A 60,948-nucleotide genomic window follows, 5' to 3' on the forward strand; every position below is an offset into this window, starting at 1 on the left:
GATCTAGAGTTCAAAATGACGATTCTCAAGGTTCTAGCCATGCTCTAAAAAGGCATGGGAGATATTAAAGAAACCCTACCTGGAGATATAAAAGCCCTTTCTGGATAAATAAAAGAACCACAGTTTAACCATGTTGAAATCCAAAAAGCTATTAAAGAGGTGCAATCAAAGATGGAGGCTCTTACTGCTAGGATAAATGAGGCAGAAGAAAGAATTAGTGATATAGAAGACCAAATAACAGAGAATAAAGAAGCTGAGCAAAAGAGAGACAAACAACTACAGGACCACTTGGGGAGAATTCCAGAGATAAGTGATACCATAAGACAAAACAACATTAGAATAACTGGGATTCCAGAAGGAGAAGAAGAGAGAGCAGAGCAGAAGGTATATTGGAGAGAATTATTGGAGAGAATTTCCCTAATATGGCAAAGGGAGCAAGCATCAAAATCCAGGAGGTGTAGAGAACCCCCCTCGAAATCAATAAGAATAGGTCCACAACCCGCCATCTAATAGTAAAATTTACAAGTCTTAGCAACAAAGAGAAAATTCTGACAGCACCCCGGGACAAGAAGTCTGTAACATACAATGGTAAAAATATTAGATTGGCAGCAGAATTATCCAAAGAGACCTGGCAGGCCAGCAAGGACTGGCAAGATATATTCAGAGCAATAAATGAGAAAAATATGCAGCCAAGAATACTATATCCAGCTAGACTATCATTGAAAATAGAAGGAGAGGTAAAAACCTTCCAGGACAAACAAAATCTGAAAGAATTTGCAAACACCAAACCAGCTCTACAAAAAATATTGAAAGTGGTCCTCTAAGAAAAGAGAGAGCCTAAAAGTTGTAGATCAGAAAGAAACAGAGACAACATACAGTAACAGTCATCTTACAGGCAATACAAGGGCACTAAATTCATATCTCTCAATAGTTCCCCTGAATGTAAATGGGTTAAATACCCCAATCAAAAGACACAGGGTATCAGAATGGATAAAAAAAACAATACCCAACCATATGCTGCCTACAAGAAACTCATTTTAGACCCTAAGACACCTCCAGATTTAAAGTGAGGGTGTGGAAAACAATTTACCATGCTAATGAAAATCAGAAGAAAGCTGGGGTGGCAATCCTTCTATCAGATCAATTAGATTTTATGCCAAAGACTATAATAAAAGAGATGAGGAAGGACACTATATCATACTCAAAGGGTCTCTCCAACAAGAAGATCTAACAATTTTAAATATCTATGCCCCTAACATGGGAGCAGCCAACTATATAAACCAATTAATAACAAAATCAAAGAAACACATCAACAATAATTCAAGAAGAGCAGGGGACTTTAACACTCTCCTCACTGAAATGGACAGATCATGCAAGCGAAAGATGAACAAGGAAATAAAGGCCTTAAATGACACACTGGACCATCACAGATGTATTCAGAACATTCCATCCCAAAGCAACAATACATATTCTTCTCTAATGCACATGGAACATTCTCCAAAATAGATTACATCCTGGTTCACAGATCAGGTCTCAACCGGTATCAAAAGATTGGGATCATCCCCTGCATATTTTCAGACGACAATGCTCTGAAGCTAGAACTCAATCACAAGAGGAAAGTTGGAAGGAACTCAAATGACAGAGAAAGGAAGCTAAAGAGCATCCTATTAAAGAATGGATGTCTCAACCAGGAAAATAAAGAAGAATTGAAAAAAAAATCATGGAAACAAATGACAATGAAAACACAATGGTTCAAAATCCGTGGGACACAGCAAAGGCAGTGCTGAGAGGAAAATATATAGCGATACAAGCCTTTCTCAAGAAATAAGAAAGGTCTCAAATACACAACCTAACCCTACACCTAAAGGGGCTGGAGAAAGAACACCAAAGAAAACCTAAACTCAGCAGGAGAAGAGAAATCATAAAGATCAGAGCAGAAATCAATAAAATAGAAACAAACAAACAGGGGCGCCTGGGTGGCTCAGTGGGTTGGGGCTCTGCCTTTGGCTCAGGTCATGATCCCAGGGTCCCGGGATCGAGCCCTGCATCGGGCTCTCTGCTCAGCAGGAAGCCTGCTTCCTTCTCCCTCTCTATGCCTGCCTCTCTGCCTACTGCTTACTTGTGATCTCTCTCTCTGTCAAATAAATACTTAAAATCTTTAAAAACAAACAAACAAACAAACAAACAAACAAAACAATAGAACCAATCAATGAAACTAGGAGCTGGTTCTCTGAAAGAATTAATAAGATTGATAAACCCCTGGCCACACCTATCAAAGGAAAAGAAAAAGGACCCAAATTAATAAAATCACAAAAGAAAGAGGAGAGATCAAACCAACACCAAAGAAATACAAACAATTATAAGTACATATTATGAGCAACTCTTCGCCAACAAATCTGACAATCTGGAAGAAGTGGGTGCACTATCAGAGACAATATTATCTATCACAAGTGAGCCAGGAATAAATAGAAAACCTTAACAGACCCATAACCAGTAGGGAGATTGAAATAGTCATCAAAAATATCCAAACAAATAAAAGCCCAGGGCCAGATTGCTTCCCAGGGGAATTCTATCAAACATTTAAAGAAGAATTAATTCCTATTGTCCCGAAACTGTTCCAAAAAACTGAAATGGTAGGAAAACTTCCAAACTCGTTTTATGAGGCCTGCATCACCTTGATCCCCAAACCAGACAAGGATCCCATCAAAAAAGAGAATTACAGATCAATATCCTTGATGAACACAGACGCAAGAATCCTCACCAAAATACTAGCCAATAGGATCCAAGAGTACATTAAAACGATTATTCTCCACCACCAAGTGGGATTTATTCCAGGGCTGCAAGGTTGGTTCAACATCTGCAAATCAATTAATGTGATACAATACATTAAGAAAAGAACAAGAACCACATGATACTCTCAATAGATGCTGAGAAAGCATTTGACAAAGTACAGCATTCCTTCCTGATCAGAACACTTCAAAGTGTAGGGATAGAGGGCCCATATCTCAATATTATCATAGCCATCTATGGAAAACCCACTGCAAATATCATTCTCAATGGAGAAAAACTGAGAGCTTTTCCGCTAAGGCCAGGAACACGGCAGGGATGTCCATTATCACCACTGCTATTCAACATAGTACTAGAAGTCCACGCCTCAGCAATCAGACAACAAAAAGATATCAAAAACATCCAAATCAGCAAAAAAAAAAAAAAAAAGTCAAACTCTCACTCTTTGCAGATGATATGATACTATATGTGGAAACCCCAAAAGACTTCACTCCAAATCTGCTAGAACTTGTACAGGAATTCAGTAAAGTGTCAGGATATAAAACCAATGCACAGAAATCAGTTGCATTGCTTTACACAACAACAAGACAAAAGGACGAAAATTAAGGAGTCAACCCCATTTACAACTGCACCCAAAACCATAAGATAATTAGGAATACAACTAAGCAAAGAGGCAAAGAAACTATACTAAGAAAACTCTAAAGTACTCATGAAAGAAATTGAGGAAGACACAAAGAAATGGAAAAAGGTTCCATGCACCTGGATTGGAAAAACAAATATTATGAAAATGTCTTTGCTACCTAAAGAAATTCACACATTTAATGCAATCCCTATCAAAATCCCATCCATTTTTTTCAAAGAAATGGAACAAATAATCCTAAAATTTATGTGGAACCAGAAAAAACCTCGAATAGCCAAAGCAATATTGAAAAAGAAAGCCAAAGTTGGTGGCATCACAATTCTGGAATTCAAGCTCTGCTTCAAAGCTGTCATCATCAAGACAGAAGGGTACTGGCACAAAAACTGACACATAGATCAATGGACCAGAAGAGAGAATCCAAAAATACATCCTCAACTCTATGGTCAACTAATCTTCAACAAAGCAGGAAAGAATGTCCAATGTCCAAAGACCATCTCTTCAACAAATGGTGTTGGGGAAATTGGACAGCCACATGCATTAAAATGAAACTGGACCATTTCCTTACACTACACAGGAAAATAGACTAAAAATGGACGAAGGGCGTCAATGTGAGAAAGGAATCCATCAAAATCCTTGAGGAGAATACAGGCAACAACATCTTCGACCTCAACCACAGCAACTTCTTCCTAGAAACATCATCAAAAGGGAGGAAATCAAAGGCAAAAACAAACTATTGGAACTTCATCAAGACCAAAAGCTTCTGCACAGCAAAGGAAACAGTTAACAAAACCAAAAGACAACTGACAGAATGGGAGAAGATATTTGCAAACGACATATCAGATAAAGGGCTAGGATCCAAAATCTATAAAGAGCTTCGGAAACTCAACACCCAAAGAACAAATAATCCAATCAAGAAACAGCAGAGGACATGAACAGACATTTCTGCAAAGACATCCAGATGGCCAACAGACACATGAAAAATTGCTCCACATCACTCGGCATCAGGGAAATACAAATCAAAACCACAATGAGATACCACCTCACACTAGTCAGAATGGCTAAGATTAACAAGTCAGGAAATGACAGATGCTGGTGAGGATGCATAGAAAAAGGAACACTCTTACACTTTTGGTGGGAATGCAAGCTGGTGCAACCACTCTGGAAAACAGCATGGTGGTTTCTCAAAAAGCTGAAAATAGAGCTACCCTATGACCCAGCAATTGCACTACTGGCTATTTACCCTAATGATACAAACGTAGTGATCTGAAGGGCCACGTGTACCTGAATGTTTATAGCAGCAATGTCCACAATAGCCAAACTACGGAAAGGACCTAGATGTCCATCAACAAATGAGTGGATAAAGAAGATGTGGTATATATATAAAGTGGAATACTATGAAGCCATCAAAAGAAATATCTTGCCATTTGCAACGACGTGCATGGAACTAGAGGGAATTATCCTTATCGAAAGAAGTCGATTGGAGAAAGACAACTATCATATGGTCTCCCTGATATGAGGAAGTGGAGATGCAACGTGGGGGGTTGTGGGGTAGGAAAAGAATAAATGAAACAAGATGTCACAAAATAAACTGAGGGATGCTGGGGGGAAGGTTGTAGGGAGAGGATGGTGGGGTTATGGACACTGGGGAGGGTATGAGCTATGGTGAGTGCTGTGAAGTGTGTAAGCCTGGTGAATAACAGACCTGTACCCCTGGGGCTAAGAATTCATCATAGGTTTATAAGAAAATTAAAAATTTAAAAAAAATCCAAAGGGAACTTTTCAGGAGCCAATAGTATGTAGTGTCTGAACTTACCCGTACTTCTCCATTTCTTCTTCAGTTACCTTCAGATATTTATCGGCAGCTAACAGCTCATTCTTAGTTGCATTCAATTCATACAGTTTCTCTTCTAGCTTCCTAAGATGGGAGAGATATATACATTGTCCAGTAGCCACGGTCCTGAATTTTTGCCATTTATTCTTCCAGCACACTTGATGGCCTATGGTGGAATGTCCCCGCTAAAAGCACAGACTGACAACACAACAGGGAAATGAATGAAGGCCCCATTTAAGGTTGAAGAAACATCGAACTCTTGCTGCTGGCCAAGCTCCCTGCAATCGGGGCTGTCTTTTTACTTGTCTACTTTAATTCATTCACTATGTCACCAAATAATATTGCACTCTGTGCCCTCTTGGAATACGTCTTTGGTTTGAGAAGGTGAAGGCTCATTTCAATTCAAAGTGAAAAGCCAAGCCTGATGAGCTACACTCATTAGGATGAATAGGGGACCATCATTAGTCTCTGTGGGGAGCCCTGATCCTCAGACCAAGGCTGTGCCCCCACATTCAGCCCAAAGGAACTTCCAGAATATGGCTTCACTGGTATGGAAACTCACTCCCACACATCTCTAGGCTTTAGATGTACAACCCCTGGCCCCTCGTGAAAGATCCTGGAATAGGAAAAGGCCAATCTTAGTGCCGAAAATATGTCCTTAAATAATCCATGTGAACTGTCACATACTCAGGGTGTTATCACAGTGGAACATAGTTCAGATGTAAATCTGTCAACTCCAATGACTCTACCTTTATTAAAAAAAAAGATTTTATTTATTTATTTGACAGAGAGAGATCTCAAGTATGCAGAGAGGTAGGCAGAGCGGGGGGGAGCAGGCTGCCCACTGAGCAAAGAGCCCAATGCAGGGCTCCATCCCAGGGGGACCATGACCTCAGCCGAAAGCAGAGGCTCTAACCTACTGAACCACCCAGGCGCCCCAAGTAAACCTTCTTGACCAAGACCAACTTCATGGATGGTGAAGGCAGCAAATGGTGATGCTTAGAAAAGTTGGTCTGCTGGGCTGCCCTCAACTCTTTTGTTCATGGTGTTCATTCACAAGGTTTCAACAGGACACTTGTCAAGAATTTCATGCAGAAAGACTTAGGGACAGACAAAAGCTCTAGAAAGAGAAGGACAGGAGCATCTGCTTTTGGTCTCTCAACCATCCTTCAGCAAATGTCTTCTGGAGCGGCAGTCAGTGTGCGGCTCAGGGATATGGTGTTGAAGAGAGAAAGGTGGTCAGGACACTGGACCTGCCCCAAGAAGGTCCTGAAGTATGTAAATTAAAAGTAAGACTCCTTTCTTTGCCTGAATTGTGTTCTAACAGCAGAAATAAAAGTAATGAAATATTATTATTATTATTATTAAAATTATTATTATTTCAAAGATTGATTTGAGAGAAGGAAAGAGTGAGGGGAGTGGGTCTTTACCAATGAACAGAACCCAAGTGCCTATGAGAGAGAGTGGCCCCCACCACCGATGTGGGACGGAATAACACAAAGCTGATTCCCCAGGGTAGACAGGGAACAGTTTTGCTTTTCCACATGAATGAGGGACTCCAACGTCCTTATCTCCTCCTGAGAAATAAAAGGACACACTGGACAAGAGAGAAAACTTGTGACTGAATGCACCCAATTTCTAAAGAGCACATGAAGAAACATGATAATCAGATGGAGAAGAAGGAAGCCTAGGAGAAAGCCAGCCTGGCAGTGAGAGCCAGTTTCCAGAGGACACATCAGTGAATTCTAGAACAGGCGAGTGAATACAAAGTAAATGAACAAGCAACCTTTTGGGGACAGGTTGGAATTCAACAAGCGAAGCTCTCGTCCAGCCAGCAAAGATGAGACTTAATGAAACTGCAGGCTTTGGTTGGGATCCAAGAGACATACACCTAGAAAATCATGTGGAGGGGCACCAGGATGGCTCAGTAATTATCTGCTTAAAAGTATTTGGTACAGGTCATGATCCCAGGGTCCTGCAACAGAGCCCCACACTGGACTCCCTGTTCGGTGGGAAGCCTGCTTCTCCCTCTTGCACTCCCCCTGCTTGTGTTCTCTTGCGCGTGGTGTCTCTTTCTGTCAAATAGATAAATAAAATCTCTTTAAAAAAGAAAGAAAGAAAAAGAAAGAAAGAAAGAAAGAAAGAAAGAAAGAAAGAGAAAAGAAAATCAGGTGGACAGGAAATACCCTGGCCTTATAAGGTATTGGGCTGCAGCGAATGATCTCAGTTGTACACCAGATAAAGGGACCCAGTATTGCTGGAGCCCCAGCACACTTTCCACAAAGAAACTTTCCCTGTTTCTGCAGGAAGAGAATTCCATTTTTCTCTGCACATTCTGGACCCAAGTCTCATACTGAACAAGAAATGGACCTAATGCAGGAGTGGTCAGAGCACGTGATGAGAGTTAAAATGAAAGGACAATGTAGACTGATCCAGAGGGGATCCACGTATCAAAGTGATTAATGCTGGTACCTTCCCTCTTCTTCCCCAATGAATCACACAATAACATGTGGCAAGTCATTAGAACAGAAAGGAAAATTCAGGTTACACAAATCAAGACAGGAAGGGCAGGCACAATTCTACAGAATGCATTTGGCAAAAGTACACAAAGATCCAATTCCAGAAGATCTAAATACTTGCTGCCACGAAAATTCATACAACAATATCTATGACAAGACAGCAATAGCTTACTTCTCTGCAGTCAGTTTTCGGTTTTCAGAGAACTCCACCACCATATCCAATTTTTTCTTTAGCAGGTTCAATTCTGCTTCTTTAGCTGTCTTCTGATAGCTCAGGGCATTACACTGGTCTTCCAGGAATGTTTTCCTTTCTGTAAAGGATGAGTTTAATTTTCTATGTTTGTGCCATGACCTGAGAACTTGGTTTCAATGGGGAAAGGAGAAGGGCAAGGCCGTGAAGGCAGAAAGGCATTCTCTCCCTGCCCGATGCAAACTCATTGCCACCATATGGAGATTTCATCCCCCCAAACAAGGTACCTTTAAGTTCTTGGTTTTTTGATTTCAAGGCTCTCAGCTCTTGATCCGCCAGTGCATCTTGGGCCTTTAAGACAGATTTGAGAAAAGACATATGAGGGCACCTAACAGGACAGGATCATGGAGGGCAACAAAGAAAGCCCTTGAGGCATAAAAGGAATAAGGGGCACGTAAAGAAACTAGTTCATGTCAAAAAAAAACGCACAAATGGCTTTCTTAGAGGAACTGATATAAAATAATATTCTACTATACAAATTGGGCTTGCTATCATCCTTCACTGCTCACGTATTTTGTGGGATTTTCTACGTAACTTGGAGGGCAGTGCTGAATGATGTGATGATTACCCAGCTGTGAAATAAACCATACTTCCTAGGCCTTGAAATTGCAAATCTCACCGGGGTGGTCCTAAGTGAAATCACAGCTCACAGTTCAGTAGTAGTTGCTGTTCCCAGACGCCCACGCTCTACTGCGCAAACAGCACACGAGTACACTGCACTCACCTCACCCAATGAACCGAAAGCCTCCCAAGCCACATTATAGTACAACTAACACCTAACTTTTACCACATCCACATTCTTGATATTCTTTTCTCTCTGAGCTTGTAAGAGAGCCTGTTTACAATGAAGGGAGTCCTTCAAATTTTCATTAATCTCTTCCACCTTTTTGATGTTCTCCTTCAAGAAAACATATTGAATGAGTAACAATGATTCATTCCTTGGGGCACCTGGGTTGCACCTGGGTGGCCCAGTCTGTGGAGTGTCTGACTCCTGCTTTCGTTTGCCTCAAGTCCTGATCTCAGGGTCATGGGACTGATCCCCGCATCAGGCGAAACACTCGGCACAGTGTCTGCTTGGCATTCTCTCTCTGTCTCCTTCAGACCCCCTCCCCTCACTCTTTCCTTCTCTCAAATCAATCTTTGAAATAATAATAATAATAATAATAATAATAATAATAATAATAATAATATTTTATTACTTTTATTTCTGCTGTTAGAACACAATTCAGGCAAAGAAAGGAGTCTTACTTTTAATTTACGTACTCCAGCAAGGGAACGCTCATGTTCTCTCTTCGTTTCTGCTTGCTTCTTTGCTTCCCTGGCCTATAAAAAATATGAAAAAGAATCAGAAGTCCAAAATAGCATGTTAAAGAAACCTATATTTGTGACTCCTTTCACAAAGAAGGAGGCAGTACTCTACGTTTGTGAAGCTTCTCTTACTCAAGGACCATTTCTGGGTTGCATGATATAGATTGATAGAATGATCTACCAGAGGGTAAGTAACCAATATGAAATCACAAAAAAATATTTGAACATACCCTCTCCTCCCAACTCGCTATGTTTTTTTCAAGATCCCTGTTTTCGTTTTTAAGGTTATTAATCTTCATCTTGATTTGGTCTAAAGTAACTGAAAGGAGAAAAAAGAATTTTAAGATAATTAGCAAAAACAGCGACATTGAATAATCCCAATATATTAGCACCAGAGTACATTCTCTGACACTTGGGTGTCACTAACTTGCTAGCATTCCCATTGTGCCTGAAGGAAGCATGTTGTAGCAGCATTTGAAATCTAAGACATTCTATATCAGTGAGATTCCTACTTAAAATGTTTTTCAAACCTAAAAAAAGAAACAATCGAATGCTTTCTCATTTTTCTCCCAACTGTAAGCACCATTCTTGGAAAATTCAAACCTTGCATATGCCAATGTCATCGCCAGAGATGTGACCGAAAAATCAAGCATCCTAGCAACTAACATCTCTCTCCTCCAGTGATTCAGATATAAAAGCAGGTCCCTGCAAACAACCCATAATGAGCAAAACTATACTTTGTTCCTGCTCAGTGGAACGTCCACTTCCAGGTCCTACTTGGAATTCCACACAAGGAAAGCTCAAGATATCAGGTGAGTGAAAACTCACAGGCCTTCAGAAACTTTCTGCTGCTCCCAGATCGCCTTTCATGGACCCCAGGCTGGGGGCTCTGCAGGACAAGATCTCTGCTATAAACACACTTGGGTACAATCTCCACGTTACAGACAGTCTTTGGAGGCCCTGGATAATGCACAAGCCTGAGAAGACAAGCTTTTTTCATCACAACAGGAGAATGTTACCCTCCACCCTTAAAGGAAAACAACACTGGTGAAGAGACTGATGGCAGCTGCATAACACTTGTAAGGTCTAGAACACAGACTCCTCTAAGAGCCACTTAATTTTCTCATCATGGGGCACCTCGGTGGCTCAGTTGGTTAAGGGTCTGCCTTCTGCTGGAATCAGGATCCTGGGTCCTGGGATCACATCCCACATCCAACTCTCTGCTCAGCAAGGACCTGCTTCTCCCTCTCTGTCTGACTCCCACTCTGCCTCCTTGTGCTCTCTCTCTATATATATCAAGTGAATAAACAGAATCTCTTAAAAAAATAATTCTCTCATCTTGCCTCAAAGTGCAAACTTCTCTTCTCCTGACGCACTGTGAGCACTCTCCTGCTCTGAGACCTCTCTTCTCACCAGTACCACTTCCACACTCACAACAACGAACAACGACATTCAATGGTTTCCTAAGTGCCAGGTGGCCACCCAGGCCGTCAACAGCCAGCACCATGGAATCACCACAATCCATGATCCCCACACACTATCCATTATCCCCGCTGGCACAGGCTCTATTCCATTCATTCTCCCCTGGTAGGCAACGACCCCTCCACTTCAGACTTAAAACCACAGTTTACTTCTCTCCTGTAACACATGCTCTGCATGGCAATATCTGCCTTCTTCCTTACGTGTATCCGGTTTGCTAGACTCAGAGAGTTTTCTCCTCTTGACATTTCACCAAGAGCCGGCTCATGGTGAAGTACTCACTCCAGACCTCACGCTGTCATCATCACTTGCCTCCTAAACATGTCTCTGCAAAATTACACCTTGTATTCTCCCTAGTCCCACGAAGATTTCCTTCTCCTGGTCTCTTAGAGATGGCAACTCCCTCCACACTGTCACTTAGACTCCACATGGGGAAGAGAAGCATTTTCAAGACTTAAGTCAGTGAGACATCAGAAGTCACCATATTTATCCCTCATCAAATTAAACACACATCAAATACGGGTACTGAGAATTTTTGGCAAAGAAAACTGAAGCCCCAAATCTTACCTTCGTATTGTCGAGGCTTTATCTAAGAGAGGAAGAAACAAAGATAAGCTGGATGACAAAACATATTATGAGTAATAATCTATAGTACAGATAGTACCACAATTATAATCCGAAGATATGACAACAATCACTTTGCTTAGCAGCATGAATTCACAGGATTAAAAAGGAAGATAAAATTAGAATTTCTGATGAAGTCATCATGGCTCACAATCAATTTATGATAAAGAGCACAAGTGTGTTTAACTTATTTTTGCCCCCAAATTCTATTCACATAGTAGTCAATGAATGTTCAACCTATTCAATTTTGACAAGGGATCATGCAGATATTGAAAATATATCCATTAATTCATGATTTCCCTAGCTTTTTTTTATGTTAGTCACCACACAGTCTGTCATTAGTTTTTGTTTTCTTGGTTTTTTTTTAATTTATATTTTATTTATTTTCAGCCTAACAGTATTCTTTGTTTCTGTACCACACCCAGTGCTCCATGCAATCCATGCCCTCTCTAATACCCACCACCTGGTTTCCCCAACCTCCCAATCCCAAGACTTAAAACCCCTCAGATTGTTTTTCAGAGGCCATAATCTCTCATAGTTCACCTCCCCTTCCAATTTCCCCCAACTCCCTTCTCCTAACTCCCCATGTCCACCATGCTCCACCAATAAGTGAAACCATATGATAACTGACTCTGTTTGTTGCCTTATTTCACTCAGCATAATCTCCTCCAGTCCCATCCATGTTGCTAAAAAAGCTGGGTATTTGTCCATTCTAATGGAGGCATAATACTCCATAGTGTATATGGACCACATCTTCCTTATCCATTCGTCCGTTGAAGGGCATCTTGGTTCTTTCCACAGTTTGGCAACCGTGGCCATTGCTGCTATAAACACTGGGGTACAGATGGCCCTTCTTATCACATCTGTATCTTTGGGGTAAATACCCAGTAGTGCAATGGCAGCTCATAGAGAAGCTCTATTTTTAATTTCTTAAGGAATGTCCACACTGTTCTCTAATGAGGCTGCACCAACTTGCATTCTCACCAACAATGGAAGAGGTTTCCCCTTTCTCCACATCCCCTCCAACACATATTGCTTCCCGTTTGGTTAATTTTGGCCATATCTCAATGTGGTTTTAATTTGAATCTCCCTGAGGGCTAGTGATGATGAACAATTTTTCATGTGTCTGATAGCCATTTGTATGACTTCATTGGAGAAGTGTATGTTCATACCTTCTGCCCATTTTTTGATATGATTATCTATTTTGTGTGTGTTGAGTTTGAGGTGTTCTTTGTAGATCCTGGATATCAACCTTTTGTCTGTACTGTCATTTGCGAATATCCTCTTCCATTCCGTGTGTTGTCTCTATGTTTTATTGACTGTTTCCTTTGCTGTGCAGAAGCTTTTGATTTTGCTGAAGTCCCAAGTTTATTTTGGCTTTTGTTTCCTTTGCCTTTGGGGACATATCTTGAATGGAGTTGCTGTGGCTGATATCGAAGAGATTACTGCCTATGTTCTCTTCTAGGATTCGGATGGATTCCTGTCTCACGTTGCCATCATTTATCCATTTTGAGTTTATATTTGTGTATGGCATAAGAGAATGGTCGAGTTTCATTCTTCTACATATAGCTGCCCAGTTTTCCCAGCACCATTTATTGAAGAGACTGTCTTTTTTCCACCGTATATTTTTTCCTGCTTTGTCAAAGATTATTTGCCCATAGAGTTGAGGGTCAATATCTGGGCTCTCTACTCTGTTTCACTGGTCTATGTGTCTGTTTGTATGCCAGTACCATGCTGTCTTGGTGATCACAGCTTTGTAGTAAAGCTTGAAATCAGGTAACGTGATGCCCCACATTTTATTTTTGTTTTTCAACATTTCCTTAGCGATTCGGGGTCTCTTCTGATTCCATATAAATTTTTGGATTATTTGCTCCAGGTATTTGAAGAATACTGGTGAAATTTTGATTGGAATGGCATTAAAAGTATAGACATTTTAACAATGTTTATTCTTCTGATCCAAGAGCATGGAATGGTCTTCCATCTTTTTGTGTCTTCTTCAATTTCCTTCTTGAGTGTTCTGTAGTTCTCGAGTACAGATCCTTTACTCCTTTGATTAGGTTTATTCCCAGTATCTTATGGTTCTTCGTGATATTGTAGATAGAATCAGTTCTCTAATTTCCCTTTCTGTATTTTCATTGTTAGTGTATAAGAAATCCTCTGATTTCTGTACATTGACTTTGTATCCTGCCACATTACTGAATGGCTGTATGAGTTCTAGTAGTTTGGGGGTGGGGTCTTTTGGGTTTTCCATATAAAGAATCATGTAATCTGCAAAGAGAGAGAGTTTGACTTCTTCATTACCAATTTGGATACCTTTTATTTCCCTTTGTTGTCTGATTGCTGTTGCTAGGACTTCTAATACCATGTTGAACAAGAGTGGCGAGAGTGGACATCCTTGTCGTGTTCCTGATCTCAACAGGAAGGCTGCAAGCTTTTTCCCATTGAGGATTATATTTGCTGTGGGTCTTTCATAGATAGATTTGATGGAGTTCAGGAATGTTCTTTGTATCCCTATACTTTGAAGCGTTTTAATGCATCGGATGCTGGATTTTGTCAAATGCTTTTTCTGCATCAATTGAGAGGACCATGTGGTTCTTCTCTCTTCTCATACTAATTTATTCTATCACATTGATTGATTTGCAAATGTTGAATCATCCTTGTAGCCAAGGGATGAATCCCACCTGGTCATGGTGGATAATCTTTTTAATAAGCTGTTGGATCCTGTTTGCTAAGATCTTGTTGAGAAGATCTTAGCAACAGTGATATTGATTCATCAGTGATATTGATCTGAAATTCTCCTTTTTGGTAGCGTCTTTGCCTGGTTTGGGAATCAGGGTAATGCTGGCTTCATAGAAAGAATCTGGGAGTTTTCCTTCTGCTTCAATTGTTTGAAACAGTTTCAGGAGAATAGGTGTTATTTCTTCTTTGAAAGTTTGGTAGAATTCCCCTGGGAATCCGTCAGGACCTGGACTCTTGTTTTGGGGAGATTTTTGATCACTGCTCCAATCTCATTACTAGACATCGGCCTATTCCAGTTGTTGAATTCTTCCTGGTTCCATTTTGGGAGTTTATAGTTTTCCAGGAATGCATCCATTTCATCTAGGTTGCTAAGCTTATTGGCATATAAACTGTTGATAATAACTTCTGATGATTGGTTCTACTGCCTTGGTGTTTATTGTGATCTCTCCCTTTTCATTCATAATTTTATGAATTTCGGCTTTCTCTCTTTTCTTTTGGATTAGTGTGACCAATGGTTTATCGATCTTATTGATTCTTCCAAAAACCAGGTTCTAGTTTCATTGATACGTTCTACTGTATCTCTGGTTTCTACCTCATTGATCTCAGCTCTAATCTTGATGATTTGCATTCTTATGTGTGGAGTTGGTTTGATTTGTTGTTGATTCTTCAGTTCTTTAAGGTGTAGAGCCAGCTGCTGTGTTCTGAAGTTTTCAATTTTTTTGATGGAGACTTGGGTGGATATGTATTTCCCCCTTAGGACCACCTTTGCTGTATCCCATAGGTTTTGGACCAAAGTGTCTTCATTCTCATTCGTTTCCATGAATTGTTTCAGTTTTTCTTTGATCTCCTGGTTGATCCAAGCATTCTTAAGCAAGGTGGTCTTTAGCTTCCAGTTATCTGAGTTCCTTCGGAACTTTTCCTTGTGATTGAGCTCCAGTTTCAAAGCATTGTGACCTGAGAATATGCAGGGAATCATCTCAGTCTTTTGGTATCAGTTGAGTCCTGATTTGTGACCCAGTATGTGGTTTATTCTTGAGAAGGTTCCATGTGCACTTGAGGAGAATGAGTATTCTGTTGTTTTAGGGTGGAATGTTGTGTATATATCTATGAGGTCCATCTGGTCCAATGTGTCATTCAATGCTCTTGTTTCTTTATTGATTTTCTGTTTCGATTATCTATTTCTGAGAGAGGCGTGTTAAGATCTCCTACTATTAATGTATTCATATCAGTATGACTCTTTGATTAACAGTTTTCCTGTGTAATTGGCTGCTCCCATATTGGGGGCATAGATATTTACAATTGTTAGATCGTCTTGGTGGTTAGTTCCTTTAAGGATTATGTAGTGTCCTTATGTATCTCTGACTACAGTCTTTAGTTTAAAATCTCATTTATCTGATATGAGAATTGCTACCCATCCTTCTTTTGAGGCCCATTGGCATGAAAGATGCTTCTCCATCCCTTCACTTTCAGTCTGGGTATATCTTTAGGTTCAAAATGGGTCTCTTGTAGACAACATATGGATGGGTCCTATCGTTTCATTTAATCTGCAACCCTTTGCCATTTTATGGGAGCATTTAGGCCATTTTCATTGAGAGTGATATTGATAGATATGTTTTTATTGACATCGTGCTACCTTTTAAGTCTTTCTTCCTGTAGATTGTCTCTATATTTCTGTTCAATACTATTCTTAGGATTTTTCCTCTTTTATAGAACTCCCCCCTTAATATTTCCTGCAGTATCGGCTTGGTGGTTGTGTAGTCTTTTAAGCCTTGCCGATCCTGGAAACTCTTTATCTCTCCATCCATTTTGAATGTCAGTCTTGCTGGATAAAGTATTTTTGGCTGCCTATTATTCTCATTTAGTGCCCTGAATATCTTGCCAGCCCTTTATGGCTTGCCAGGTCTCTGTGGAGAGGTCCAATACTATTCTCATGGGCTTTCCTCTGTAAGTAAGGAGCCTCTTAGTGCTAGCGGCTTTCAAGAGATTATACCTACAATTATGATTCCTCAATTTGACTATCAGGTGTCTTGATGTTTTTCTGGAATCTATAATCTTGGGTGGAGAACATTTGGTCTCTAGTACATGAATGCTGGTTCTTCACTAGATTGGGAAATTTTCATGAAGGACTTGTTCCACTATATCTTCTAGACTTCTTTCATTCTCCTCCCCTTCAGGGATTCCAATAATTCTGACGTTGGAACGTTTCATGGCATCATTTATTTCCCTGATTCTGTTTTTGTGGTTTCTAATCTGTTTGTTCCAGGCTTCGTCTTGAACTTTCTCTCTATCTGTTTGTCCTCCAGATCACTAATTCTATCTTCTGTCTCAGTTACCCTAGGTTTGAGAGAATTTAGATTAGATTGGAACTCATTGCGAGCATTGTGAACATCAGCCCTGGTAACTTTTAACTCTGCCCTAACATTGTGAACATCCTGTCTGGTCGCTTTCAGCACGGCCCTAATCAATTGCACTTGGTCATCCATGGCTTTCTCCAACCTAGCTATTGCCTGGATAAATGTTAGCCTGAATTCTCTTTTCGACATATTGTCTATATTGATAGCCCTTAGCTCTGTTGTGGAAGGTCCATCCTCTGTATTTTTCTTCTGTTGGGATTCCTCCTCCTAGTAATTTTGGTGAGAGATGACTGAACAGATGTAGTTGGATGTATCGACCGTGGTGCAGTCAGGGTGCACTCTGGAACACTTCTGAGCAATCAGGATTCCCCACCAAAATGAGAGAAAAAAGACAAGAAAAAGAAAAAAATAATAGATAGAGAGAGACAGGAAAGAAAGGGAAGATGAAAGAGAAGGTTCAGCCCAAATGCGCCCCAAGGTAAGATTTATGAGGTATACAAACAAAAGACAAACAAAAAGACTGATAAAAGTATATAACAAGAGAAAATATATAAATATATGCAAATACAGGAATAACCTTGTTGAAAAGAACCCCAAGTGTAAGATTTATATACTATCAGGACAAACACAAAAACACAGAAACACTGGTGGAAGAAAAAGATGGGAGAGTGGTTATAAATTCTCAGTGTGGGCAAGGAAGGTTGTTTTGATCCTTGCTGGATGTAATTGATATGTTTGTTAAAGGACTCAACTTTCCTAGGATAAAGGGGGATTAAAAATTGGTTTACCTATAGGGGTAGTATTGATTGGGGAATGGGGATTACTTTGAAGTTTAACTCTATATGAATATTAGAAAATAAAAATAAAAAAGGAATAAACTAAACTAAACTAAATTTTTTAAAAATTCAAAAAATAGAAGTGCAAAAGAGAAACACAGGTGTATGCAACAAAAAGTTTAGGTTGGAAATTTATTATGGAATTTGATGTGCTGGACAGCTCTCTGTGATGGTAGATAGGTTAAACAATTATCTATTTACAAAAAATGAGCCAGAATAGTGGGAACAAATTAAAAATAAAAGTTGTCCTATGAAGTAGTGGTGGTGGTTCTCTCGTAGTCTTTTTTTTGTTTTTTTTTCTTTTGATTGGTTTTCTTGGGGATGTGCCTGCCACGTTGGTTTTCAGTCAGTAATGTTCCCTGAGTTAAGTCCTCCAGTCCCCTTATAGGGGGTGGGCTATGAGGAAACCGGTTTTTTCAGGCTTTTGTTCTCTGGAGGTTTTTATGTTTGTTCACCTTCCCCCGCCCCCTCGCCTTGACCTCTTTTGATGGTTTTCCTAGGTTTAGAGGAAAGCAAACTGTACCCTGACCTCCCTCTCAGAGAGAAGCCTCAGTCTGTTCTTCTGTGGGTGTTGCAGAGCCCATATAAATTTCCCCTTGGCTGCTGGCAGAGTAGGTTCTGAGTCACGGTCCCTGGGGACACAGGATCTTCTGCTTGTACCCAAAAGCAAGGCAGCGGAGGCTGTCTGGGATCTCCAGACCGCCAGAGAGGTTCTAAGCAGCGATCGCACACTGAGATTTTCCCGCTGGCCCAGGCTGGGAGTGCTTAGTCTTTCTGGGTCTAAGAGCACCCGGCTTCCATGCACCTCTTTCGGGGGAGTCTGTGGGTCGCTTGCACGTCTCAGGCTCTGAGAACAGGTGCAGTTCCGAAAGCACCAGGCTGAGCCTTTGAGCACCTCTCTCCTGGCAGTTTGGGGTGCGTTTGTTAGGCTCTGAAACAATGGCGCATATCAAAGAGCGCTGGCTGGGCCTTTGTACCTCTCTCAGGGGAGGATGAGGGAGGCGCACATTAGAGGCTCTGTAGCAGGGCTCACAAGTTCTGCCGTCCTGTGTGGCTCCCATCCCCTCACAGGAGCCAGAACCCACGCAATCGCGGGTTTGCTGGCGGCTCTGGGACCAAGATCTGGTTTCTTTGTCACACTCTCTCTAGCTCAGAGGCAGGGAAGGCTGTCCTGGGACCGGGGACTTAAGCCCCTGTCCCTAGCTTCCCAGATTCCCACAATTTACCCCCCATGTTCCTTTGCGCTTTTGGAGTGCTTTCACCAGTCTCCAAGTTAATGCTGGTCCCCAGACACTGGGCAAGCTCGCTTGTATTTGGGTATTACTTTCCAACTGGTCAGCTCTGGTGGCTCCCTCCCCCTTTTGTTTATCTTGCAATATCATCCCGCCTTTCCCACTCTGCTTTACCTGCCCATTGGCGACTTCTGCCCCTGTAGAGATCCAGATGTGTAAAATTCTGATCTCAGGCTGATTTCATGGGTGATCAGAGTTCTTTGGTAGGTAATCAGCTCGCTTTAGAGTACAGGTTGAAAAGGCGCCTCTTCCTACTTCCCCACGTCATCTTGTCCCTTCTGTCATTAGTTTTTGATGTAATGTTCCAGGATACACTGTTTGCGTATATCATCCAGAGCTCCATGAAATCGGTACCCTCCTTATTACCCATCACCAGGCTCCTCATACCCCTCTCCTCTAAAACACTCAGTTTGCTTCCCAGAGTCCACAGTCTCTCATGGTTCATCTCCCCCCCTGACTCTTCCCCCCCCCAATTCATTTTTCCCTTCCTTCTCCAAATATTCCCTATGCCATTCCTTATGTTCCACAAATAAGTGACCAAAGGATAATTGACTTTCTCCACTGGACTTATTTCACTTAGTATATTTCCCTCACATTTTTGCAACCCAGTATCTGCAGTTCTGAAGTACAGAACCTGGGACTATTTTAAAATCCTGAAAGAAAGAAAATGGAAGGAAGGAGGAAAGAAGGCAGGCAGTGTCAAGGATATGCCACGTCTTTCCTTCTCTACAAAGCTATGTTGAAACCTTACAAAGAGTTGGCTGTTTGCTGAATTCACACACAGTTATGGCATATGAGGTGCTATGAAGTTTCCCAGACTGTTTAAATGCAGTGTCATCAAAAAGAAGTAAAAGCCATCGGTTGAGATAAAGAGTGGCCCATTATGAGATGAAGCATAAGCCATGACAGAAATGACAGCTGATGGTTCCAAAAAGGGGAGTGAGGCAATTCAGATTTGAATCACCCTCATGTTATTATAGCTCAATAACATCTAGGCAAGACCTCATTTTGACACCATTAACATATTTCCTGTTTTAAAAGTTTTACAGGATGATGAGAGGCTGGGCCCAACCCCCAAATCTTGCCAGGATATTGGAATATCACCATGCTATCAATAAACCAGTCATAGTATGTTGTTGGGGAGAGTGCATCAGGGGAGGGAAATCAAAAAGCCATGGTTATTCCTTTAATTTCACATGTTGATTAGGAACCTCTGAGCTCCCCTGGCTGATGTCACCAGCCACATGGGCAGGGGAAGTGGAAAGGTCGATGGCTACACCAAATATATAATATTTTTCTTTTCTCTTTGAAGGGAAGTTTTCTCCATTGTGAGGGAGAGGGGGAATAGTCCCAAGGAGAAAGAAACTCAAAAGACTTCTTTCTTCTTACAAAGGTCTGCCCTCAAATGAAACTATGTCTCCAGAGTCTAACTGGGGGTTTCCCAAAGACTCAGCCACAGAGGTGAGGGAAATCCTCAACTCCAGTGCCATCTCCTCCCTGTCTCACCGGCGAGGACCTCAGTCTAACCCCGAGCCAGAGAAGCAGAAAACCTCACCCTAACTCCCACTTACCTCCCTTCATTCAGCAGGACACAGTATCTAGCTTTCAACACAACCCTACAAGGCATGCTGCAGGTAAAAACCATGACAGCAAGCACGAGAATCACACTTCCTGTGGCAGAAGTGATGGGGAGAGCAGGCTGGACTTTCAAGTCTCTTTGATGTATGATACTGGGTCTACGGGAAAAGTGCACAAGAGGAAGAAGAGATGGTAAATGTGGGCAGAGATAGGAAACTCTAAGATTGTAACATGTTGTCTAGAAAGACAACAACACCATTATAAAAATCAAGAGTGCTTGCGGTGGCTTCATGAAGACACTCAAAATAAACCAGAGGAAAGAATCATTGACAGGAAAGAACCTTCCAAAAGAGAAACACAAAGACAAAAATTACACAGACAACACAGAAAACCCAAGACTGATAGGTCATTACAAAATGTGTAACACACACATAACAGGAATACCTATTCCTATAGGAGAGTGGATGGAGAGCTATTTGAAGCAATAATGACAGAGGATTGACTGAAATTAATGGAGTAAACTAATCAAGATCCAGGAAAATCAAAACATTGAAAGAAGGATAAATACCAAAACACACACACAAACAATGAACCAAAAACACCAATGTTTCCTAATCTAGAATATTCAGCTACAGATCATTAAAGACAAAGAAATTGTTCTGGAAATCTGGAGCAGGGATTGGGAGTGGGTGTGGGAATTGGAGAGGGGAGCAGAAACACCTTACTCCAGAGAAAAAGGATAAGAACGACATCACACTTCTTTTCAGAATCCATGCCATCAAGAAGGATGAAGTGTTTATATTGTTTAAAGGAACATTGAGCTAGAAACCTGTGGCCAGTGAAATGGTCCTTCAACACACACTACAGAGTAAGGAAACCCGTCCGGAATAATGGCGGGCATTATTTCAATGATGAAGGGGTCAATGCTCCAAAAAGACACAACAATTTCTAATGCGCATGCATCAACAACAGAGTGTCAGAGTACATGAAGCAGAAACTGAAAATACTGCTGGTGGGAACAGATGAATCTATTCCTACAGCTGGAGAATTCAAAATCCTCTTCTCCCTCATTGACAGACCCAGAGATGCAGAAGTTCCATGAGAACACAGGTGAACTGACCAGCATCACCCATCCACCCCATCCACTACACATTGGCAGAATACTTCATTCAACAATGAGGTATAGACATTCTGCTCGGGCTGACATGAAACAGTCACTAAGAGAGCCCATATTCGGGGCCATACAACACATGTGAACCACCAAAGGAATCGAAATCACCGGAACTATGCTCTCAGACCCCAGTTGACTCAAACTAGAGATCGAGAACAGAAAGATAGCTGGGGAAATGACCAGAGAGAGAGAGATTCAACAGCCCACTTCTAAAGAAGACATGGGTGGAAGGGCAGGTGGGTGGAGGGATGGGTGAAGGAGGTGAAGGGAAAGAAGAGTGCACTTCTTCTGCTGAGCACTGAGAAATGTATAGAATTGCGGAGTCATGTTGTACACCTGAAAGTCACATTACACTGTTTGCCAATTATGCTTGAACTTAAAAAAAAGAACATATGGATCAAGAAGGCACTTCAATAGAAATTTAAAACTACATCAATCTAGGTGATAATCAAAATTGACATATTAGAGGGAAATTTGTAGTACTGAATGGACATAAAAATGTCCAGGGACTATAACATTTTTTGCTTATTTATGAATGAAAGTACAGAAGGTACATTAATATACTTACAGCGAGGATGGTTCTCCAGAGGTAAATGAGAAAGGCACAAGTTCCCAAGAAGGCAGTTAAAATGAGAAGCTTCCACAGAACTTCAATCCCATGAGGGCCAAGACAGAAATGATCAGGCAAGGAAAGGACAAGCTGAAATACCATTTGAGACAATGAGGAATCTCAAAGACTTTTACTGTGTATCTGTCACAAAAGATCAACTTTACAAACCCTCAATCAGCCTCCAGGAGGTAAGCATACCTCTCAACTAGCTCCTCCTGGAGGAGAAGGAGCACAGAGGCATTTCCAAGGAGCTGGGGCAAACTTTTGGCAGTGATGAGTGTGTTTCCCAACTTACCATGATGATGGCTTCCTTGTTGCTTCCCTGTGTCTAATATCAGCAAAAAGTATTCTTTGAAAAGATGTTATGATCATATATACATTATGACACACTAAAGCTGCAGGCAAAATCTAATAGACAAATCTTGAAATTTTATTTTATCTACAAGCACATTGCAACTGTTTTTTCTATAGCTAACAGAACTTGAGAATTTATAAGCCAACATAAAATAAACAAGGTAAGTCAATGTAAACTTAGAATAGGTAAGGAGTCAGTGACTTCTATTGTACATCCATGAAGGACCTGGAAAAACTCCTTTGGACCATTTCCTAAACTACACCCAAAATTTATGGACGAATGAGAGAAAGCATGAATAGAATTTGTACTAGAGGTACAAATGAGCACATTATATGGACACATGTTTATAGATCAGGACATAAGTGAGAGAGACAGGAGGCTGCTCATTAATATGACATGTGATTATTGCCCAATAAAAATAAATCAGAGTTACTGATTAGTTTCTGAAAACATTGATGTTTTCTTTCAGTGCTCACTCTGATTCTGAATCACAAACCCAGATGTCAGATTTCTGAAGTACATAATCAGGTGATCATGTATGTTCTAAGCATATCTGTGAGGGTTAGTATCTCCAAAAAGCCAATGGAAGCAATTCATGTTCCTATTTCTTGGTACTGTAAATAAATCATACAAGAGCAACTTAAAATTTAACTTTCTAAAGAGGGAAAATATTAACGAATGTATTTATTTATTTGAAAGAGAGAGGGGGAAGGGCAGAGGGAGACTGAGTAGCTGAGTGCCAGCTGAGCAGGGAGCCCAACCAGGGCTCAATCCCAGCACTCTGGGATCATGACCCAAGCCCAAGGCAGACACTTAACTGCATGAACCACCCAGGTGCCTGTGAATTCTAAGAATACAAAATTCCTGGATACGAACACCAAGGCTAGGAACACATCATTTTACAAAAACTACATTTAGAAGTATTTCTGGAGAAAAGACACTAACAATGCAATTCATACTAATTCACACCAAGCTTGAATTTTGTGCAAACAAACCTCTCTAGAAAGGAGCTCCTGAAATCTAAAACATTTTCCTCTTCAGCCCTCACAGCTGAGGTCAGGAAAATGTGTGCTGGTGGGAAACGTACACTGCCTTTAATAGCCACTGTCTGGAAGAGAGCAGTAGCTGTCAGCACAATGGTTGGTCATGGGGATCAAATGCACAAAAGACAGAGGCTGCCTTGTCAGGAATGTAAAACACGCCCAGCTGTGGGCACACAGTACATCTGGCAGCTGTCTGGATGCTGATACCAGTAGCTGAGTCTTAACTAGAGGACAGCCAGTGGGGCCAAAAACTCTAGGTTCTCCGACAGTGGCCATGAGCAGGTGGAGGTGGAAAATGCAACACCAGTTCATTTAGGCAAGAGTTCAGAGATGAGGAAGGGTGAGAAAGGTGAACTGATCCATGAGATGCAGCCCAGGTAGAGGGGAATGATTCCAATCCAGACGACCAAGAAATTCCCTCTTCTGAAGACTCAAATGAAACAGAATGGGGTCTACTTTGACTAGAGGTCTTCATGTGCGATGGGTCTGCCTCAATACAAGCATCCTTCTTGGCTACTGACACTTCCGGATCCCTCTTTCCTAATCTGGTGCAAGCGGATCTAAAGTAGTCTACTTATTTCCAGGGGTGTTCCCTAACTGTTGGCTGACTCTCTCTCTTTCTCCTGGGGGTACAGGGTTTACTTTTTCATGACAGAGTAAAATATTCATGCTGGGAACCACGTATTTCTTTATATTTGGACAATCCTAAGGACATCCAGAACTTTCTTATTTTGGGAAAATCAACACACTGCACGTACTTGGTCAAAGAAAGGACAACAACTCATTCACTTCCTGATCACATCACTCCTAGTGATTTTCCTGTGACATATATCCCAGCAGGTTGCGGTCTATTAGTGTCTTCTGGGATTCTCAGGTCTCCATGCACCTGGTGGGACACACGGTCCCTGGGGACAGCCTCCAAGACCAGAAGGAAAGGGCTGATTCAGAAGTTGCTAAAAGTCAACCAACCAAGAAGCAGAGCAAAAAGGACATTTCACTTCTTAACACTCTAGTCCCAACACCAATGCTTAAGATACCCAGGGCTGTCAAACTTGACAAATATAAACAATGCGCTGACACAAAAACAAACTAAACAGAAGCTGGACCCTGAATTTACCAGGCTTGCAGTAGGATCTTCACCAGGATTCCAGGGGACAATCTAACACCCCTAGCTCCTACTAAATTAGAGTTCCTGACATTTTTGAAGACAATTTTAAAGAGATATAATGTACATATCACACAAGCCCCCGATTTAGGACAAAGAGCTCAATGGCTCTTCCTATCTTCACAAATCCTTCCTCCTGACACTAGAAACCTGGTGCCTTCAGGTTTCCATCCTACCAAAGCTGTGCTTCTTGGACCAAGCAGCACAGACAGGACCCAAAACATGAGGGAAATAGCTGTGGCCTCAACCCCTTCAGGCTGACCCTGAAACCTGCCCTGTGGTGCCCAGTCGTCAGGAAGAACTCTCGTTCTTCTGAAGTTACCATCAAGAACCCCATGAAAAAGCTGTGATTAAAGAACCCAGTCGGAAGGAAGACACCACTAGCAGCTTATGGGCACCCAAGTAGCTCAGTCAGATAAATGACCAAGTCTTGGTTTGGATCAAGTCATGATCTCATGGTCCTGAGGTTGAGGCCCACTTTGGGCTCTGTGCTCCCTGCACAGCTGGTTTGGGATTTTCTCTTTCCCACCCTCTCTGCCCCCTACACATGAGCCCCTTTTCTCTATTCCTCAAGTAAATCATATCAGAAGATGAAGAAAAAGAAAAAGCAGAAGAAGAAGAAGAAGAAGAAGGAGGAGGAGGAGGAGGAGGAGGAGGAGAAGGAAGACACGAGTGAAGTGTCACATTTACTCACATTTGGGTTTGGGGAACTGGGACACTGGAGCAAGACAAGCCAGAAGAGTAGCCTTTGCACCATCATGTCCTGGTCCTTTTAAGGGGCACTGTGGGCCCAGGGAGGAAGTGGAGATGGTTGGGGGGCAGGGGAGAGTGGGGTGGGGGTGTTCGGAAGGGGTGGGGAGGGGCACGGTGGTAATTAGGGAGGGGAATAGGGAAGAAATAAGAGGGTAGGATGGGGAAGGTGTTGGTCAGGAGAAGGGGTCAGGGTCAGTGTCAGGCGGTATCAGGGTCAGATTAAGTACTCAAGGGGAAGTAGCACGGTTCAGAAAGGTCAGGAGGTCAGCAGGTTAGTAAAGGACAAGGTCAGCAGGACACATTAGCAGGTAAAGTGAACTCTCAGGAGCAGTTAGTGTGGAGAATCCATCCTCCACCAAGCCTTCCCGGGATTGAACGTTTCCTTAGCAACCGAGAAACATTCTAATCTCTCCGCCAATCCCCTGCCTTTGCCCCTAGTAGCTCAACATGGATGCCACAGGTGACCTCATTGGTACAAAGCCCCTTCCCACCTGATACCCCAACACGTGCCATCCCAACGACAGATCCTCTCTGGATCTTTAGCCATCCTTCTTGTTTACTTCCTCCAACCCAGGTCCCTGTTCCCTCTTCTGGGCGCTCTCTCCTTCCTTTCCAAACTCCCGTCTGAGAGCCACTGGCTGAACAATGTAGAAAGCAAAGGAGAACCAAACTGCAACAACAAGCAAGTACACAACCAGAGTAGGAGGTTCGAGCCCTCTCTCAGCAACTCAACGCAGACAGAACATTCACAAGATGTAAATCTTTATGGCAAACCATCTGAATCCCATAGCTGTCTCCATACATCTGTCCACATCCACATCCACTGATTTTAGGCACATAGGAGACCATTACAAAAATGCGCCCAATTTACTTTAACCATAAGGGAAATTTCAATTTTGTCTCAGATGCATTAATTCAGGCAACTACAGAGCATCTTGTGGTAATATAATGTGCTAGAAATCACTGATAAAAAGTGAACTAGAAATTCCCATATGTTTAGAAATGGAGAAGTACCTCTATCATGGGAACAGGAGTAAAGAAATAGAAAAAAGAGGGGCTCCTGGTGGCTCAGGTCATGATCAGGTCCTATGATCAAGCCCCACATCGGGCTCTGTGCTCAGCAGGGAGCCTGCTTGCCCCTCACTCTCTGCCTGCCTCTCTACCTGCCTCTCTGCCAACTTGTGATCTCTCTCTCTCTCTGTGTCAAATAAGTAAATAAAATATTAAATAAAAAAGAAATAGAAAAGGAAAAGAGCAACACTGGAACTGAATGATACGAGAATGATACAATAAAATCAAATGTCTTCTGGGCTGGAATATCCTCCGGTATTAGTCTGAGAAGACTTCATGGTCTCAAAATCATCCCCAATTGGCTGAGACATTGGAACACCTCCGACAGAGTAGATCTGTCACTTCTCTTTGTGACCCTCCTACGCACTAGCTTCGGCTTTCCATGAGGAAACTTTACAGGGAAACAGTCCAATCAGAGTCTCATGTCATCTTCTGGGACCTCCAGGAATGAGAGCATTTTAAGAGAAGACTTTCACCAGATTCTACCCTGGCGGATCCAGGACAACACCCAGAGAGCTGGCAACTCCATCTGTGCTGGGTGGGGAGAGCCAAGCAGGTGGGCAGGGCCAGGGACCCAGGAGACTAGACAAACCCCTTGTTATCCTCTCTCCTGGGGCCTGTCCTGAGATGAACTTCCTAAACTGTGTCTCCCTGGGACTCTCAAATGTTTCCTCAACTCCTTCTGGCCCAAGACAGCTGATTGTCAGTGCTCTACAAACCACCACTTTATTATTGTGTAAATTTCTTGTAAACAGGAACCACTCTAGTACTGCTTAAATAGAACAACAGGTTGTTTTTTCTAATTAACGTATAATGTAGTTTTTGTTTCAGGGGTAGTCTGTGATTCATCAGTCGCACGCAGTTCAAGCACTCACCAAAGCACATACCCTCTCCAATGCCCATTCCCCAGCCACCCCATCCTTCGCACCCACTTCCACTCCTGCCACCCTCAGTTACAACAACATCTTAAACATACGCATACAGAAAGCATAAAAAACAAGCCAACAACAAAACAAGGATAACAAAACAAAGTATTCAATTCTGCTTAGATACCACTGTCCACCTCAAGAACCCCAGAGTTGGGCTGCTCTGGTTGTAGAAGGAGAGCTATGGAAGGGGTGGAGTCAGACCAGCCCAAAAGGGAACAGGAGAGAGGCCCAACCTGTAAGGGGGGCCAGGGACTTCCATGGAAGATGGCCAGAGTCACCTTGATTAGAACTGGAATCGGGAGCAGGGAAAGAAGCAGGGAACAGAGTTTGGGGGCCTCAAATAGGTGAGATCAGTCATGGAGTTGAGGAGGTGTCCCCAAAGCCAGTGTCAGTCTCCCATCTATGAAACCCTTTGTGTCCCCGGGAGACAAGCCAGGAGCCTAGAGTCTGAGATCCAGCTGTCCTGCTTACCTGCTGTTTGGCCTGGTGCTCATTTCCTTCACCGAACCGGGAGTGTCCATGCCCATGTCCATAACTGTGTGGAGGACAAGAAGAAGTCACATGTTGAGAACACGCAGACATTGACGTCATCACCTCCATGGGCTCAGTGTCTTTGGAGATCTTTGGAGATCCAGTGCCTCATGTCTCACCCCTGTTAATGGCAGCCCAGGTGACAACCACAGGTCCCTCCTGTTTCAGGCCTGTGCTATGCCCTGCCCTTTGCCCACATCAGCATTCTGGCACCAGATGGCAGGAGGACCCCATGAACTGTGGGGAGAGCTCTGGGCCCCTGGCAAGACTGAGAGATTCCTGGACCATGGGAAAGGTGATCAAGTGAGGGATTATACAGGACTGGGCAACTGAGCTTCGGGGTACCCTGAAAGGAATGGGGGATTGGGCACCCGTGGAAAGGGCTGGAGGCATCTTACAAGATTCCTGGGTCCCCACAGGGCAGATCCCTCCTACTCTCCTGCTGGTGCTGGCAGGGATCTGGAAGCACCAGCAGCACCAGCAGCACCAGCAGCAGAAGTAGCAGCAGATCAATGGGATGCTGGATGGACCTGGGAAGAATGGTCTGACAGGTAAGGGGAATCACCAGGCTGGGATGCCCTTGGTCTCCTCCTCCTTCCCCAGCCACCTCTCAACCTCTGACCCTGACTTCACCTTCCAGCAGGCCATGGGAAAGCCAAGCAGATGTGGACACCCGTGGCCAAGGAAGGGTCTCTCCCCAGAGCTCTGTGTCCTTGTTTCTGAACAGACAGAAGGAGTCACCCGGGGCCCCTGGAACGGGGACGGAGAATCTGGCCCCAGAGCCCTCTCTGATGGGGCCTGGGGAGAATCCTGGAGGGACAGAATGTAGCACTGGTTCGTAGTCTAAAAAGTATATGTTTATTAAGGAAATGGAAAAAACAAGTTGCCAGTTGAGCTTCTGGAAGAGAACAGGACCAGTTTCCATTCTTCCAATTTCTACTCTTTGCCTGGATAATTACTTCACCTCTCCAAACCTCTGTGTCCTTCTCTGTGATGTGGGGACAGCATGGCTTCATTCCTCAGGGCATGGATGCAAAGATTCATCAAGATTCGTCATACAAATCTAGTTTAAACTGATACTTATAGCTATCACTATCATCATTTTTTCTTAAAGATTGAACTTGTTTTTCTCAACATTATGCTAAATAAATTTTTATATTTACTTTCTTCAAAAGATTTTATTATTTGAGAGACAGTGAGCACAAGTCGTGGGCAGACACAGAGGGAGAGGGAGAGGCAGCCTCCTCTCTGAGCAGGACTCAGTCTCAGGACCCTGAGATCAGGATGCCAGTTAAAGGCAGATGCTTAACTGACTGAGACACCCAGTCACGGAGGGCCCCTGAGAAGGAGCCCCCAGGGCTGCAGCAGTGGGAAGAGCCCCAATCCCGATCCCTAGTGGGAGAGATACATCCCCAGCACCAGGATATCCTCCAGCCCCGGGAACTCCATCTTAGCAATGCCTGCCTCCCCCCACCCCGGGTGGCCCCAGCATCCAGCCTGTTCCAGTCCCTGCCTGCCCCCAGCCCTTCCTCCCATTCCACCCCCTCCGCTCCATGCAGGTACCTAGTCGAGCTCTTCTTGTGGCCCATGGTCAAGGATGGGCTGTACCCCCGCCCACCCTCCAAAAGCCGAAACCAGCGCTGCTTGGAGGAGTAACGCCATAGGTGGAGTCCTCGTGGTCCGCCCCTCTCCCTTCACAGCCCAGGACCTCAGCCCTACCTAGGCCACTGGGCCTTGAGCACCCTTCACCGCCGCTACCGCCTCTGCTGCCGTCCCTTGAGCCTCCACAGCTGCCAGTCTCCTGAGACCAGCTCCCACCTGCGCTGCCTCCACTGAGTGCATGTCAGGGAGTGTGTGCTCCTTGGGGGCGTGCGGGCTTCTTGGTGACCTAGTGGCCCAGCGAGGTGGAGCGTGTGATTCCGGCAAGTGGCGATGGGCTCCAGGCCCTGCAAGTCTGCCTTAAGGGGCTGTAGTGGGGACCCAGTCCAGAAGCCGTTCCCAGGGAGGCAGTTCCCCACACTGAGGCTTGCAACTGCCAGTGCTGCTTGCTATGCCTCCAGGCTTGGAGTGCCCTGGGAGCCAGCGGGCCTCTTTCTTTTGGCCCCAGTTCCCCTGCTCCCTTCTGCTCTTCTGCCACCAGGAGCTTTGGAGCAGCCTCTCCTAAAGTCCTGGCCTCTTGCCCATACCCCAGCCCGAAGCCCCTTCCCAGGCTCCTGAGGCAGGAGAGAACTGTGCTGACAAAATAAAGACAGCAATGCATACCCTGGAAAGCTAAATCCACATGTGACAACACAGAGACCAAAGGCTTAATTACACGTGCTCCATCAGACCCTTTCCAGACACCAGTGCCCTGTGTGGGGGGCAGTCATTCACAATCTCTCTCCTGCCTGGGACTACTGATTTTAATGATGGCATGGCATGTGATTTTGAGGAATTATGTAATTTTCTGAATGAGTCAAGTGACAAACAGTACAGTCAGCAGTGTTCTACTACATATTCTCAGCCCATTTTCAGGGCTCAGAGGGTTAAGCATCCCACTCCCGACTCTGGCTCACTTCATGATCTCAGGGTCCTGGGATGGAGCCTTCAGTCTGGCTCCTGGCTCAGTGCAGAGTGTACTTGACATTCTTACTCTCTCCCTCTACCCTCCCCATGCCCCCGATGGAGACTCTCAAATAAACAAATATCCTTAAAAGGATAAATAAACCTTTAAAACAACCAAAAAACCCCAAAACGAAAACAAAATCATCCTTACCTAAAAAGGAAGGAGGTAACCATGGGGGCGAAGAGGCCACCCACAAAAAGGCCCTCCTGAAAGTGCCAAAGAGAAAGTGAGAGCCAAAGGACTGCAGCACACGTTATTTAGGCGTTGGAGGCAGACCCCGACCAGGGCGGCCTCCGCCATTAAAAGATGGCGCCTGGCTAGTTGCCAGGTTAGGATTGCCTCATGAGACTAAAGCGGAATGCCCAAAGAGGAGGTAAACAGCATTGGTTGCTAGCAAAGTTGTTCGTTTAGGTGTGCAGCCTGATTCGCTCCCTCCTGTACCCTGCTCGCTGATTGGTCAGGTAAGCGTATATAAGTGTGTAGACTTGCGGAAATAAAGAGAGAGAAGATACATCTGAACTGGGGCTTCTTGTCATCCTTGGGGGTCGAGGGCGATAAATGGCGCCGGCACCCGGGAACTAAATAAAGGAATCTTGCAAGGTAATCCGCAGGAAAGCGGGGAGTAAAGGTCCGCAGGTAAGCGGGGACATTAGCCACGTTCAAAAGTGGGAATTCCGCGGTAAAGCAGGGAGTAAAGCCACGTTCAAAAGTGGGAATTCTGCGGTAAAGCGGGAAGTAAAGGTCGACTGAAGTATATGCGTGTAAAAAGTTAATGTGTTAGTTACTGTCTTTAACGTCCACGTCTGTTGTCTGTGTGTTCGTAATGGGATCTGAAGTATCTAAAGTGCAGTTGGAAAGTCTTTAAAAGACCTGCTGAAAGCCAATGGAACTTCACTAAAAGCAAAAACTGCTCGGGCCTTTTTGAATACAGTGGAAAAGGCGGCTCCATGGTTCCTAGATGAAGGCTTGCTAAGCATACCTCAATAGGACCACTTAGGGGAGGATTTGAAGAAACAGGACAATAAAACGCCTTTGCCACCCGGGTCCCTGGCAATGTGGACCTTAGTACGGGGATGTCTGATGGGGCCTAAACCCAAATGTGAATCATCTCTACAAGAGGGAGCATTGGCATTGGAGGAAGTGAAAGAGGAGCGGTCTTCTCGTGCCTCAGAGGGGGGTAGTTCTAGTGAAGAGGAAGAAGAAATGTCAGGGGAGGAGTTAGACCGTAAAATGCATTCCAACTTTGAACAGTTGAAACTGTCGACTCCAGCGACACCTAGTGCCCTTCTGCCGTATAATCCTATGGCGTGCCAAGGAGTTTGTAGCTGCTGCACCACAAGTGGTAGTGGCAGGGTTTTGAGCTGGAGAGATCATGACCTGGCCTCTGCCTTTCCAGTTTTAGAGGACCAAAACAACCAGCGGTCTCATCAGCCTCTTGATTTTAAACTAGTTAAGCAGTTAAAGGAAGCAGTCATGCAGTATGGCCCTCAGGTAGCCTTTACGGTATCTTTGTTGGAGACCATAGCAGGAATGAACTTAGTCCTTGAAGACTGGGGTAACCTAGCCCGCGCAACCTTGTCGGGAGGGCAATATCTAGTATGGAAAACAGCCTGGCAAGAATACTCAGAGGACACTGCCCGCCGTAATGCAGCGGCTGGAAATCCTCAGTGGGACCTAGAAATGTTAATGGGAATAGGACCATACATGGGAAAGCAGGCCCAAATACAATACAACCCTGCGGTGTATCTGTAAATAGCCACAGCGGCCACTAAAGCATGGAAGACAATTCAAGGCAGTGGGGATTTACAGGGTCAGCTGTCTAAGGTAATACAAGGACCAAATGAAGCATATGCTGATTTGGTAGCGAGGCTGATGTAAACAGCTGGTCGAATATTTGGGGAGGTAGAGGCAGCCATGCCATTGATAAAATGGCTGGCTTATGAGCAAGCTAATAAATGGTGTAAAGAAGCCATCAGACCTTGGAAAAGCAAAGACTTGAGTACATATATTAAAGTTTGCAGGGATATCAACGACAGTGTTATTCAAGGGCAGGTTATGGCTGCAGCTATGACTCAAGGTTTACAAGGATTACAGGGAGCTCAACAATATAAACATAGGGGTACAAATGGAGTTTTCTATTACTGCAAGGAGCCAGGACACCTTAAGCGTGAGTGCCCCGAGAGAAAGTTGTCCTATCAAGAGCCTAAAAAACCAGGTATCTGCCCAAGATGTGGGAAGGGTGCCCACTGGGCATATGAATGTCGCTCAATAAGGGATATACAAGGAAACTCTCTGCCTCCAAGAGGGTCAAAAAATGGGAAGGGGGGCCCCACACCCCAGGGCCCTCAAATGTATGGGGTGCTCCAACAGGTGGCTCGCTCGCATTATCCGCCGACGATCCAAGGCGAGCCACAACAGGGAGTGCAGGATCGGACATCCGTGCCACCACCAGACTCATACTGACTCCAGAGATGGGGACCCAGGTAGTCGAATCAGATTTTAAGGGTCCATTACCTGAGGACACCGTGGGCCTCTTGCTAGGACGGAGCTCCATGGCGTTATCAGGACTCATTGTTCACCCCGGAGTTATAGATGCTGATTATAAAGGAACGGTGAAAATCCTGGTATCCTCCCCACGTGGAATTACAGCTATTAGTCCAGGTGATAAGATAGCTCAAATCCTGGTATTGCCTAGTTGTCACAAGCTTTTTGGAAGCCATGAGGTTACGTGGGGACAAAAGGGGTTCGGTTCATCTAAAGCTCCTCTAGCATGCATCACGCTAGGCATGGAAAATAGACCCTTTTACTCTTTTTGGATAAGAGACAAGAAATTCATGGGCTTATTGAACACTGGAGCAGATCGCAGTATCATCAATGAAGCTGATTGGTCTAAGGATTGGCCTGTGCAAAAGGCTGATCAAACACTTCGAGGATTAGGGATTGCTCATAGCCCCATGTGCAGTGCAGCTACACTGCCATGGAAGGATGATGAAGGCCACCATGGACTTGTGCAGCCATATGTCCTTAAGATTCCCATTTCATTGTGGGGACGGGATGTCTTGGCCAAATGAACCTGAAGTTGACTCCAGAATTATTCTCTAGTGAGGAAGCTGAAGCCTTAATGACTAAGTCTGGTTATCCCGGAACGGGAGGCCTAGGAAAACAGCTGCAGGGCACCCCTGAACCTATTCCCTTGACTAATTACTTCTCTCAAAGAATAGGTGGGCCAGGGCTGGGTTTTTCTTAGGGGCCACTGAACCTCTAAAAATTCAATGGAAAAACAGTAAACCCATGTGGGTTCCTCAGTGGCCCCTGCCTAAGAAAAATGTGAAGCTGCCCACACGTTAGTAAAAGAGCAACTTGCCGCTGGTCATATTCGGCCCTCCACATCACCATGGAATACGCCTATTTTTGTGAATAAGAAGAAGTTGGGGAAATGGCGATTGTTACATGCCTTACGAGCTGTTAATGAAAAGATGGTGGCCATGGGAGCAGTACAGCTGGGGGCTGCCTTTAGTCTCAGCCCTGCCCTCTGGTTGGCCCTCTGTGGTAATCGATATTAAAGACTGTTTCTTTTCCATCCCATTGCACCCCGAGGACACCCAATGTTTCGCTTTCACAGTACCTACCATTAATCATTCTTGTCTGGATCAATAGTATGAGTGGGTGGTATTGCCTCAGGGCATGGCCAACAGCCCTACAATGTGCCCATTATATGTGGAACAAGCCCTGAAGGAGGTTAGAACACAATTTCCCCCGCTCATTGGGTATCATTATATGGATGATCTTTTGCTGTGCCATAAAAAAGAACAATATATTGAGAAGGCCCTTTCCTTTCTTTACAAACATTTTGAGAAATTCGGATTACACATAGCACCAGAAGAGGTCCAAATGACGCCCATTAAAGAATATTTGGGAACTAGGTTAGAGAATACTAAAGTCAGACCTTTAAAGATAACCCTGCGGATGGATCACCTAAATACGTTAAATGATTTTCAAAAATTGTTAAGAGATATCAATTGTCACCCTTATTTGAGACACTTAAAGGAGACCCTAACCTCACCTCTCCTCATCAGTTGACTGAGGGGGCAAAAGCAGCCATCAATCTGATCCAGAAAAGGCTAGAAGCTGCTCAGATAGACAGAAATGACTACTCCAAACCTTTGCTATTTTGTGTCCTTGCCGAAAAACGAGCCCCCACTGCAGTTTTTTGGCAATCTGGCCCCATATCATGGGTTAGTTTGACCCACTCTCCAGGGAAGGTCTTGCCCTGGTACCCAAGTGCCATTGCACAAATTATACTTAAAGGGATTAAACTTAGTATAGCAGCATTTGGTAAACAACCAGATACTATAATATCACCATATACGCAGGAACAAATAAAGTGCCTAGCAGCCTGTGATGATGACTGGGCCATTTTGATAACTATAACGTGCACTCAATTTGATAACCACTACCCATCACATCCATGGCTACAGTTCAGTTTATCCAATCCAATCACATACCCTAGGATCACTCACCATTTACCCCTCAGTAATGTAAGGCTTATATTCACTGATGGATCTAAGCAAGGAGTAGGAGCTATAGTTACCAAAGAAGAGAGTTGGACCTTCCTATTTCAAAGCTCCTCTCCCCAAGAAACCGAGCTGCTCACAGTGATAAAAGCATTTCAAATGTTTCATCAAGAACCCTTCAACCTTTTATCAGATAGTAGATATGTGGTGCAAGCTGTCTCTATCATTGAAAATGTGGGTTCTATTAATGCCAGGTCTACTATCTCTGAGGCATTACAAGAAATCCAAACATTAGTTTGGGACAGGAAGGCTCCATTTTATATTGGCCACATATGAGCTCATACAACCTTACCAGGCCCCCTGACAAAAAGTAATCGGTTAGCATATGCCTTAACCAGAGGAGAATTTGTCTTTGCCATTGAGGACCCAGTGCAACAGGTGAGACATTATCATAAGCGGTTCCATGTGAATGCTTTAACTCTTTGCCTCAAGTTTTTTTAAAATTTTTTATTTTTTATAAACATATATTTTTATCCCCAGGGGTACAGGTCTGTGAATCACCAGGTTTACACACTTCACAGCACTCACCAAAGCACATACCCTCCCCAATGTCCATAATCCCACCTCCTTCTCCCGGACCCCCTCCCCCCAGCAACCCTCAGTTTGTTTTGTGAGATTAAGAGTCACTTATGGTTTGTCTCCCTCCCAATCCCATCTTGTTTCATTTATTCTTCTTCTACCCACTTAAGCCCTCATGTTGCATCACCACTTCCTCATATCAAGGAGATCATATGATAGTTGTCTTTCTCTGCTTGACTTATTTCACTAAGCATGATACGCTCTAGTTCCATCCATGTTGTCGCAAATGGCAAGATTTCATTTCTTTTGATGGCTGCATAGTATTCCATTGTGTATATATACCACATCTTCTTGATCCATTCATCTGTTGATGGACATCTAGGTTCTTTCCATAGTTTGGCTATTGTGAACATTGCTGCTATAAACATTCGGGTGCACGTGCTCTTTTGGATCACTACGTTTGTATCTTTAGGGTAAATACCCAATAGTGCAATTGCTAGGTCATAGGGCAGTTCTATTTTCAACATTTTGAAAAATCCCCATGCTGTTTTCCAGAGTGGCTGCACCAGCTTGCATTCCCACCAACAGTGTAGGAGGGTTCCCCTTTCTCCGCATCCTCGCCAGCATCTGTCATTTCCTGACTTGTTGATTTTAGCCATTCTGACTGGTGTGAGGTGATATCTCATTGTCGTTTTGATTTGTATTTCCCTGATGCCGAGTGATATGGAGCACTTTTTCACGTGTCTGTTTGGCCATCTGGATGTCTTCTTTGCAGAAATGTCTGTTCATGTCCTCTGCCCATTTCTTGATTGGATTATTTGTTCTTTGGGTGTTGAGTTTGCTAAGTTCTTTATAGATTCTGGACACTAGTCCTTTATCTGATATGTCGTTTGCAAATATCTTCTCCCATTCTGTCAGTTGTCTTTTGATTTTGTTAACGGTTTCCTTTGCTGTGCAAAAGCTTTTGATCTTGATGAAATCCCAATAGTTCATTTTTGCCCTTGCTTCCCTTGCCTTTGGTGTTGTTCCTAGGAAGATGTTGCTGCGGCTGAGGTCGAAGAGGTCGCTGCCTGTGTTCTCCTCAAGGATTTTGATGGATTCCTTTCGCACATTGAGGTCCTTCATCCATTTTGAGTCTATTTTTGTGTGTGGTCCAATTTCATTTTTCTGCATGTGGCTGTCCAATTTTCCCAGCACCATTTATTGAAGAGGCATTCTTTTTTCCATTGGACATTCTTTCCTGCTTTGTCGAAGATGAGTTGACCATAGAGTTGAGGGTCTATTTCTGGGCTCTCTATTCTGTTCCATTGATCTATGTGTCTGTTTTTGTGCCAGTACCATGCTGTCTTGATGATGACAGCTTTGTAATAGAGCTTGAAGTCCGGAATTGTGATGCCACCAATGTTGGCTTTCTTTTTCAATATCCCTTTGGCTATTCGAGGTCTTTTCTGGTTCCATGTAAATTTTAGAATTATTTGTTCCATTTCTTTGAAAAAGATGGATGGTACTTTGTTAGGAATTGCATTAAATGTGTAGATTGCTTTAGGTAGCATAGACATTTTCACAATATTTATTCTTCCAATCCAGGAGCATGGAACATTTTTCCATTTCTTTGTGTCTTCCTCAATTTCTTTCATGAGTTCTTTATAGTTTTATGAGTATAGATTCTGTGCCTCTTTGCTTAGGTTTATTCCTAGGTATCTTATGGTTTTGGGTGCAATTGTAAATGGGATTGACTCCTTAATTTCTCTTTCTTCTGTCTTGCTGTTGGTGTAGAGAAATGCAACTGATTTCTGTGCATTGGTTTTATATCCTGACACTTTACTGAATTCCTGTATAAGTTCTAGCAGTTTTGGAGTGGAGTCTTTTGGGTTTTCCACATATAGTATCATATCATCTGCGAAGAGTGATAATTTGACTTCTTCTTTGCCGATTTGGATGCCTTTAATTTCCTTTTGTTGTCTGATTCCTGAGGCTAGGACCTCTAGTACTATGTTGAATAGCAGTGATGATAATGGATATCCCTGCCGTGTTCCTGACCTTAGCGGAAAAGCTTTCAGTTTTTCTCCATTGAGAATGATATTTTCGGTGGGTTTTTCATAGATGGCTTTGATGATATTGAGGTATGCGCCCTCTATCCCTACACTTTGAAGAGTTTTGATCAGGAAGGGATGCTGTACTTTGTCACATGCTTTTTCAGCATCTATTGAGCGTATCATATGGTTCTTGTTCTTTCTTTTATTTATGTGTTGTATCACATTGACTGATTTGCGGATGTTGAACCAACCTTGCAGCCCTGGAATAAATCCCACTTGATCGTGGTGAATAATCCTTTTAATGTACTGTCGAATCCTATTGGCTAGTATTTTGTTGAGTATTTTTGCATCTGTGTTCATCAAGGATATTGGTCTATAGCTCTCTTTTTTGGTGGGATCCTTGTCTGGTTTTGGGATCAAGGTGATGCTGGCCTCATAAAATGAGTTTGGAAGTTTTCCTTCCATTTCTATTTTTTGGAACAGTTTCAGGAGAATAGGAATTAGTTCTTTAAATGTTTGGTAGAATTCCCCCGGGAAGCCGTCTGGCCCTGGGCTTTTGTTTGTTTGGAGATTTTTAATGACTGTTTCAATCTCCGTACTGGTTATGGGTCTGTTCAGGCTTTCTATTTCTTCCTGGTTCAGTTGTGGTAGTTTATATGTTTCTAGGAATGCATCCATTTCTTCCAGATCGTCAAATTTATTGGCATAGAGTTGCTCATAGTATGTTCTTATAATAGTTTGTATTTCTTTGGTGTTAGTTGTGATCTCTCCTCTTTCATTCATGATTTTATTTATTTGGGTCCTTTCTCTTTTCTTTTTGATATGTCGGGCCAGGGGTTTATCAATTTTGTTAATTCTTTCAAAGAACCAGCTCCTAGTTTCGTTGATTTGTTCTATTGTTTTTTTGGTTTCTATTTCATTGATTTCTGCTCTGATCTTTATGATTTCTCTTCTCCTGCTGGGCTTAGGGTTTCTTTCTTGTTCTTTCTCCAGCTCCTTTAGGTGTAGGGTTAGGTTGTGTACCTGAGACCTTTCTTGTTTCTTGAGAAAGGCTTGTACCGCTATATATTTTCCTCTCAGGACTGCCTTTGTTGTGTCCCACAGATTTTGAACCGTTGTATTTTCATTATCATTTGTTGCCATGATTTTTTTCAATTCTTCTTTAATTTCTCGGTTGACCCATTCATTCTTTAGAAGGATGCTGTTTAGTCTCCATGAATTTGGGTTCTTTTCAAACTTCCTTTTGTGGTTGAGTTCTAGCTTTAGAGCATTGTGGTCTGAATATATGCAGGGAATGATCCCAATCTTTTGATACCGGTTGAGTCCTGGTTTAGGACGGAGGATGTGATCTATTCTGGAGAATGTTCCATGTGCACTAGAGAAGAATGTGTATTCTGTTGCTTTGGGATGAAATGTTCTGAATATATCTGTGATGTCCATCTGGTCCAGTGTGTTGTTTAAGGCCTTTATTTCCTTGCTGATCTTTTGCTTGGATGATCTGTCCATTTCAGTGAGGGGAGTGTTAAAGTCCCCTACTATTATTGTATTATTGTTGATGTGTTTCTTTGATTTGGTTATTAATTGGTTTATATAGTTGGCTGCTCCCACGTTGGGGGCATAGATATTTAAAATTGTTAGATCTTCTTGTTGGACAGACCCTTTGAGTATGATATAGTGTCCTTCCTCATCTCTTATTATAGTCTTTGGCTTAAAATCTAATTGATCTGATATAAGGATTGCCACTCCTGCTTTCTTCTGATGTCCATTAGCATGGTAACTTCTTTTCCACCCCCTCACTTTAAATCTGGAGGTGTCTTCGGGCTTAAAATGAGTTTCTTGGAGGCAACATATAGACGGGTTTTGTTTTTTTATCCATTCTGATACCCTGTGTCTTTTGACAGGGGCATTTAGCCCATTAACATTCAGGGTAACTATTGAGAGATATGAACTTAGTGCCATTTTGAATTGCCTGTACGGTGACTGTTACTGTATATGGTCTCTGTTCCTTTCTGATCTACCACTTGTAGGCTCTCTCTTTGCTTAGAGGACCCCTTTCAATATTTCCTGTAGAGCCGGTTTGGTGTTTGCAAATTTTTTTAGTTTTTGTTTGTCCTGGAAGCTTTTAATCTCTCCTTCTATTTTGAATGATAGCCTAGCTGGATATAGTATTCTTGGCTGCCTGGTTTTCTCGTTTTGTGCTCTGAAAATATGCCAGCTCTTTCTGGCCTGTCAGGTCTCTGTGGATAACTCAGCTGCCAATCTAATATTTTTACCATTTTTATGTTACAGACTTCTTTTCCCGGGCTGCTTTCAGGATTTTGTCTTTGTCACTGAGACTTGTAAATTTTACTATTAGGTGACGGGGTGTGGGCCTATTCTTATTGATTTTGAGGGGCGTTCTCTGAACCTCCTGAATTTCGATGCTCGTTCCCTTTGCCATATTGGGGAAATTCTCCCCGATAATTCTCTCCAGTATACCTTCTGCTCCCCTCTCTCTTTCTTCTTCTTCTGGAATCCCAATTATTCTAATGTTGTTTCATCTTATGGAGTCACTTATCTCTCGAATTCTCCCCTCATGGTCCAGTAGCTGTTTGTCCCTCTTTTGCTCAGCTTCTTTACTCTCTGTCATTTGGTCTTCTATATCACTAATTCTTTCTTCTGCCTCATGTATCCTAGCAGTGAGAGCCTCCATTTTTTATTGCACCTCATTAATAGCTTTTTTGATTTCAACTTGGTTAGATTTTAGTCCTTTCATTTCTCCAGAAATGGCTTTTATATCTCTTGAGAGGGTTTCTCTAATATCTTCCATGCCTTTTTTGAGCCCGGCTAGAACCTTGAGAATTGTCATTCTGACTCTAGATCTGACATATTACCAATGTCTGTATTGATTAGGTCCCTAGCCTTTGGTACTGCCTCTTGTTCTTTTCTTTGTGTTGAATTTTTCCGTCTTGTCATTTTGTCCAGATAAGAGTATATGAAGGAGCAAGTAAAATACTAAAAGAGTGGCAACAACCCCAGGAAAATATGCTTTAACCAAATTAGAAGAGATCCCAAATCGTGAGGGGGGAGAAAGGGGATAAAAAGAGGTTCAAAAAGGAAGAAATAAAATAAAAAAAATAAATAAAAAAAGAAAACATAAGAAAAATATAAAAAAGAAAAAATATATATATTAGATAAACTAGTTAAAAAACGTTAAAAAAGAAAAAGGAAAAAGTAAAAAAAATTTACCAGAAGGCGAGAAAAAAAACAAAAAATGAAAAAGAAAAAAATTAAATTAACTGCAAGACTAAAAAAAATCACAGGGAAAAAGCCATGAGTTCCGTGCTTTGCTTTCTCCTCCTCTGGAATTCTGCTGCTCTACTTGGTATTGAAACTGCACTCCTTGGTAGGTGAACTTGGTCTTGGCTGGATTTCCTGTTGGTCTTCTGGGGGAGGGGCCTGGTGTCGTGATTCTCAAGTGTCTTTGCCCCAGGGGGAATTGCACCGCCCTTACCAGGGGCCGGGTTGAGTAATCCGCTTGGGTTTGCTTTCGGGAGTTTTGTTCTCTGAGCGCTTTCCGTGGAGTTCCAGAGGACAGGTATACAAATGGCGGCCTCTAGGTCTCCGGCCCGGAGGAGCCGAGAGCCCGGGGCCCCACTCCTCAGTTCGCCCTCAGAGAACAGCGCCCAGTTACTCCCGTCTGCCTGACCTCCGGCCGTGCTCCGAGCTCACCGAGCCTGCGACCGGTTCAAGGTAACCCCGAGCTGCGAGCTTACTGTCGGCTCTGTCTCTGTAGCCGGCTTTCCCGTTCCAATACCCGCAAGCTCTGCGACACTCAGACACCCCTGATCCTTCTGTGACCCTGCGGGACCTGAGGCCACGCTGACCCCGTGTGCCCGGTTTAGCCTCTGGAGCGATGTCCCTCAGTGGAACAGACTTTTAAAAGTCCTGATTTTGTGCGCCGTTGCTCCGCCGCTTGCTGGGAGCCGGCCCCTCCCCCCGGGGTCTATCTTTCCGTCGCTTTGGGTTCACTTCTCTGCTGGTCCTACCTTTCAGAAAGTGGTTGTTTTTCTGTTTCCAGAATTGCTGTTCATCTTCTCTTCGATCTGCCGATGGATTTTCAGGTGTTTGCAATCTTTAGATAAGCTATCTAGCTGATCTCCGGCTAGCTGAAGTAGTCTCAGCCTGCTACTTCTCCACCATCTTGACTCCTCCCTCCTCTTTGCCTCAATTTAACATAACAAAAGCGCGGGCACGGGACATAGTAGTCTCCTGCAGAAATTGCGTGACCTTACTACCTGCACCGTCCTTGGGGGTTAATCCTAAGGGTTTGTTACCTAATCATATATGGCAAATGGATGTCACACGTTTCAGAATTTGGAAAGTTAAGATATGATCATGTCTCTGTAGATACCTCCTCTGTAATAATTTTCACCTCAGTGCATATGGGGGGGTGAAATCCAGAGATGTTATCACCCATTGCCTACAGGCTTTCGTGGCATGGGGAAAGCCACGCCAGTTAAAGACAGATAATGGCCCAGCCTACACCTCACAACCCTTTAAAGCCTTCCTACAACAACTTGACATTCACTTGATACATGGAATACCCTATAACCCACAAGGAGAGAGTGTTGTGGAGTGCGCACATCTTACAATAAAAAATGTGCTTTATAAACAAAAAGGGGGGATAGGGGACACCTTCAGGTCCCCTAAAGATAAACTCAACACCATTCTCTTTATTTTGAATTTTTTAACGTTGGACAAAACGGGTAAATCAGCTGCAGACAGACATGCAAGTGCTGCTGCTGCTCCCCCTAAGCCTTTAGTACTTTGGAAGGACATCCTCACAGGATAGTAGAATGGACCAGATCCAGTGTTAGCATGGAGTAGGGGGTCTGTATGTGTTTTTCCACAGGAAAAGGAGGCTCCAATTTGGATCCCAGAGTGGCTGGTGCGTGCAGCCTTGCCTCCAAACACCAGTCATGATGCTGAAGATGCTGATGATAACTCTGGGAATGCTACACCTCCTGCGGCCGACTCAAGCCAGAGAGCTGTGGGCAGTGGTTAAAGCATGGCCATATCCTTTACCAGTAACTAACTCTTCTCTCATATTCCCTCCTCTCCCTTGGATGCATGGCAGGTCTGTAACTTGCTAGGAGCATGTACTGATATCTCAGCAGTGTCCATGTTAAATGGTGGCAAATTCCTCAACTGTTCTTATAAACAAAATGACTCTAGTACCTTTGAGGCAACAGTTAATGTGTCTTGTCCCAATAATATTACTTATCAGCCGACTCCCATATGCGTCTTGCCACTGTTCCTTTTCCTCATAACAAATGCTAGCGAGCTGAATGATACGTTAATTGCACTAAGAATTGCCATCTTTCCCAGTGCTGGAATGTAACGGCCTTCAAGCTGGCTGTGATTATGCATATCCCTACCCATGTCTCTATCCCAGTTTCCATTCCAGAGGACAAGTTACCGGTGGTGCTATCCAGAAAGAAGAGAGATTTTGGTATCACAGCCGCCGTTGTGACAGCACTGGCTATATCTACAGCAGCTGCCACGGCAGCAGCAGTCTCACTTGCTACAACTATACCCACTGCAGAAACTGTGAACACCCTTGCAGAAGGAATGGCGGCTGCCCTTTAAACACAGTCTCAGATCAGTGCACATCTGCAAGCAGGAATCCCGATAGTCAACCAGAGAGTGGATTTGGTTCAAGAACAGGTGGACATATTGGGGGCCCTATTGGGACTGGGATGTATAGCACCCTTCCCGGCAATTTGTGTAACTCCCATAGCCTATACTAATATGATTGACTTACAGAATGTCTCCTGACAGCTCTCCCAATACTTGCAGGGGAATTAGTCTGCAGAATTCCAAAACTACACTCAGCACCTGCTACTAGGCATAACAAGGATAAAGAACACCAGAGTTGAGCTGGCAACCCTCCCAGAGATAATCAAAACATTGCAAGATGCGTTAACCTTTATGAAACAATGGGCTAGTGTAAGTGGTCTGATGATAAATCTTATAGTGGGCTTGATTCTGCTAGTAAGGAAACTGCAAATTTGGAGGCAACAGCAACATAGGCAACAGCAAGTCATGGTGCAGGACTTGTTAGCCATCGAGGCTGGAACATCCCACCAAGTGTGGCTAAGTATGCTGGATCGGTAGTGAACGACGGGTAAGATTGGTGGGGGAAATATACCAAACTAAGACAGGACGCAGATCATTGATATCTGCCATCTGATGATGGTTAAGTAAGGATATTCCCCGCCACTGACAACCTAAGACAGGCACAATCCCTGCCATAATAGAAAAAAGGGGAGATGTCGGAAGCAGGTCCCTGGCCAGGGCGGCCTCCGCCATTAAAAGATGGTGCCTGGCTAGTTGCCAGGTTAGGATTGCCTCATGAGACTAAGCAGAATGCCCAAAGATGAAGTAAACAGCATTGGTTGCTAGCAAAGTTGTTCGTTTAGGTGTGCAGCCTGATTCGCTCCATCCTGTACCCTGCTCGCTGATTGGTCATGTAAGCATATATAAGTGTGTAGACTTGCGGAAGTAAAGAGAGAGAAGATACATCTGAACTGGGGCTTCTTGTTGTCCTTGCGGGTTGAGGGCGATATTTAGGGATCCACTATTACCTGAACTGAGTTAGTGCTGACAACTTCCTCAAGTAGCTGCCGTTTACCAAAAGAGCTTTTACTAATATTGGAATTTCTTCAGCATTGACAGAAGCACAGGAGAAACCTATGCCACATGAGGAATGCACTCCAACCTCCCATCCCAGTAATTGACAGGATACACTGACAAGTTAGCTGGCCTGGTCTCAGGATGTGGCAGGCAACTAAGGAAAGGTTGACTAGCCTGTCCATGAAGGTTCCACCTTTAATTCTCCCCAACCCCAGGAGCTAAATGGCAGAGTCTTCAGAAATAACCTACAGAAGTAACTACTCCTTGCCCCCAAAAGAAAGGAGTGTACACGCTGCCCAAAAAGGCAAAGGTGTACCTTAACACTGTCTAGAACAAGTTTCTCATCACTGTGTAGTTTCACATTCTGCTCTGATTTCTCAAAACACTTGCCACTGGCCACAATTATTTCACTTTTCTTTTTACTTGCTGAATTTCTCTTCTTCTCCACAGTATTCCAAACGCAATGAGAACAAGGACATTGTCTGTTTTTCCACCACTAGACACTAGAGCCCATTTGGTGGTGTGCTCCAGAAAAACCTGTCAAATAAGAACAACTACCCAGGTAATTTACTGGAAGGTTACCAAGTAGACAGAAGATCAAGTCAGTATCAATAAATCACTAAGCCCAATGTAATAGCAAATACAAACAAAATTATCACCGTTTTGGGATAAGGGCGATCTTAGAAGCCAAAAGGTTGGGTAAATTAGATGGCTCAGAAGACATGTAGTTTTTCCATGTATTTCATGGAGAAGGTTTATTAAAGACAAACACTACAGTAAAACCCATGTGCCCTAAGGAGCAAAACCACTGTGGTGGATGACCCCAAACCACAGGAAAGAAGCCTGGCTCTACTCCAGGTTAGCTACACCCCAGCCCTGTTTTCTGGGAGTTGTTCTTTTTTTTTTTTTTTTTTTTCAATATGAAACTCATTACCTCAGGGAGATGCACGTTTGAGGCAAGATTAGAACTTTCATGTCTCGCTAAGGATGAATGTTTTCCCCCAAAACTTCTAAAGTACTTCATGACTATCCAAGGGCTATTGAGTTGTTAGGCTACCTGAATTTGAGGAGAGAAACGTCCAAACTTACAACTTCAAAAAACGAGGGAGCTCCAGAAGAAAGGAAATGTTTTAAAAACAAAACAGTGTACCAACTTCTCATTCAATATCCTGAGTACCAACTTTTATACTTTTAAGACATTATTTTATGACACATCTAAAGTATGTGTCATACTTCACCTGCAAAAGCTCTACAAACTTCTCAAGGAGATGGTGTGCAAATAAACACGAGCTGACCCTAGTATCCCAATAAAATTGGGCACTGAACAATACAAAAGTTCTAAATCCATGGGAATTACCCAACACCAAATTTTACCAACTTTCGAGTGAGTGTCACATAAGCAGTAGCTGAGGGTTCAAATGCGGCACTATGATCAAAGAGGCACTAATCATCTCCTGCTGCAGCAGTAGCTTGGACATCTTTACTTCCAAAAAAGACACGATTGGATTCAGAGAACCAGCAAGACTGAAGCAAAGTACATCGAATCTACCACCGAGTCTAAGAAGTTTCTCTGCTCAACACTCAAGGATGTCCACTTCACAAAAGGGTTAAGTAAAGTTGTTAATTTGCAGGGGTAGCTCATCCGAAAAGCCGATGGCATCATCCTTCATGACACTGGCAAACCCTACTTTATCCGTCTCCTCTTATCACAGAGGAAAGGGACAGAGTGTCCTCCCCACCCACAGCCACCTTCAATATACACCCCTTTATTTCCTATGTTGAAAGGCTTAGGGTAGAGTTCTCTCAGCATGGTGAGGAGGCAACCTTCCTGGCCAGGACCTGGTGACCCCTCCAGGCTCTTAACTTGTATCACAGAACAAACAGGAGACAACCACAGGATAGGATGGAAATCATCTCAAACTGGTTTGTGGTGATGCTTGCACAAGTCTTTAAAACAACTGAAATTCAATGAATCATGCACTTACATGAGTGACTTCGACAAGATGGAAATCATACCTCCATCAAACTACACAATAATCACCAGCCAGGGGCAGACTGCGATGACACAGTTAGAAAAAGGAGTGTATCCAAGACCCACAGAGACCCTCCATATGACTGACACACCCAATATACATCTCTGTTGCTCCCTGAACCTCCGAGGATCCTGTTCAGTATTTCGTCCTGCTTCCCTTCACATGTTCCTCTGGTGCATCTGACCTCCTTCCCATTCTGCTCCAGAGCAGACCTTATGAATCCCTTCCACGAATCCACCTGGAGTATTCAACACATAAAGTACACCTGGCAATAACAATGAAAAGTTGGCAGGGGATCTTGTAGACATCGATTCCTTTTTTCAGAAGAAATGGGAAGGAAAAGGAGGCATTCGAATTGACTCCCCTAGCCAGAGTGCTCTCATCTCCCACACAGCACCTTATTTATACCTGTCTCCGAGGCTGTAAAACTTGATTCTGCTCATCCTAGTGCCTTTCTAACCAACTCCTTCCCCACCCCTCACCAATATCTTGACCAGTACCTTTCACCTCCTAGGAATTTCATAAATGCTCTTTGGGGAAGTTATTATTCTCCTCACCCAATTAAGTGACACCTGTTCTATCCTCAAAGGGTAAATACAGTTCTGTGTCCTACTGGACCTACCACTCATCAAACTCTGACTTCCTTCCTAGACTTGGTCGATTATGGCAATAAAGACCAAAATGATGAACAAACTCCAAAATGACCAGGGGTTAGACTACCGGTGAGGCTGTTGTCATAATACGAATATGAAATACCAGCTCAGAGCAATAAAACCTAACTTCTACACCAGCCAACAGGTTAACGAATCCCTTTTAGGATTTTTAAAAATATTATTTATTTATTTATTTGACAGAGAGAGAGAGAGATCACAAGTAGGCAGAGAGGCAGGCAGAGAGAGAGGAAGGGAAGCAGGCCCTCTGTCGAGCACAGAGCCCCATATGCGACTCGATCCCAGGACCCTGAGATTGTGACCTGAGCCGAAGGCAATGGCTTAACCCACTGAGCCACCCAGGCGCCCCAAGATTAAGGAATTTGAGTCTTTCTAGGAACCTGCCAAATTTCTTTAGTTTTCTAATTTATTAGCATGCAATTGTTCCTCGTATTGCAATTTAATTCTTTTTATTTCTATAAGGCTAATAGGAATGCCTCTCTTTCATTCCAGATTTTTCATAATTTGGTATTTTTATCTTATTTTTGGTAAGAATAGCCAAAAAATTGTCAATTGCTCATCTCTTTAAAGAATTACCTTTTGGGGCACCTGAGTGGCTCAGTGGGTTAAAGCCTCTGCCTTTGGCTCAGGTCATGATCTCAGGGTCCTGGGATCAAGCCCCTGATCAGACTCTCTGCTCAGCAGGGAGCCTGCTTCCCTTCCTCTCTCTCTGCCTACCTCCTGCCTACTTGTGATCTGTCTCTGTCAAACAAATAATAAAATAAAATCTTTTTTTAAAAAAAGAATTAGCTTGGGCGCCTGGGTGGCTCAGTGGGTTAAAGCCTCTGCCTTCAGCTCAGGTCATGATCCCAGGGTCCTGGGATCGAGCCCCACATCGGGCTCTCCACTTCTCGGGAGCCTGCTTCCTCCTCTCTCTCTGCCTTCCTTTCTCTCTGCCTACTTGTGATCTCTGTCTGTCAAAAAAAAAAAAAAAAAAAAAAAAAAAGAATTAGCTTTCGTATATATTGATTTTCTCTGTTGTGTCTTATTTCATTTATATCCGATCTCATCTTTCAAAATTTCTTTCCTTTTAACTCATTCTTCCTTTATCATGTTTTTATTTTTATTTCTTTATTTGAGAGACTGAAAGAGTGAGTGAGAAGGGAAGAGCAGAGGGACAAAAGCAGTCCTCACTGAGTACAGAGCCTAACACGGGGCTCGATCCCACAACCCCGAGATCATGACCTGAGCCAAAACCAAGAATTGGTCACCTAACCAACTGAGCCACCTATAAGCCCCTAATTTATTTTTCATTTTGTCATTTCTTAAGATGATCGGTTATGAAAGTAACACTTTCTTCCTTTTTAAATATATGTTTACAATCCTAAGTTTCCCTCAAAAAAAAAAAAAAACTTAACTGTATCCCATAAGACTTTGTATTTTATATTTTCACTTTCAAGAGATGAGCAAGTGACCGATTTTTGGCTTTCATTCATCTCAAGGTATTTTCTAACTTCTAACTTCTACCGTGATTTCTTTTTTGACTCATGTCTTATTTAGGAGTGTGTTATTTATTTTCCACATACTTGTGAATTTTCTGTTTCCTTTTGTGAACCACTTTTATTTTATTGCATGGAGTTAGAGACCATACATTGAGTGACTTTAGTTCTTCAACATGTATACTACATTTATAGGTCTTTTGGTTTTTCAGACTGGATAATCTCAATTGATCTCTATTTATATTCCCTGATTATTTCATCTATTACTACCACTGAGCTCATCTGGAGAATATTTTATTTCAGTTATAATGCAACTTTTATTTCATTCTGTTATAATTTTTTTTATTATATTCTTGATTTGGCACCATTCTTGTACTTCCTGTGTATTCTTTTTTTTAAGAGTTTATTTATTTATTTGACAGACAGAGATTACAAGTAGGCAGAGAGGCAGGCAGAAAGAGAGAGAGGAGGAAGCAGGTTCCCTGCTGAGCAGAGAGCCCAGTGCTGGGCTAGATCCCAGGACCCTGGGATCATGACCTGAGCCAAAGGCAGAGGCTTTAACCCACTAAGCCACCCAGGTACCCCAGTGTATTCTTTAGACATGGTTTTTCTTCAGTTCTTTAACATATGGATACAGAAGAATGACAGTTTTTGTCCACATCTTTATCCATTCAACCTATATCTGGAGTTCTTGGGAAATGTCTTTAATTGGTTGTATTTTGTTTTTTGTTTTCCTAGTGTATAGATAGCTATAATTCCCTTTTGCTGGAGTATTGTGCAATTTCTTGAGAAAATTAAGGTTTAAATTATATAATGTGGTAACTATAGAAAGTAGATCCTCACCCTGGGTTTTGAAAGGTAGCCTAAACATCAAGGCCAGATCTCCTGAGACTACATTTCACTCTGTTTCCCCCCTACATACACATATTTGCACACTTCATCTGACTGTATTTTAATTATTAAACTGGGTAGTGGAAAGCATATGTCTATTTACTTATTTTCTGCTGTTTAATTTGGATGTTATTTTCTAATTATACAATGATTCTCTTTTAGCTGCTACTCCATGGAGTGTGCATCAAGAATGCAACAAAATTCTATGGGCTTTCTTACCACAAATGTTGTTTTTCATTTCACAAACGAAATGTGAAATTTTCACAAATGTAGGCTTTCATTTGACTTGAGCTCCCCAATGCACTCAAATCAAGAAAGATTATTAAATACATAGAAAAATGGGGATTCAAATTGTGTCATGCTTTCTGCCTACGCATAATAGGCATGTGATGTAAAACGGATATCGAGACAAAATATTTAGCTTGGTTTTTAATCGTTGCACCTAAATACTGTCAGACTGCAGACAAATCAATCATTATGTTCTTATTTGTAAACTGGGAATAATATCAGCTCTACTTAATACTTTAATATTAATGCATTTTTACATCAAATGTTACATATTTCTACATAAACATTATAACATGCATTTTATTGAGATAAAATGTGTATATTTTCTCGTGTACCTACCTAGTTACTATATAATAGATAGGGTCATAAATTACTTTCGCAAGGTTACACTCTCTTAAATTCTATAACTGAAAGTCAACCTTTTCTTTTTTTGTTTTTTTTTTCCACATGAAACTATGCAAATTTATTACACAGATGTTCTTAGCTCTATTCACAATGCCACAAACAGGAAAACTACCTATATACACAAGTATATGCATACATAAGCACATATGTATATATATATATATATACACAATGGAATAATGTTATTTTAAAATTTATTTCTTATTTATTTTCAGCATAACAATATTCATTATTTTTGCACCACACCCAGTGCTCCATGCAATCCATGTGTTCTCTAAAACCCACCACCTGGTTCCCCCAACCTCCCACCCTCCCCGCCCCTTCAAACCCCTCAGATTGTTTTTCAAAGTCTATAGGCTCTCATGGTTCAACTCCCTTCCAATTTCCCCCAACTCCCTTCTCCTCTCTATCTCCCCATGTCCTGCATGCTATTTGTTATGCTCCACAAATAAGTGAAACCATATGATAATTGACTCTCTCTGCTTGACTTATTTCACTCAGCATAATCTCTTCCAGTCCCTTCCATGTTGCTACAAAAGTTGGGTATTCTTCCTTTCTGATGGAGGCATAATACTCCATAGTGTATATGGACCACATCTTCCTTATCCATTCGCCCGTTGAAGGGCATCTTGGTTCTTTCCACAGTTTGGCGACCGTGGTCATTGCTGCTATAAACATTGGGGTACAGATGGCCCTTCTTTTCACTCCATCTGTACCTTTAGGGTAAATACCCAGGAGTGCAATGTCAGGGTCAAAGGGAAGTTCTATTTTTAATGTCTTGAGGTATCTCCACACTGTTCTCCAAAGAGGCTGCACCAACTTGCATTCCCACCAACAGCGGAAGAGGGTTCCTATTTCTCCACATCCCCTCCAACACATGTTGTTTCCTGTCTTGCTAATTTTGGCCATTCTAACTGGTGTAAGGTGATATCTCAATGTGGTTTTAATTTGAATCTCCCTGAGGGCTAGTGATGAACATTTTTTCATGTGTCTGATGGCCATTTATATGTCTTCATTGGACATGTGTCTGCTTTGCACCCAACACGAAATACACACAACCAAAACCACACATCAACCACCCGAAAATGGAAAAAAGCCATCCTCAACAAGTTGGAAAGAGGACCTCAAGGATAGCCCTCCACTCCCTCCCACACCTTAAGCAACACAAGTCCTTCCACCAAAGCTAACCCGGATCTTCAAGTACCTGGTAGAGGTGCCTTCCCTCACATGGCAGATGCTGCCTATCAAGGCTTCAGCTCAGCTTCTGAAGGTGCAGATGCTCTAACCCCAAAAACCTTTCTCTGCAGCATGTTCCCTGGTCTTTCTGGCCTTCTGAGGAGTAAGGAGTGGGGGAAAGGGAAGGGAAGAGACAGGGGGATACCGTTAAAAAGGAGGAGAAACAGCAAAACACAGGCACTGGTGAGCCCTCGCAATTTCCCAGGCATCCAGTGCTGCAAACTTGGTCCAGAGACTGACCACCCACCCACCTATTCCAGGGAAGGAAACAGGGACCAGGAGTGCACGGGGTGCCCCCATGTGCACCTCACAACCTCTGGGCCCAGACCATGCTGCCTCCCACAGGCAGCAGAGATGGCAGAGGCCTGAGAGAGGCCAAGGCAGGCATAGGGAGCAGTGGACTTGTGGACTGCAGCCTGGGGCTGGTGGGGAGGGTGGGGGGGCAGGGGAGACACTGGCCAGATTTGGAGGGAGCATGTAGAGGCAGCCAGAGGCCTGTGGCGGGGAATGGGCCAGCTCCTTCCTTCTGCCCTCCCAGGCTGGTTCCCTCCCTTCCCCCCTACCTGGGTAAATCTCCCTTTGCCTGGGAGGAATGGCCATGGCGGTGGCAGCGGCGGAGGGCCACTGAGGAGGAGCTGCCAGGGCTGCTGCACTCAGAGCCGCCAGCCTCCAGCGGGAGCGAAGGCGTCCACTGCTGCCACAGCCTCCCCCAGCCCCGACAATCTCCATTTTAGCAGCGCGGGCCTCCCTCCGCCCTGGATAGCCAGGGAAACTTGTCGTCGCCAGCTCCCTCTAGCCCCCAGCCCTTCCTCCCCTCCCACCCTCTCAGCTAAGAGCAGGTACCTGGTTGGGCTCTCCTTATCGCACAAGGACAAGGGTGGGCTCTACCCCCGCACGCCCCCCTCCCAAAGCCCAAAGTGGCGCCACTGGAAGGAAAATGCCGTCCACGAAGTCCTCCCAAGCCGGCCCCCCTCCCTTCTCGGCGCCAGTCCTCAGCCCTACCTCTGCCCTTCCTCAGTTGCTGGCCCTCGAGCTCCCGCTGCGGCCGCTTGCGCAGCCCCCGCCATCTGCGTTGCTGCCATCTGCGTTGCTGCCATCTGCGCCGCAGCCGCCGCTTGAGTCGCCAACACCGCTTGTGCAGCTGACGCAGTCTGTGCCGACGCCGCTATGTGCTCCTCCGCTGCTACCGCCGCCGCCGCCGCTTGAGCCTTGGACGCCCAAGCGGTCGCCGCTTGTGCAGCCCAGCTGTCTGCGCCAGTGCTGCTTGCACCGCTAACACCGTCGTCTGTGTCGCCGCCCCTTCCGCCGCCACCACCGCCTGCGCCGCCGCCGATGCCGCTTGTTCCGTCGAAGCCACCACCGTCTGCACCGCCGCTTGCGCCGCCGAAGCCGCTGTCTACACCGTCGCTGCTACCGCCGCCGCTGAAGCCGCTGCCGTCTGCACCGTCGCCATTGTGCGCCGAGGCCGCTTGCACCGTTGACGCCGTCGTCGGAGCCGTTGCTGGTTCCGCCGCTGAAATCGTCTGCGCCGCCACCGACGCCGCTTGTGCCGCCGCTGAAGCCGCCGCCACTGCTATCCCCACCGACGCCGCCGCTTATGCCGCTGCCACCACCGCTTGAGTCCCGGACGCCTTCGGAGCCGAAGCCGCTTGTGCAGCTGAAGTCATCTGCCCCTACGCCCCTTGGCGACCTCGAGGCCACTGTCTGTGGCGCCACTGCTTCCGCCGCCGAGGCCGCCTGCGCCTCTGACGCTGCGGCTTCCGCCGCCGCCGCTTCCGCCGCCGCCACCATCTGCGCCGCCAGCGGCGTCAGTCCCCATAGCGGCGATGGCGCAGCCGGGGCATCCGCGGCCTAAGCTGTGTCGGAGGCGGTGTAGAGGGCGTTGGCCGGAGAAGAGGCGGCTGCGTCGTCAAACAGGCGGGGACGGCTTTGGCGTCGGCGGCGCATGCGGCCTGGGCTGTACAAGCGGCGTCGGGATTCAAGTGGCGGCGGCGGCGGCGCAGGGGGCACAGACCGTAGCGGCGGCGGCGGCAGAGTCGGCGGCGGAGTCGGTAACAGCGGCGGTGCAGACGACTGCGTCGGCGGTTCAGGCGGCCTCGGGGCAGACAGCGGCGGCCGTGCAGAAGGCGGCGGCTTCGGCGGCGGCGGCAGAGTCGGTGGCGGCGGCGGTAGCAGCGGCGGTGCAGACAGCGGGGTCGACGGTGCAAGCGGGGCGGTGCAGAGGGCGGTGGCTGCGGCGGCACAGGCGGCATCGGCGGCGGCGCAGGCGGTGTCGGCGGCGGAAGCGGCGGAGGTGCAAGCGGCGTGGGCGCAGACAGCGTCCGCTACACAAGTGGCAATGGCTTAGGCGTCGAGGGCTCAAGAGGCGACGGCGGCGGCAGCATAAGCGGTGTTGGCGGCGGTAGCCTTGGTGGTGCGGACAGGGGCGTTGGCAGCGCATGCGGCGGCGGAGCAGATGGAGGTGGCTTCCGCGGCGGCGGCCCAAATGGCGGTGGCGGCGGCGCAGGCGGAGTTGGCGGCGGCACAGACGACGGAGGGGCGGTGCAAGCGGCATTGGCGCAGACAGCTGGGCTGCACAAGCGGCAACCGCTTGGGCGTTTTCAGCTCCAGCAGCGGCAGCGGCGGCGTCGGCGGCGGTAGCAGCGGTGGAGCAGACAGCGGCCTCGGTGCAGACTGCGTCGGCTGCACAAGCGGTGTTGGCGACTCAAGCGGCGGCTGCGGCGCAGATGGCAGCTACGCAGATGGCGGCGGCGGCTGAGCCGCGGCGGTGGCCGCGCAAGCGGCGGCAGCGGCAGCGACAGCGGCAGCTCCAGCGAGGGCCAGCAACTGAGGAAGGGCAGAGGTAGGGTTGAGGACTGGCGCCGAGAAGGGGGGGGTCAGGTTTGGGAGGAATTCCTGGATGGCATTTCTCCTTGCAGTGGCGCCACTTTGGGCTTGGGGGGGGGAGCGGGCGGGGGTAGAGCCCACCCTTGTCCTTGCGCGATAAGGAGAGCCCGACCAGGTACCTGCTCTGAGCTGAGAGGGTGGAAGCGGAGGGAGGGCTGGGGGCGAGAGGGGGCAGGGACAACCAGTCCGTGGCTACTCAGGGCCCAGGGAGGCGCGCGCTGCTAAAATGGAGATCATTGGGGCTGGGGGAGGCTGTGGTGTCAGCGGGCGCGGTCGCTCCCGCTAGGGGCTGGCGGCTCTGGTGCAGCAGCCCTGGCGCCGGCTCCTCAGCGGCCCTCCACCGCTGCCACCGCCATGGCCATTCCTCCCAGGCAAAGGGAGATTTACCCAGTGAGGAGGGAGGGAGGGAGGGCGCCAGCCTGGGAGGGGAGAGAGAAGGAGCCGGCCCACTCCCCGCCACTGGCCTCTTGCTGCCTCTGCGTGCCCCGTCCAGATCCAGCCAGTCTCCTCTGCTGCCCCCGCCCCCAGCTCCATGCTGCAGTCCACAAGTCAGCCCGCTCCCCGCGCCCACCACGGCCTCTCTTGGGCCGCTGCCATCTCCCAAGCCTGTTTGAGGTAGCACAGTCTGGGCCCTGAGGTTGCGGGGTGCCCTTGGGGGCGCCCGGTGCACTCCCCATTTAGGTCCCTGAAAAGGGTGGGTGGGTGGTCTCCCAGCCAAGTTTGCAGCACTGGATGCCTGGGAAATTGCGAGGGCTCACCAGTGCCCGTGTTTTGCTGTTTCTCCTCCTTTTTAACTGGATCCCTGTCTCTTCCTTCCCCTTTCCCCCACTCCTCACTCCTCAGAAGGCCAGAAAGACCAGGGAACTTGCTGTAGAGAAAGGCTTTTGGGGTTAGAGCATCTGCACCTTCAGAAGCTGTGCTGAAGCCTTGATAGGCAGCCTCTGCCATGTGAGGGAAGGCACCGCCACCAGGTACCTGAAGATCTGGGTTAGCTTTGGTGGGTGGACTTTTGTTGCTTAAGGTGTGGGAGGGAGTGGAGGGCTCTCCTTGAGGTCCTCTTTCCAACTTGTTGAGGATGGCTTTTTTGTATTTGCAGGTGGTTGATGTGTGGTTTTGGTTGTGTGTATTTCTTGTTCGGTGCAAAGGGGTCCTATTCCCAGCATGACTTGAGGGAGGACATTTGTCCAAGTTTTTGTCTCATTTCTAACGGGCTGGATTGGTTCGACACTTATATCCATTGGGTTATTGGTATGGATGGACTCAAAAAGAGAGGAAGCAGGGATTTTTCTGTGGATTGGAGGAGTTTAGACGTTTTCTTTTGACCATGTGTAGAGTGGTTTTAATTTGCCTGTCCTGAATTACGTTTTCTTCTCCTGAGCGATTTGGTGGTGGAGGTACAGTTATGCTGGTTGTTGTGCTTTTCCTGTCTTGAGCGGCAAATGTCTGTTCCTTTCTTGTGTTTGAAGATAAACGTTGGGGTTGGATAAAGAAAATGTAATTTTTTGGAAAGCTGAACTGTCAGTTTGTGTTTGTTTGTTTTCTGATGATCACTGCAGTGGGGTGATGGGTGTCTTTCTAGACAGCGTTAAGGTACACATTTGTCTTTTTGGGCAGCACACAATCTCCTTTCTTTTTGGGCAAGGGATAGTTACTTCTGTAGGTTATTACTGTAGGTTTTGCCGTTTAGCTCATTGGGTTGGGGATAATGTAAATTTGAGACCTTTGTGTAGAGGCTAGTCTGCTTTTCCTTAGTTGCCTGCCATTTTCTGAGGCTAGGCCAGCTAACTTGTCAGTGTATGCTGTTAGTTGCTGGGATGGGAGGTTTCAGTGACGTAGGTTCATCCTGTGCTTCAGTCAATGCTGAAGAAATTCCAAGATGAATAAAAACAATTTTGTTAGGGACGCCTGGGTGGCTCAGTGGGTTAAGCCACTGTTTTCAGCTCAGGTCATGATCCTGGGGTCCTGGGATGGAGTGCCCCATCGGGCTTCTGGGCTCGGCGGGGAGCCTGCCTCTCTCTCCACCTCTGCCTGCCTCTCTGCCTGCTTGTGTGCTTTCTCTCTCTCTTTATGACCAAAAAAACCAAAGCCAAAACCAAAAACAAAACTATTTGGTAAATGGCAGCTGGGTGAGGAAGTTGTCAACACAAACTCAGTTCGTTAGAACTTCAGGTAATAGTGGATCCCTGGATGTGTCCTTTGCAGTCTGACCTGAAACATGTTTATTCTTTGGCTCTCAGTTTCTCTTTGGCTCTGTCACCTGGGCCTTTTTGGTTGTGTTGTCTTCCTCCCCATGGGGAAGTTCTTTTCTTCTTTTTAAGGGAAGGGGTTTTTTGTTTGTTTGTTTTTAAGGCTTATTTATTATCTTAAATATTCTTTTTTCCTTGAGAGAGTCTCTGTGGGGGCAGGGGAGGGCAGAGGGACAGAGAGAGAATGTCAAGTACACTCTGCACTGAGCCAGGAGCCAGACTGAGGGCTCCATCCCAGGACCCTGAGATCATGACCTGAGCCAGAGTCAGGAGCTGGATGCTTAGCCCGTGGAGCCACCCAGGCACCCCTTTAAGTAAACTTTTTGAACTGCAGCATATATACAGAGAAGTGCACAGATCATAAGCCAAAAGCTTGAGGAACCTCCACAAGGGGAACACACCATGTGACTTTACACCCAGGACCCCAGAGTCTGTGATAACCCTCTTGAGGGTCACTTCTGCCACGGTTCTTGACTGCCGTTGCTGGGGAGCTGTTGCGCATATTCCTGAATTTGGTGTACGTGGAGTCATCCAGTTGGATGCACTCCTGGGCCTGCCTTATGGAGTGTCATCCGTGTTTGTGTGTGTGGTTGTGAGTTGACCAGTGCTGCTGTTTCATCCTCAGACTATTTTAGAGCTCCACTCTGCGTGTAGACCCTTAAACATTCTAGAAATAGGATAGCTCCTTGGTGCCTTTTTATTACCTGCATTAAAACAGGTAATTTTTTAATGAACAAAAGGTGTTCATTTGAACACAGGTGTCTTCTTTCAGCTGCAGTGTAAGGATCAAGCCTGGTGTGTGGAACGTTTCTACAGCCCATAAACGGAGAAAGCTTTTGCCTCCTTAGTTGTAGAGTTCTATCAGTCACTGCTCTTTCAAGTCATTGGTGAAGTGTATAGAAAATGCCTGCTTTCAGGGAACCGAACGGATGTTGAAAAGGTGAGACAAAAAGGTCTTCAGTGGTGGGAGTCGCATCCTTGGAATAAGTGAGTCCATGGGAGACATAGTTGGTCTGTGTGGGTACATTGGGAAAGGCTTTACTGAATCTGGGATTTATGATTCTTGGAGGTCGTTTGTTGGGCAGGCCAATACACGTTAGTTTTTTGTTCCCTCCTCCATCCTTTTTCAGCTCTTCCTTCACTTCAGAGGTCATCCACTCCTTTCCACTTCTCCCCACAGGCTGGTAACTCCCATTTACTGTATAATAACCATCACCAGCCTTATGCGTCCAGGCCCAAGGCAGGCAAATCCAACTCTCTCTGCTTGGTCCACTGGCAGTTTTCATGCCTTTTCTTTTCTTTCTTTCTTAATTTTTTTTTAAAGATTTTGCTCATGTATTTGACAGAGATCCCAAGTAGACAGAGAGGCAGGCAGAGAGAGATAGAGGAGGAAGCAGGCTCCCCGCTGAGCAGAGAGCCTGATGTGGGACTAGATTCCAGGACCCTGGGATCATGCCCTGCACCGAAGGCAGAGGCTTTAACCCACTGAGCCACCCAGGTGCCCCTCTCGTTGCCTTTGAAATAAAGTCCAAATGCCAAGCATCACGAGGGGCTCCTGATTCAGTTCTTTTCTGTTCCTTTAAGATTTCTGCAAGCAGACTGCCACCAATCCCAATCTGCCCTTCACATATAGGGTTCTGTGTTTCCTGCCAACAGCTTTTGTCTTGGGCTTGGACCATGGGACCTCATTTCCATACCTTCACACCTTCTCTTGCTCTGGATTTTCTCTGAAATGCTTTCCCTTGCTTCTGTGTCCTGCCTCACTACCATTTGGACTCCTAGATGTCTCGGCAAGCCTTTTCATCAATCCAGTCAGGTGTAGGTCATCTTTGTAACACTCGAGTTGTATTTTTATTGGCTTACCTCACCCTCCAGATCGTGTACAATTCATTTAACACTTGAACAGAAGTTTTATTGGATCACCTATTACATTTTACCATTTTTGAGGGTAGGACCTTTTGAAAACAAAACAAAACAGAACAAAACAACCTAATGATTTTGAGGGGGGTGGGGACAGAGGGAGAGAGAAAGTTTTAAGCAGTCTTCATGCAGACTCTGAGCCCCACATGGGGCTCCATCTGATGAGCCTGAGATCCTGAGCATCTGACCCTTAACTGAATTGAGCCACACAGGTGCCCCCTGAGGGCAGGACCTCTCTTTTCACATCTTTATTTTTCTAAACTGTGTAGTACAGTGCCCGGCACTGACAGGGCTTCAGGAAATGTGTATAGAATAGATGAAGACGAGTTTTAGTTGGAATCCCCCTTAAAACTGTTCCATCCGTTTGAAAGTTTTATGTAATAAATAACCTTTCATACTAGGGCTTGAATCCTGTGTCTGTAATGTTACTGGGATAGGGGAAAGTTGTCTTGATGAAGTGTGTCCTTAAAAGTAATATATCTGTTTTTTCTCATTTTGTTTTTCTCACCATGGGCTGGAAATTAAACCCAGAACTTGAGTCTTGGATGCGGTAGGCAGTGCCTTGAAAGTACTTCCTGGAGCTTTGTGGAGCTTCAGAGCATGAGCACATTGACCTGAACAAGAACTCTGATGATTCCTAATCCTATTTGGTTGTCCATTTAGTTATTTAAGTGCCCGATGAAGTCTTAAAGTCTGCTGAGGAAGCGCAGATCCGTCATGTGCAAAATCGGTTTTGAGGAACAAGATGGGTGTGCATGTGACCTGGTGTCTAAAGGCAGTTTAAGAATGGGAACAGAACATGTTGGGTATCGATGGAGGGGTTATGCTGTCTGTCGAGTAAGTTCTCTTGTGTTCATCTACCTGTAATTGAAAGTTGTATACAGAGTATATTCTGTTGAGGACTGTGGATTAATTCTGTTAAATGGAAGTGTTGACTCATTCACTTCACGTATTGAGCTTTAATTTCAGTTCTATGCAGTGATTGACTGTCGTGGCAAAGAAGAATTGTCAGTAAAGACACTTCAAGAAAACTACAGTGTTAGTCAGAAATCAGGAATAGTGGAAATCATAAGGTAAACAAGGGAAATTTTAATTTTTCAACAGGATTAGATAATGCTCTCTTTTCCCTCCCTTTCTCAGTTTAGAAAAACTATTTAAGTGATCCTTTGGTTGAGAAAAGAAACTGGTAGAAGGGATATGTTAAAAATAATCTTACTTAAAACTTCATAATAAGAGCATTCGCAATACATTTTAACATGAAGTTACTTTTGCGGGGGACAGGAAATTAAAGGGGATGTAGGCTGCCAGTATTATCAGCCTGTATTGGATCTTCAAATCTGTCGAGTACTTGGTGGTTAGTCAGGGAGAAAACAAAAGAAAACAAAACATAAACCTGATGACTGCTTTCTGAGAAGAGATGAGATTTCCTATGTACCGTAGAAGGTTTATACACTGTTCATTCTTTTCTAGAAGTAAAAGTTGTCGAATATCATAAGTCTGCCAGAATATCAGAGGTTTCAAGAAATAAAAATTCAGCTTAAAACGACCTTCAGTCAAAACCAAACCGTTCTGTGGTCTTGGGGTGCCTGGGTGGCTCATTTGGTTAAGTATCTGCCTTTGGAACAGGTCAGGATCCTGAGGTCCTGGGATTGAGCCCAACGTCGGGCTCCCTGCTCAGAAGGTCTTACTTGGAGAGAAATGGGGCACTTACCCAGGTGGATAGGAGGTAGCTACCATAGTAACACGTGCTTGTAGCCGGGTTAATACCCATGTGTTCACTTCGAATTTCAAACTTTAATAAGCATGAAGGTTGGAACTCGGTTTATCTGGTACTACCAAAGCCTCTTTTGAATTTTTATCCCACGAAGGAGAGAGATTATCAGCACATTGGTAAAATTTAAAAAAATAAGTGATGTATTTGTAGGGTAAGTTCCTGTATCATTCCATATATTCCTGATTCTCCTTTCTTTTGGTTGTGAATGTGGTAATACATGCTTGGATGAAATTAGGGGACAAAACAACATGAAGGTCAGTTTTATTCTGCCCATGCAGAATTACTTTTATTTGACCAATTTATTTGTTTATTCCCTGGACCACAAATATTTGCATAATTATAGTGTTCCTGGTGCTGTTTAAGATGCTAGTTCATTGAATTTTGAACGTGCTATAGGTTGTAGTTCCATGTAGAAATGGGGGTATCAGGCAGTGTGTGATTCAAAACTAATTGAGTCTCTGGTTTGAAAGACATCAGTTCTGACCTGTTGGTTCTCTGTGGTTCATTTTGGGTTTTTCTTCTCTAAGGAAATTTTTTTGTGATCACTTCATAGTTTTAGGGATTCCTTTTTGTAGGAAATAAAGCTAACATCCAGTTTCCAGTTTTCTTTTTGTTTTGTTTTGTTTTGTTTTGCTTTGGGGGAGAATGAAAATATGTCTCTGGATTCTTAGGATCTGTGGCATGATTAACTTTGCTGAAGTCTTTCATGAAAAGAAAAAGTATGGAAGACAATCCAGATTTAATGTTTTTCTACTAAATTTGTTTAACATTGTGGTGCTCCAACGTTCCTATGTATCGGAATCCCCTGGAATGCTTGTTGAAACACATTGCTTGATTTCCTGC

General features: G+C 44.4%; 1 long non-coding RNA gene across 1 annotated transcript; it reads right to left on the bottom strand.

The window, feature by feature from the left end:
* Window positions 1–11,378: 11,378 nt before the first annotated feature.
* Window positions 11,379–52,344, bottom strand: LOC309854032. The gene is made up of 4 exons (XR_014306075.1): window positions 52,282–52,344; window positions 27,806–27,869; window positions 21,977–22,108; window positions 11,379–11,403 (listed from the first exon to the last, which is right to left on the bottom strand). It is a non-coding gene; the product is annotated as an uncharacterized lncRNA (long non-coding RNA).
* Window positions 52,345–60,948: the final 8,604 nt, after the last annotated feature.

Source organism: Mustela nivalis, assembly GCF_964662115.1.
Source record: "Mustela nivalis genome assembly, chromosome: 19".
NCBI classification, from domain to species: domain Eukaryota; kingdom Metazoa; phylum Chordata; class Mammalia; order Carnivora; family Mustelidae; genus Mustela; species Mustela nivalis.